The 65,892-nt window shown below is 38.2% G+C and overlaps 1 protein-coding gene across 1 annotated transcript; it reads left to right on the top strand.

Annotated features, from left to right (window-relative positions):
• Nucleotides 1-5,200: 5,200 nt before the first annotated feature.
• LOC139742937 (protein Wnt-2b-A-like) lies at nt 5,201-33,955 on the top strand. The gene is made up of 6 exons (XM_071653444.1): nt 5,201-5,842; nt 18,415-18,644; nt 26,781-27,061; nt 27,764-27,862; nt 29,804-29,975; nt 31,113-33,955. The coding sequence occupies exons 1-6, from the start codon at nt 5,754-5,756 to the stop codon at nt 31,610-31,612; spliced, it is 1,371 nt and encodes a 456-aa protein (XP_071509545.1). The 5' UTR covers nt 5,201-5,753; the 3' UTR covers nt 31,613-33,955.
• The last annotated feature ends 31,937 nt before the right edge of the window (nt 33,956-65,892 follow it).

Below are 65,892 nucleotides of genomic sequence, written 5' to 3'. Positions count from 1 at the left end.
CGACCAGAACTGTACACACCCTTTAATATACGTGCTTATCCAATGCCGCGCCGTCTACGTGGAAACATTATTGAGCATTCTGTCTTTGTAGCTACTCGATTGTCAAGACGGACAAGAAAAGAGAGTCTAGTATCGCTGCGGATTAGTGGGCTTAATCTGTAAGTCGTCCGGATCTAAGAATTACGCTTACATGAATCCGTTAATACAGTTAACGAGAACAAGAACCAGGAACTTTGCGAATGCTTCAAAAGGCGCTACCGCGACCCTGGTTGTTCATGGCGGTCAAAATTAAGCGCCGACCATTGAGCTCGTTATTCTATTACTGGTATTTGACGACGAAGCAAGCTTTTCGACCCTTTTCTCTTCTTTTCACCCTCTTTCATCCCTTTCACCTCTTTTTAGTGCCTGTAGCACTCCCATGCAAAGGACGAAGCTCTCGGATATTATGTCTCATCCCCCCCCCCCCCCCACGTTGGCGTTTCAATTCAGTCACTCGGGCTAACACTTCCAAACCTTCATTTTTTCGTTAACAAGATTCATTCACAAGATCTTTTTCCCATCCATATTTTCCAGTGATTCTTAAATTGAGTTTTATCATTTCCGTCATTTCCCTACCTCATACCTGTACATGCTACTGATGATCTATTATGCTTTTTGGGGCCTTGTCTCATTAACGTTAAAAATGAAGTTATTGAGCGGCAAAAGTTGTTTGAAGTATGAGAATTTTCATTCATAATGTGGTGATCAACAACACATAAACAGTGAATACATTTTACCATAAGAATGAATGAATGAATGAATGATATGAGTACATCTATCTTCGACAACACTCGGCAATTGCTTAAAAAATAAATCAAATATATTTGATTTTTTTTTTTTTGGTTTGAAAATGTGTTACACGAAAAACAAGGAGCTGTAGTGGTTCATCAGAAGAGACCGCAAACTCTCCTCTGTGAAGTCGCTGGTTCGAGTCGCTGACTGCAGCGCTCATGCTCTTAGAGGAAAGACTTAACCCTTTTGCGGCCTTTTTTTATCTATGCACTGAGTTGATTTATGTACTACATGCAATACACTTGTACCCATTTAGCATCCTTTGTGAATGTACTTGCATAAAATGAGAATAATCTCTCTCTCTCTCTCTCTCTCTCTCTCTCTCTCTCTCTATATATATATATATATATATATATATATATATATATCATATCTATTTATTTGTTTGTTTTGATCTGAAAGTCTATGTAAACTATATACAGGGCTTCCTTGAAAAGCAGATCTCCTGGATATCAGCAGAACTGAACGGAATGTCCCTGTTAAAGAATGTTGGTAATTTAATGAATGAATGAATGAATAAATAAATAAATAGATAAATGAATTAATAAATGAATGAATGAATGAATAAATATGTAAATAAGCGAGTAGATAGATAGATAAATAAATAAATAATATTAATAAACAAATAAATATTATACTCATAAGTTTCGTGGAAAGTGAACGGCCTACCCCAACCCTCTTTTTGCCAAACATCAGTGAACATCATAACCTGGTATAGGTCTGCATGGAATGATTTGTGTGTGTGTGTGGGGGGGGGGGGGGGAGGGAGTATAATACCCATCATGAATAAGTTCAAAATACTTTTAATGAAGATCGCACATCACATCCTTTACTTGATTGGCATAATACCCAATGCAAGCCATGGCAAACCCCATTCCTCATCGCAACTTTTTTTTTTTCTCTCTCTCTTTGATAAAGCCAACTGAAAAGAGTCTGAAATCATAACAGAACAAAACAACCAAAACAAGAATGGATCTCATGGTATGCTGTACATTCATGTTTGATACATTCTCACCAGCAAGACTGATTCCGGGTCTGCTAAATTAAATTATACTGACCCTCGTAATACTGATCTAATGTACAGGTGATAAACCATAAATGTGTTGGGAGGGGTTCCCTAAAACCGTATTCGGTTAAATACCATGCAATTCTGCATCACCACATTAGATTCAATTCAATGCAGTTCAATTCATATGAATTCAGGATCCCTTTTTTAGGGTACAGAATAAAGTTTGATTTCGATGAGGCCATTCATTCTCTGTCTCCATTGCCCCCTTGCCTCACCCCACTCCTTTAAAGTGAACATTTTTCCCACTTTGCGTATTGTTTATTTAATTTCCATCATTTCAGTTTTCTTGACAATGTATAATTAATAATAATAATAATAATGTCTTATTTACCCAGGGTAGCCTCTTCAGTGTTGCCACTGCTCTACCAGAGGGCCTTGCTATTATTATTACCCTAGCGTGGCCAGGTACCCATTTATACACCTGGGTCGAGAGGGACACAGTGGGTAAAAACATCTTGTCCAAGGACGTAAGCACTGGGCGGGATTCGAACTCGGGTCCTCCGATCGGGATTCGGGAGTCTTATCCACTATGCCACAGTGCCCCCAGCAATTACTGTAAGATTCCTCATTGTGCCCCCAGCAATTACTGTAAGATTCCTCATTGTGCCCCCAGCAATTACTGTAAGATTCCTCATTTATTGTGTGCTCTTTTCATTTTGCATTGTGTCGCTTATGAAAACGTACTCTCTGTTGCCGAAGTAGTGAAATGTATATGTCTTGTCGAAAATCAAATAAGAATTGAATTGAACTGAATTGAATTGAATTGAATTGAATTGAATTGAATTGAATTGAATTGAATTGAATTGAACTGAATTGAATTGAATTGAATTGAATTGAATTGAATTGAACTGAATTAAATTGAATTGAATTGAATTGAATTGAATTGAATTGAATTGAATTGAATTGAATTGAACTGAATTGAATTGAATTGAACAGCACGTCTAACTTCCAGGCAATCCATATGCTAGTAATCTAATCCCAGACCTGAACCGCCACCAAGTAAAGCAATAACTGAAGTGCACTACATCCCCTTTGTTACAACAGGATCCACAGCCCCATCATGCAAACGGCTTCTATACTATATACTCTGAGGCAGGTGGTTTCAGGGGTAACTTATATTCCAATCGAGGTTGTTCCATGTGTTATCAATAATTGTGATGAAGCTTTAAGACGTAGATGTCTGTAATGTAGACTATACTGTCTTGCACTGTACGTAAAATAATTTGTCGCTCTTGTACATGGCGGTGAAACTTCAAAGGCGACAGGTCTTCACCTTTGTCGAGTTCAGGGCGCAACCGCATGAAGTACTAAAAGAGTATTCAGTCCTTGATGGAGTAGAGTTCGGCCTCTTGGAGGTTGCATTTCTTATTAGTCAACAACAAGGCAATGGACTCTATTTGAATAGACCTGGTCTTCGGACCTTTTTTTTTCTCTCTTTTCTGTCTTTCTCGTTTTCCCTGTTCTCAACAAGGAGATAACCTGTTGGTAATTGATTTACTCTTGAAAGAGACACGTTAACAAAGTACATCACATGCTTGTTGGGATTGAGATAAGGAGAGTGTCTCGCAGCCCTAGTATTCGTCATGCAGGCTTTGCGTTGTTGATTGGTTTGTAGTGACACAATAGTTCGAGCGCTCGAGATGATTCTGCATAGCGTGGGGTGGCAGGATCTTGACAAATGATTTCCATCAAAGAAACAACAACTCCAAAGTCGGCTTTTTTTGCCAGAGATTATGATCACAATATGCGGAGAATAGAAAACGATATTACACGCTCGAGGACCTTTGCTTTATCTATAAAAAAGGGCAATCATATCAGTATGTGGGACAAAATGAAAATGATTTCATTTTGGTGACATTCTTGTCTCAGTTCTTTTTTCCTGTGCACATGCTGTGCAATTATATCTCCTTCCCATGATACTGGAAAAAAAAAACTGAGTGTAATTGAGATCAGAATGATTGGTCAAAAGTCAAATAAAGTTTTGGGAAAAATTGACAGTGTTGATTAATTCCGTGTCTTATACATTCTCGGCATATGAATATGATGCCAAGATATACTGAAGATCTCGGCCTCCGCATTTCTCATTTCATGGTGACGCCTAGCATTTTAGTTTTTTTTTTTTTTATACAATAACAACAATCTTGGTAATTCATACATTTTGTGTGCTTGGGATGCTGATTGGCACGGGAAACCCCATAGCGTCGCACATGCTGTCTAAATTTCCCTGGCACAGAAAGGGGTAAGAAAAAAAACCTTTTTTTTCTCTCTCTCTCTTTTAAATCTTCATTTCAAATGAAGAACATTGCTTCATCGACATTTCTGTTTCCGTGTGGTGAATTTTTTTCCTTTCGTTTTTATAGTTGTTCTTTCATTTTTATATTTGACATTACATATCAAGTTATTTATTTGTCCTGTTAAGTTGGCTGCAGTTTTGACAAGATCCTTTGAGCAGCATGAAAAATAAAGCACTGATTTCTAGATCTAGGATTGCTAGATGACGAACTGCGCTGAGAGAGAAAAAGAAGCTACAGTGTCATACGTGTCGACATATCATTATTTAGCAACAGATTTACCTAATACTTAAAAATGGGAACTGAATAGTTGAGTAATTAGATAATGGACTTAGGCGGACTGAAAAGTACATTTGCCGTAGTTCTTTAGAGTCACAATTGTACAAAGTGCAGACGACTGGGCCTGTCTGACGCTTTCGTTACCTTTCTTCTCTTCCGCACAACGCTTTCCCCGTTTCTTCACCTCGTTTTCGTGTTGGGAACAATGAATTTATCAATCCTATAATTTGTTTTGGGATCAACGCAAAGGGGAAAAACATTTACTACTTAAATAGCAAAGGCCACCGCCGGTTACTTAAAAGGCTGTATAAGAACCTCAGCTCCATTATGCGGAAAATTGAGATGAAGGGAGGCTATGGCATGGGTGTTACGGTGGTCTTTCTTTTCTGCGCTTCGTGTAGGAACTTGCCAACCGCAAAGTGAATCCTCTATAGAAGAACGGTGTCGCTGGAGTCTTAGAATTGAAAAGGACTGAACACGACTGTGAAAAGGCTGGCGTTAAGAATCCGCGGTTGGCCCGTAGACCCTGTTGTACGGAGTCATGAATATTGAGCAACGGGGCGGTTTCGGTTCACTTTGATCCCTGTGGGCGTCCAATCAGATTGCGGGCTGTCCGACTGAGCCGACTTACCAGGAGTTACAGTCAAAAGACAAAATGAGAAAAAGGGGTGACAAGAGAGATCAAAGAGACTCTTTAGGAGAAGGGGAATAATGCCATACCGGAGGAGGGGGACGATAGAATCATAAGCAGACGTACGTCTTTTGATAGAGCTTCGTGAGAGCAGGGCATGTCAGTTTCCAGTCATAGGAGATATCCCATTCTGGCACTGAGACGAATCATTCTGCGTTTCCTGTCCTTGCATCCCGAATGTGTTCCTCCGAATGAGTCCTGAAATCGGGTTCACATCATCCATCTTTGCATGACATGCGATGACACTCCATGAAGATGCGTTCCATTTTTTGAGCCTATAGGCATCCCAAATGTTGCGGCTCAGTGAAGCACATTTGAGGCGGGTGTGACGTGTTCACTAGGAAGACAGTCGGGCAGCGTCGCAACCTCCGATAACGGCGACTCGATGTCTTCACGGCATCTCCATCCCATCTTGTGGAGGAAACACGAGAGTCCTCGAGAGTGTTGCGTCTACGAGGCAGTGTTCGGTACCTCTGAAGGAATCTGAGTTGATCAACAGCAGCTATCATTCCTTTCTTGTTTTGAATAACTCCGAAGTGTTGTGCGGCAAATTTCTGTCGAAAAAGGTGGCAGACGGGCACAAAATAAAAACATGAAGAAACTTCACGGGACGTCGCTCATCTGTCTCCTGTTTCTCCTCATCCTTCTTATTACACCGACTGAAGTGGCAGCAACATGGTGGTAAGTGACGATCGTCCGGAACAAGCCTTGTTTTGCAAACTTGCTAACTTGCACCGAAAAGCAGTCAGTCTATTTTTGCTTTGTGAACTCACCTTGTTGTTTTGTTTGGTTTAAACAGCATACCACTAGTAATCATAAAGGTATCAGCCACACCCTCGGCGTTACTCAGGGAGCGATATGGGCAGAGTATAATGCTTAGACCTTGTATCACATGTTCCTAGTTCTGATCAAGCCCTTCGCGTACATGCGTCTTTGTAATGTTTAGCTTACGCTCTTTTTAAAGAGTATAAACACTAAATTTGAAATATTGGAGTCATGACATTAGCCTGGCTACCTAAGAAAATAGTGTCTAATGCGAAGATAAAGGCATATTACTATAATCCTTATCAGTCTTTTTTTTTTTTTTGGGGGGGGGGGGTGACCAACTAACCTTTCAGATTGAAGTGTGATGACAACACTAGTTTTTGAATTGTGTTCTTTATACAGGGACAGACGAAACCAGATTGCCTTATTCAAATTCATGTCTATATAGAAGATTTAAGCTTACTGTGCATCTTGAAAACTTGTAACCGTTACGTAAAGGTCTAGCACGCAATCAAGATGCAGGGATATTGGGGGAAACTCCACTGAATGTTGAATCAAGTAAACACAAATGTATAAATCCAATCGTATTCGGATACGGAATGAAAATGGTATGGAACTCGTTTAACTTCCCCAGTTTGTTCTTTGTTTGTTTGTTTGTTTGTTTGTTTGTTTGTCTGTCTATTTGTCTGTCTGTTTGTTTGTTTTAAGGGAACAATGTATTGGTCTTTCACATTATGTAACTACGATGAGCTGGTAATGCCGTTTTCAGTAGATTTAATCAGAGCATAGATGAATCGAAGAGTAATGCCTCCTTTACATCCTTGACGTCAAATTATTTAAGAGTTGCATGAACATATCAAGAGGCGTTTCTTCGAGAAAGAGCTAGTTGTTACAATAGAATTGATGGCAAAATAATATTGAAAATATTGAACAAAACCGATTTGGGTATCCTAAGCAGATGATTGCACCTAACTTTGTACTTTACCTTACCTACTGTGCTCATGTGGTTGATGCCATGATATCATTGTTCCGTCCACAAATGTTTTAGTTTTATGTGATTTTAACTTCTACCTTTCTGCTTGTTTGAGTTTACTCTTTCAAAGGCCAATATCAATTTCGAAAATGGATTAGCATTCACCTTCAGAAATATTTTCGGTAACAGAGACATCGTCTTCGTGACTTCGCGGGTCCGAGGAGGCAAAAAGAAGATAAAATCTCGTCTTTTCGGCCTTATGGCGATATCCGAGGTTTCTCTTTGTGGTTTCTCGGGTACGAGAAGGTATTCAAGAAGGAGATCGATCTCGTCTTTTCGACATTTTCAGCGAGAGACGATATCCGAGATTCTGTCTTTTTGAATTCTCTTTTTCGAGAAGGCAAGAAGGAGATATGTAAGACATTGTCTTCTTGAACCCTCTAGTCCAAGAAAGAGAGATGTGAGATCTCGTCTTCTCATTTGCTCGGGTCCTAAAAAGGCGGGAGGGCATGACATAAGATCTTGTGTTCTCGAACTCTGGGTTAAAAAGAAGAAAGGCAGGAAAGACAAGATATCATGGTCATATCTCGCCTTCTCCGAGTAGGCGAGAAAACGAGATCTCACAAAACTCGCTTTCTTGCCTTCTCGGAGGAGATCTCTGATATCGCGTACTCGGAACCGAAAAGGTCGCGGAGGAGAGAAATTACCTTGTCTCCTCACTGACAATTAAAAGTTCATGTGGCTTGATACAAACTGTAAGGGCATGTGGTCCACATACTTTTGTTTTCCTTTTTAGAAAGAATTTGAATATATTTTCTCCTGATTTCTTGTAATTTTTCATCTCAGATAGCTCACACTGGATTTTTATGAGTTATTTTTGATGTAATTATCTTTATTTAGTTAATCATCCATGTGATTATCTTTTTTTTTGTGTGTAGTTATTTTTTTCTCTCGGGATCCCATGGAAGAACAGCATTGTATTCTTGCTGATACAACTGAATGGGCAATCCCTCCGTCAGTTTGTCCGTATTCATGTACAGCCGTATGTTTGTTCTCTTTTTATGTATCGTGTACGTATGAACTCTATCTTAAGATTGTTTTGCTCTTTCTTATTCTGCTTTTTGCATTACTCTTCCTTTTAATGTTTGAATACGGAAATGAACTAATAAAAGAATAAAAAAATACAAACCAAACAATAGACTGAGTCAAGCACACTTGCAAAGTTCTAACTAAATTTTTGTCTTGTTTGTATCACAACCACCAAAACAATGTGGCATCCTCGTGTTATGTTTATCTATTCTTCGAGACATCATCAAATTAATGACAACCCTGATAACACTTTTAGAAAAAAAAAGATGGCATGAAAAGGTGCTGAATTTTGAGAAACGGTGCCACAGAAAAGTTGTAAAGATATCGATAAGATGCTTTATGTACGGCCTACATAGTGGTAAAAATCTAAATAATGATAACAATGATAATAAATAATAAAAAATCTATCGATGTATAGTTATGGATGAGAAATAACATCTCTCATCGATGCCTCGCTCTTTTGATTGAGTGGGTTAGTGCATCATAATCCATTCTCAATTTAACTTGAGAGTATAGGACAAGCCGGGGAGAACGTCAAACCTTAACGGCATGACAAATCCACACGCTTGGATGATGATCCTCAACTCCGATCCAAAGTTTATTTATCCCCCCATTCCAGCATCTCGGTCGCTTCCACATCTGGTTCTCATCAATGTCATCCAACAAGTTGTCATCTCTCCTCATGAAGTTGTGGTGCAACTTTCCAAAAAATTTTCCGGTGAAAATATCTTTCGAAGAACATGAGGATAAGAGAAATAGTATGTAGGGTGTTTATCATCCCCCCCCCCCCAAGTTATTGCAAGTACCGAAATCTACCTACCGAGAGTCTGCTTTCTCTTTTTTTTTGGGGGGGGGGGGGGGAGTGGGGGGGGGAGGGGCGCTGCAAAAATTGCATCTCTTTGTCTTGTGTTTGACAGTAGCATCTCTTGACCAGCGGCTTTGGCGAAGGCACAAGTCGGAGCTCGCATTGTTTTCTCTAGTTATGTTTTCGTAGTCTTTGCCGAAATTGTCGCAACGCAAATCCGTTGAGTTTTTCACTTTCAGCCTGTCGACCCACATGAAAGTAGAAAGGCAGGATCGCAGCTCACTATTTGAGATGTTTTTACTTCTTTGTGTGGATGATTGATCATTCTCCCGAAACCGACGACAAAATCGCTGACAGATTTATTTTTCAAGACAATATTCAATAAGACGTTTTTATTTTGTTGTCGTTTAAATTCAAGTTGTTGTGTTACAATCACATTGAATTGTTTGTCATACTGCAATCAGATGGGCGTGACTGTTTATTATGATATATCTGATTGCGAAAGCCTTCTGTCTGCTTAAATTCGGCAAATATTTGCAGACATTGTCAATTGAGCCACCACCCAGAGAGGAAAAACCGTAACATTTTGCAGGATATACATGTACTGCCTGTCAAGACACATCACGCCATTCTCTAAAACTGAAAATAAGAAACAAAAGAAATAGATTTTAGATTTAAAAACGTTGCCGTGGCTTCACAATCCTTCTCTGCTATTTCATGTCAAAACGTAAAATCAGATCGGCATCCGCTGTCAAAGATGCATGTTGTTACGAGATGAATCAGGTAAAATAATGTGAGAGACTTGCAGTGAAAGACAGTTGGTGATGATTATTATTCATCATTGTGATTGACATAAGGAAGGAAGAAACCGTCTTTTGGCATTCTCGTCATTCCACGAAATTCTATTTCGCACTGAATTTATCTACTTTTTTCTTAGAACTACCTGAATGAGTACCTCACTCCCTTCCATGTTTAACGGTGGCTTTATGATAGGGTGGTATTCGTTTGCTCTGTTCTGTTTTGTTTTGTTTGTCTTTATTTTAAGAAACTTTCGTCATCATTGGAATTATCTTTTCTTTTAAATCTATACAATATGAGTTGTCACCATTACCTAAACAGCGATCCTCATTTTTACTCAAACGGAACTTACTACATACGTGTGCGGCTGGTTTCTTACATTGGTTGATATACGTAAACATGCTGTGAAATTACGTGCCCCATATCGTTATGTTATCACTCAGTATGATACCTGTATCACCATAATGACTGAAACTTCATTATTGACAATTCCACATCAATTCGAATTAAGTTCTATCAAGATTAAAAAAACAGAATGCCCTTTAAGGAGACTCCGTGACTTATATCTGTTTTACCAGAGCAATGCAGACTGTATTCCCTTTAGGCCAATCATAACGGGCGCTCACTTTTATCGTTTGTTTTCTTAGCTGATCCAATAAGCACAAACAAACTGGGTATCTCTACATGTACATGGTAACTCGTTAATCAAAAATGAACGTAATCAAAGGATGATCTGCCCGGCGATTGATATGTTATGATGTCCGTGCCAAATGCGAGGCATATACACTCACTCGTCACCGCACTTGGAGGAAATTTGTCAAATCGCGTGTTGACGTCTTCAACTGGCAATGAGCGCGGGGAGTCAAGATATTATATTATAGTGCCTTCCTCCAACAGCGACGGGAAGAACATAGAGAACACACATGCACACACGAACACGCACATGCGTATAATCAAACGCAAATACATTATTCCGAGGAATATGATATACTTGCGAGTTAAAAATTAGTCATCTTATATCATACGTGGGAGCTCTTGAGACGATATTGTCAGTTTAAAAGAGATCATGAAGTCGAGGCAACTCATTTGGGGAATAGTTACCCATTGTCTTTGACAACACCGAATTTAATTTCAATCCTTTGTTTATTGTACATTTGGAAATTCATTTCGTTTTAAGTCTTACACACAAACACAACACAGTAAACAAAAATATAATCACAAATCACAACATATTCATCAAAATTTACAATTTGAAATATGATATACGACATACTTGTATATCCAGCATTCAAACAAGCACTCTGCCTATTCTCATTGCTCGAAGTATTCTAATATCTGAGACAAACTGAAAATAAATCCTACCAGTGTGTGTGTTATACTGCCATTTGAAGAACAATACATCGCTGCTGTTTGTTTTTTTAAGGACCAACAGAAAGTGGTATAGATAACATTTTCACCTAGAAGTTATGAAAAGAAAATACCTCATGCAGATTACAGAGCTAAAATTGTAGATCTTAATTGCTGATTTAAAAAAAAAAGAATATATATATATATATATATATATATATATATCGTTATTAAAGAGACGCATTCGAGAAGCATCCTATCACATACTGTTACACGCCCGACAAAGCAGCAAGAATAGGGAAGCTGTGGACCATAATTATATACAACCGCATATCAATAATCCTTCACGGGGTTTAAGCCACAGTCTCGTTTGCTAGTGTAATGACAACCTTTAACCTCTTCCCTCGTTTTCATTACGTCGACTTTTCCTAAAAAACAAATCATAAACTTTACCATCTCGAAACAACATCACGGAAGAGCTAATCCCCTCCAGATTTTCGGGGTTTTCTTATGTCTATTTGTTTTTTCCGTTTCACACTTCACGATGGATGTATTATCTGGATAGAGGTATAAACATTCTATTTTGCAAGACGGTACAGCCTATCAGGTGCAAGTCGTACACGTGTATATCTTCTTGGCGAGTGAGATACTGATTTGGGAATAACCGGTACGAACGGTGCATTGTATCGGGACAGAGTTGAGGGAGAAATGACTTTCTTGTTGGTCAATTTCAAATATTGAGTCTACTAAAATGTTGGAGGGTTATTGCAATAACTATGACCCAAACAGATAATGGGATTTTGAGCAAATGCTGACGGACTGTACTGTATTATCATAATACAGGCTTACCTGTACATGTAAATGCAGTGTTTGTTCCACATATTTGTTGCCGGACTTGTGTACAATTCTATACTGTGTTCAAACTGACCCTATCACATTGAGTGATATTAGACGAATACACCATTTCAACAAAGTCGGATATATATAGGAAAGACAATTCTGGAATTCCCTCGGTGAATAAGTCATCGCTTTGGGCAGTGTTGAGAATAGCCTGTAGAAACGATACAAAAATATCGATATTTTGTCACCTTTTCATAGCCACGCTGTTAACATATCAGGTTGGGATTTGAATTTCCTGCTCCTATGTTTACGTTTACTTTTCCTGAACTTCTTGCCTTTGCAAAATATATGTTTGTTTATTTGCATATCTAACACCAGTATAACCTGTATGACGTTAGGTTGAGTGTTATAATGGGTTAAATATTCTATGAACGAGTAGCTGAAGATGGTATATCACACAATGTCACAGTCTGACGTATAACTTTTCGGGAACGACTTATCATGGAAACATTACATTGTTTTTGTTTATTTGTTTGTTTGTTTTTTGACACTTCAGCCCCTCTCCACCACTCCCTTTCCTCTCCCTAGTCCAGCATGACGATCACAGTGTATCGATCCGTTATCGTTTGACTATGATGAACCTGAAAAGAAGAGGGTAGACGCCGGCGGCATAGAATTGATTTTGACGCATTACGTTCGCCCCAGCGGAAGATTTCCCCGTTGTTCCGCACCACCGTCCCGCTAAACGGCCAGGCCAGTAACACGTCACTTACGTTCGTTACTGATACTAAACGCCCCGAGATGGATATATATATCGCACTGGTCATGATCTTTTCCCTTCAGAACAGGGAAAAGCCTGAACGTTCTTGATGCATCCTAGTTATCTCTCTTTCTTTCCGCTCTCTCTCTCTATATCTCTCATTTTTCTTTCTGTGTCATTGTGATTCATTCTCTTTGTGTACATTGTATTCGCGATGTCGGTAGTAATCTTCTAGTACGTTTCTGTCATTCTGTTTCCCTAAAAATCTGAGTGACAGTCTGAGAGGCTGGACTTAAGAAACTATTTTGTAGACCCCTATTTTTCCTTAATATTTTCCATGCCTCCGTTCAAAAGCGTAAATGTCCATTGCCATATTCATGATGCCTCCTTATTAAGCTAATTAGTACTTTCAGAAAATGTATGTAAAATCAGTGTTTGGAAAATGTGAGTACCCTGACGAGAGTTGTCCCATTATTTCAGTACGGTGTGATGTTGCGATCACTAGTACTGTAGTACGAGCAGAATAAGATCTCCTGCGATTGACTTGCGCAAACTTTGCAAGTTTCCAGGTGGTTCGTACATAGTGAGAAACACTGATATAAATCTGTACTTGATTAAAACATGAGACATGAATACAGGGAGGGACTAAGCCTGTATATCTCTTGTCAAAAGTAAACAAGAGCCTCTTGAGAGATCCAAGACCAAGGGAAGTTTAGTGCCAAGTAATATTTCTGTAAGTCCCTTCAATCTCGATCACACTGCGTTACATGAAGGCGCGCTCGTTCAGGTTTAACGTCAACAACAGCAGCAACAACAACATGGAAACGATACCCATGCACTCACTGATACCCACTGAAATATCTGTTCTGGTCGTTCATGTCACGGCCTAGCAAACATATTGAGGAGAAGATCTGAAAAATAAACTACCTCGGTCTTGAAGCGATAACGTTTTGCTTACTTCAGTTAGATTTCCCTCCTAGATGTTAATGGATTTTTTCTGTGTGTGTGATCGGCTGTTACAGGTGACTAAAGGCCTAATGTCCACGGAAGTTTGGGGGTTTTGTGAATATTCCAAGGTTCATCTCCCTTCAATGATTAACCTAGCATATCATTACTCCCGCAAACCCGCAAACACACAGTCAGGCTCTCCCCAACATCGCGTCTTCCAGCTATAGGAGATGTAGGATGCGTGGAATAGATAGCGTCCGAGAATACTCCGTAGGCGAACCTACTATTGCGGTGAACCTCCGATGTGTCACCTATGTACACAAACGATCCGATGTCTCACATAAAAAAATAAAAAAATAAAAACAATAACGAGTTATCTCATTCCTCGGCAAGTTTAAAGGTAGCACGGCGTACTAGCAGATCAGTCTAGTTCAGTTCGAATGAGCTCCTGCTTTAACAAATACACACACACACACACACACACACACACACACACACACGCAAAAGAAAACTGAATGATGTATAACAGCTATACCAGCATGTACTGTAGCATTGTGAGTATTATCCAAGAACAAAATGACTACTGTAAAGATTCATTTTATGTGATTATATGAAATATTATCATTGACTATGGGAACAAAATGATAAACACTATTATAATTTGAATTGAAAAAAAAAATCAAGCGGATTGCTTGAGCCTAAGTCCCCTCGAAATGACTGGACATTGATGATGAGGAGCATTACCTATATCAGGGCCGGCGGAACGGGAGGAGGGAGGGGAAGGCTTCGGCCCCCACTTTCTTTTTTTGGATAGTACATACATGATACAGTATGTAGGAATACATAGGCTCGAATTCACGAAGGTGATACAATTGAAACCATGGTGTAAACCATGGACAAATACCGTATAGTTTTGTATAGGGCACCAAGTGTCGCATGGCCTATTTCGTTACGAAATTAGTCATTTTGTCGACGAAATGTTAACACAATAATACACCGAGGAGGGGGTATTATTGGCAATGACGAGCGTTTTTCTACCTCAACAAAACGACAAATGGAGGCTAATGATAAGAATCTTTATATTGTTCATATCACAAAATCAAAAAGCCAAACATTTCATGGAGGTTTGTGCATTGGTAGATAGGAGACTTCTTCGATGTTAAAGGGATTGTATAGTTTTGGTTGAGACCTAACTTGAGGTATCTAACATTTTTTGGTGAGATAATGAGAAACCTCTTATGAAATATGAAAGAGCATGTAAATCCATGAGGAATTCAAAGTTTGATGAAAATTGGTTTTGAAATGGCTGAGATATCCAATACAGAGCGATTCTAAAAAAGTGTGGGACCCACATTTTATTACGATCACTTTGTTTTCCTTTGTTTTTGGATGTTTCAGCCATTCCAAACCCAATTTTCATCAAATAAACTTTGAATTCCTCATAAAATGGTATGCTCTGTACTATTTCATAAGTGTTTTCTTGGTATCTTGCAAAAACTTAAAAGCCCAATTTTCATCTCCACCAATACTGTACTATCCCTTTAAATTACTTACTGTCTTAGTTATGCCCGATGTCGATAAAACCTGTGTACCATTTTAACTAAATCTATGTTTTTGAACGTTCCCTTTGCAAGTAGTCCTTTGACTGTATTCTTGTGTGTTCGTATCAAATGTATGAAAATATATGAATTGGTAATTTATCTCTTCAATAAATCCATTTGTTCATAAGTTCCATAGGTGGATGCATTACGGAAATTTAGACCGCATTAATAACTAACGATTAGGATCTACAGTTTTCTTTATAGCCTAAAATTGTTCGAGTTTTGGGATGATTCAGGCTATTTTGGACCTTCATTAAGACATATATATATAAATTATGGATATACATTGTACATGCTCATGGGTAGGTAAGTGTGAGTATGTGTGTGTGTGTGTGTGTGTGTGACAGTGATAGTGTGTAAATGTTACGTGCACGTGTGAGCGACGATAGCGGGCCTCCTTGGGAAAGGAAAACAAATAGCTTGTCCACATGCAGTCTGGTCCAGGAAATCTATCACAATCTGTGGTCATTATCCCGTCCCCCGAGCGATGTAATTTAAAGGGAGCTCTTGGAGCTATAATCAAGGATGTTGCCCTTTTTTATTCTGTCTCTGTTGTCCTTTGTCAATTAGTATTGGAGTGAGTTATGACTCAAACAAAGGACAGAATGAACAAAACAGACACACACAACAGGTTCGCTGACTTTATATTTGTCCTACTATAGCATTGAATGAGAATTGCAGTAAAGTAAACGTAGAGCATCAGATATTATATTATAGTGCAGTTTACTTGTGGATATCACCAGTGAGGAATATGGAAATTGGTAGAAAATTATTGTGCATGATGGAAATGTGTCTTCCTTGAACTATTTGCCGGAGTAAGCAAAAATGATACACAAAATGATCCATAATGCTTTGTGTCGTGAATGATATTGTTCCCCTATCCTCCCCCCGTCATGAAATAGACGCAATGCACCACTTAGTACGACGGAGATGACTGTGTGCCTTTGATGATGATTCTTTGATAAAGTGCAGGCAAGAGATAAGCATTGTGCGAGGGATGTACATGTATATCCGTGCGGAAATAAACAATCGGGGATCTTGGAATAATATTTGTTACATCGAGTAGACTGTACGAGAAGCCGCTATGATCTGGCTAGGGGAGTGTAGCATTGATGGGTTCTTCTTCAGACGATTGAGTACAGTCCATGGTCTTCTCTGTGCAAGTATAGGCTATGTGCGATTATTTTCCTTCGAGATTTGACACGTACGAACAACTTCGGGGAGAGGATAGTGCTTACTGTGCGTAATACTTAGGAGTTATGGAGTGATTATGGGAAGATATGGAAGAGTAGGAAAGGAAAAATGTGTAAACGGAGAAAAAGGGGAGAAAAGGGGGAAAAAAGAATTAAGCGTTTGCGTGCCAGGGACTTTGGACAGTGTGTGCAGTGCTATGGGATTTTCTGTGCAAATCGGCACTTAAAGCACACAGTAGAGACGAGAACCGACTGTAATAAAGCTCAGAGTGGCAGAGCATGTCATTCTGTAGCAGTGACTCCATCAAGGGGCTTTCACATCGGGCTTGCGTGGAGTTGCCTAGCGTCGCGCAGCGACTCCGCCGAGCTTTCGCCAACACACGCTGTGGCTACGCTGTCCTTCGTAACGATACGACGCGAAGCGGTACGTGCGGTACGCGTATTTTTTTTTTGTTTTGTTTAATTTGCGTACTTTCCTCGTAGAGTAAAGGACGTAAAAATACGCAGTTTATCCGCTTATCCGTTTATCTTCGCGACACAACAATATTGTACATGTATATACGCCATGCCTACGCAGAAGTACGCAACACGACGCTTCCGCACGCCAATGTCTACGCAAATGTACGCTACCCTGCACCAGTCCGATGAGAACTCATTTGAGGCTGGATCTAAGGACTTACCTAAACACTTTTTTTTTGCTTCCGTCATCCCCCCCCCCCCCCCATGATTACGCGACCTTTTATTTGCGCGAAGTTGGTACGCAGCAGTATGCATATGTACGCAGGTTCGTTGTGAAGGCCCCTTTCACACCTTAGACATCCCTCTGTCTCTCCTCCTCCACTTTCTCGTGGGGGGAAGGGGGGAGAGAATTGGCCCTCCGGCGACGCTTTCTTCACGGCTCATTTCGGCTCGCCAAAATATGTAACCTTTGGGTATGGACGGGCATGTTGACATGGAACGACGCACCGTGAGACCCAAAATGAAAAACCTTCACTCCTTTATTTATATACAGGCGTAAATATGCATGGTATTGTGCGTTGCTACTGTACCGACAATCTTTTCATCTTACAAGATAGAATAAACGTGCAGTAATAATACACACAGACACAGACACACACAAAGACACGCACACACGCACACACACACACACACACACACACACACTATTCGTATCTGATATCTGCTTTCCCAATACAACTGTATCTCTAACACGCTACGACACCATACATGTTTATATTAAAAAGTTTATAACAAAATTATTTCGTACTTGATATATTTATATTTGTGCCCCTGCATCACAATTCGACAAATGTCGTTTTGGGCAGATTCTGAAAGAGCAGACTCTAACCTTTAAAATGATATATAACTCAAATTAGATGGACTCTCTCAACCTGTCTAGATATTGGAAAGAAAGCACATACTCTGGAAAAGGGTGTACTGGGAAAAGAGGCTCCAAAATATAGAGTGTATTCAAGCACTTAATCTTACCCAGCCGTGCTACAGTTGTAGTTTTGCAATGAATGGGACGAAAAACAACAACAACAACAAAAAACAGCATGTAAAGCACATAGCAAGAAACACTGAAGGGATTATCAGATTAAGCTGAGCATGCTCTATCGACACATTCTGCCGCTAACTAAATAATACCAACTTTTAGAGCAGTCTAAGCACCATCTCTTCAAAAGAATGAGAGTTGAAAGTGAAGGGTGTGTAAAGGATTTAAAAGAGGCATTCAAGACATACATATAGTTACTCTATTCTAACAAAAAGACCAGTGGTCTAGGAAAACTGCTAAAAACACTATTTTCATTCCTTTTATGATCCCACACTTTAAAATAATGTAGAATAAGTCACATGCTTCTTCAGAAAATATAAAAACTCGAGATTGACTCTGGTGGCCCTTTTCACGTATTTTGAGTCCTCCTATAAAATGAGGGCGTGCGACTCTTTGATAGGTTTGTGATGCATGGTCACATACATTTATGAGTAGACAAAAAAAAAACAACCCATGAGATAAATGATAAGAATGCACATAACTTTCCGTTTCTGCAATGGAAAATTGCTGCAAAATGTTGTTCTTACACTACCTAACAAATTTGACGGAGTCAAACTGTATTTCGTTCATTTCATTCAGGTTCATCAGTCATATCAGCTCCGTTGGGACCAAGATTCTGTGCAGCAACATTCCGGGACTGGTGAGCAAGCAGCGGGAATTGTGTCGGGACTACCCGGACATCATGCTAAGCATTGCCGTGGGCGCCACGCAGGGCGTGAATGAGTGCCAGTTCCAGTTTAAGAACAACAGGTGGAACTGCAGCACCCCCGATCGTGACACATCCGTTTATGGCAAATCCGTTTTGAAAAGTTAGTGATCTGACCGCTTGTTTTGGTTACTATTTACTACAGAAGTTGATTACAAATGCCAGGAATAAATATTGCCAATTCTATAAATGCTTCTTCTATATTATTGCAATAGTTATAATGAAATTGGCTGTAATAGTAGACACAATGATTACAACAAGGTGGAAATACATTGAAAATAAGCAGAAGAAAAATGTAAGTAACGTGTCTCTTCACTGACCACTTAATCCAATGTAAAAAGCACAATTCTGGCTCAACTATCTTCCATGGCACCCATATTCACAATAATATTAAATATCACTTTCGTCATTTGAAAAGCTGAACGACTGTGAATACTGTTCGAATTCTGGCGATGTTACGCCCTTCTGCCATTCAATTGTCGAGTTTTATTTCAATTTCCTGCAGTAATTGGCGCAAATGTTCCCCTAGAATTAAAGAAAAAAAAACTGGTAATGGTTGAATATCGACTCCCACGCGCGAATTCTGATAGAAAAATGCATCAGAAAACGACTGAGGACATCAAGATTACTTCATTATTGTTTGCCAGACGAGACACAACAGAGTGGGTTCTAGACTACAAGCTGACACATTTCAATTATCTATCCTCATCTCATCACACTTCATTTTGTTCACAGTTTGTTAGAGTATATTGAAGCTGGGAGAGAAAGAAGGCCATAGCAAAATTTCGGAGGAGAGGAGACGAGATTGGGGAGAGGGGGTGGGGCTTGAGACCATGTAAGTGTCATTGTAATAAATGGTGTTAAAGCACACTTGACTCTTTGCCGCACAAAGATTTGGCGGCTGACCCAGGGTGACGAAAATAACCGCTCGGTTTTTCTTCTCGTGTCGGAGAATGTTCCATTGACGGGGATTGACAATAAGAACACTCGAGAAGGCACTCGAAAAAACAAAAACGCTGGCTTTACTCTCTTGTTGGTCAGTCTTCCTTAAAGGGACAACACTGAAATGCCAAGTAGCCATGACGTACCGGAGTAATGATAGTTGTATGCATTACTAAAGAGTTGAAGCTACCATGGTCCTTGGATATGCTGTAATTTTTTGCAATTAGCAATAAAGATGAAATGGTACATGAAATGACAAGTTTCGAAACATCTGCGGCACAGATTTTATTAAAGTTGGATTATCATAGCACTACAGGAAACAACTACATGTAATCTTAAATCTTTCTAACATCACGAAGCAAACAATTACGACAGTTATCATCATACTTCTTCATCTTTAGGAAGAATGATGAAGAAGTATTTTGTTTCTCGTTGTTTTTCAATTCATGCCAATTATACTTCCATCCAACAGAGGGTATATATATGTTATCAAAATATGCATTTCACACGTTGTATTGTTTTAACAGTTCGTAAGAAAAATGTCACAATGTATAAGATAAAAAAAAAATATATATATGCACACAATGTACATATGAATGTTAAAATGAGAGAAATAATACATACTTTGTTTCACATGTTAATATTAGGAAATTGGTATTTTATTGGGTGATTAACCATGGACTTAAAGACACGCCTCCCTTTAAGAGTAAGAGAGAAGTGTACCAAGGCGAGACATGACACATAAAGGACATCTCAGCATGTGATCTAAAATGACAATCGATTGGCTAAAAGTTCTCCTTTATCATTGCATCAATGACACGTCAAACGGGATTTCTAAGTCGACTTAGATAACGCCATACTACTCACGTGACAATAATTATTCTCTCTCTCTTTATTTTGCTTTCTCTCCCTCTGAAAAGGAAATAGATGTCCTGGAGTACATTCACACTATCGATTTGCAATCCGTTGGAATTAAAGGTTAGAAAGAAAAGGGGGTGGGGTAACGCGCTCCAAACAAATGTGCCGATCTTCTGCTCGCAATGAAAAAAAAAAAATAACACCAACATTATTGTACAAATTGATAATTCATCTTCCCAAGGAAAAGAAAGGTAGCTCATAATAATTGTAGGTAAAGAAAATCAAAAGGAAATACACAATTACCAAACATCTTGCTCTATCCAATACAGATTGATTCATAATTTGATGACGATTAATCCATAAATGTTAAACGAAATATTATTGACTCAAAAGTGTTCTAGAGAGATCTTTTACATTCATGTGGATTTTTTTTGACAAACCTGATAGTATGACAAAGGAATGATAACATCAAACATGACAACTGAAAAAATATTAACATTATATGGTATGACAGATTTTCATCAGTTGTCCATACGTATATATCGTTGAAACTTAAGAAACTTAAGAAAACAGTGGGACTCGAACTCTGCCAGTTACTACGAATCCCACGGGTACTTGTTTTTCGTCATGCTGTCTGCAGATGCAGTCTTACAAATTAACTTGCATTTGTACGGAGGGAGACAACTGATTAAAGTCTGTCAAGAGCACATCTTCACCCCTCTGCTTTAATAATGTCTTACTTTCAATATCAACATTTATAAGAAACGTATGTCACGCCGTAAACTAACAAGTTAGTTAGTAGCCTACATGACTTGTTTTCATCGTTCCCAAATTGCCCCAATATTATTGGCGAAATATCTGACTACGTTTCGTCTCTTTGCTTGGTCCCGGACGCATTTCCTCGTGACTCCTTGATTCCGATCGATCCATTGACGAAGAGCAAAGGGTGCAGGAGCGAAACGCTTTCACGCTATTTACATAATAGCCCTTAATTTCATCCGACTGTATATAGGAAGCAGGACACGACGATTCGTAATGACATCCCATGCGATATTTGAGGCCCCCTCCTTAGCTCACATGTTCCTTTCTTCCAGAACCTCTGGAACAAACGTGTCTTCTCCCGCCGGGGTGGTGTATTGATCCACTAATGCCCTGCCAGAAAGCGAATGCTGAATACAGTGGGAGGGGTTGGAGACAGGAGAAGAATCGGTCTCTTTCACAACCTACCGGAGGCTTTCCTCTAAATCATTCACGCCTCGGTCACTGTTTGGCTCCTTTTCCCCCCTCCTTTCGTCTTCATCACAGTTACTCGTCGTTGTCCATATAACGTGTCGCTTTTCATGAGAGCACGCCTACTCAAACTCAAATTTCACGGGCCGATTGACGAACTCAAAAGGCGATAAATAAGTAGCCAACTTTAACAGGGGTAATTACAGCAGCTTCTGCAAAGCGGCTTGCTAGATTCATGACTAACCGAATTTATCACGACGGTGGCAATTCCACAACGGGCGCTTTTCGATTCATACTCCTCGCTATATTACGATTTGTTTAGTGTAATGTTTAGACGGAGTGGGAAGAGCGAGATTGGGGAGGAGCAATCCAAACAACACAAGTCTACAGTTATCTAAATGCTTGATCTGGTTTAAAAGTCGATATGTTTGTTGCAGAAACTCTTGTAGGTTTTACTTCTCTCAAAGCTATTGCCCAGTAGTTTCCTCCATCAATAAACATTTCAGATATTTTGACAATCAGCCAGAAGGGATATTTTCGCTGTTCAAAATAGTGATAGAATCAATGATAATGACTGTTGTTTGAATATTTATTTGTTTCTACAGAGAAAGCTGTCCATCATTAAAGGGGTGGTACAGTATTGGTGGAGATGAGAATTGGGCTTTTAACTTTTTGCGAGATATCAAGAAAACACTTATGATATAGTACAGAGCATACCATTTTAAGAGGAATTCAAAGTTTATTTGATGAAAATCGGGTTTGGAATGACTGAAACATCCAAAAACAAAGTAAAACAAAGTGATCGTAATAAAGTGTGGGTCCCACACTTTATTAGAATCGCTCTGTTTTAGATATCTCATCAATTTCAAAAACCAATTTTCATCAAATAAACGTTCAATTCCTCATAGAATTGCATGCTCTTTCATATTTCATAAGAGGTTTCTCATTATCTCACCAAATATGTTAGAAACCTGAAATTAGGTCTCAACCAAAACTATACATCCCTTTAAGCCATCTCATATTCATTAACCTCGACTCATTTCAATTGATCAGCATAGTAATTACTACACCTTTCAGCATTATTCGCCTGATTCATGTATCTTATTATTAACCATCTATCATCATTATCAGTGTCAGTATCATCACTGCTTTTACACAAATCAATAAGCATACGTTTGTTTAGGATTCAACGTTTGATATGATTTGGGTAGCTTCAAAAAAGTATTGGTTATGAACGCTCTGCAGTGATATCGAGAAATACAACACACTTATGCTGCATATGCTCAAAACGTAGGCATACTTTGAAGAGTCATTTTTTCAGTACACTTTCCTCATTCATATTGTCAAGATAGTAAATAAGATGTATACATAATCTAAGGTTTTGAATCTGTTATAACATCATATTTATGAGCATTGATTTTCCAAATATCCAATATCTTGTGAACTCTTTAAAAAAAAAGGCAGATTATTTACGTCCACTATACTCCTGTCATCAGCGTACTTACATACTGATTTCTGCATATGACTGTATGGGCAGTTCCGACTGCAGGGAACGAATGGAATCGACAAAGACAGACAGACAGACACATTATATGTACAAAATCACAATAGGAGAAAGAGAGAGGAGAGAGAAAAAATGAGGAGACAAGACAGATAGACGCACACAGATCATTACACACACCCTAACACACGCGTTCTTGTAAACATGCAGCCTTGGGCCTGTCAGTGCGTGTAAGGAAACGCGAAAGCAGTAAGTGATCAAAGAGCGCTATCCATCAGTTCTGCTATGAGAGAATCGAACATGGCTAACATCTCGAGTCCATGATATTATCGGGGAGTCAAACATTTTTACCGCATTTCCTGTCTTCATTTCATTTTGACATCAATAACCTTGTGCTGTCGGCGCATTCAACTCATGGACACACATCTCTTGACTCTCAATGATCCCCCCTCCCACCCCCGCCTCCTTTAAACCGTCTACTCTTACTCCCCGTTCCCTCTTTCTCTCTCCTTTTCTTCATGCTCCCACCGAAAATTTCACACCCTGTTGATACTGGCTTATGCCAGTCGCGGGACACTCTTTTTCATGCATGAGTCAGACTTCAAAAGGTGGGCAATTACTGTCTTAACTGATTTGTAGGAAAGGAAGACGAAGGTGGAAAAGACGAGAGTAAAGCGGGGCAACATTTCGCCTGAGGGGGACAAAAGTTGATCCTTTCTCTGAGTCTACCGACTCCGAGGGCTGAGAGGATGAAAGTGCCCACCCATGGAAGCCATCGGTTGCCATGACTACCGCAAACTCTCCGGAGTAATGAAAACACGGCGAGGGTGAAGGTATTATGGTAGAAGTGGAAAAGAGGAGAAGAAACAAAAGTATGGGATTGTCAAGCGATTAGAGAGAACGAGAAAATTTTCAAAAAGTAGAAAGTAGATCTGACATCGGAGCAACGTGTGGTCTTTCTCACCTACGCGATTTGTCCGGAGACACATCAAAAGGTCAAAGCGATACAGGAAGATGCATTCCTGTTTGAAAAAAAAAAGAAGATGTAAAGACATGAAGAGAGAAACGATTTTGCTGCAAGGGGGGATAGATTTTAAGGAAACAGTTCACAAATGGAAGAGATCGCGATGAGATTATAAGGGAAATGGTGTACATACACAACAAAGCGATCTTTTTTTCTTGAAGCAAAGATTGTTTTTGCTCTTCTTTTTTTTTTCTTTTTACTTGAGGGCGGTTTTCAGTCGAGAGAGGGTAGGACGTCCTCATGTTGCTGTATCAAACAGCGTTTAGGGTGCGCTTTAGGAGAAAAAAAAAAACCGAGATCTTTGAACCCCTTTCGGCCTTGGGGGTGATCGATTGGAAAGAATTTGAACGCACTTCCTGCATAGTTTCCAGATTTATGAAAGCTGTGTAATTATCAGTTTTATTTCCCTTTTGCTATTAGTCACCAACAAACAGAAAAGTTCACCTTCACAAAAACTTTAAAGGACAAGTTCACCTTCATAAACATAAGGATTGAGAGAATGCCGCAATATTAGTGGAACACATCAGTGAAAGTTTGAGGAAAAATGGGACAATCGATGTAAAAGTTATGAATTTTTAAAATTTTTGTGTTAGAACCTCTGGATCAGGAGACTACTAAGGTTCGTGATGTCATATGAGTACAACAGTATAAAGACAATGTAAAGAAAATTCAACATATTTTCACTTTTTTCGCATAATAAAAGAGCACTTGACTTGCCTCCTTCTAAAGGCAATGGGAATAATATTACCCATAACATATGTCAGTTACGAGTCAAGTGAATGTGTACTTTTTTCAAAAGATGAAATTTTGTGAAATTCTCTTTATATTTTCCTTAAAGGGACTGTACAGTACTGGTTGAGGTGGGGATTCATGTTTTGAACATTCCTAAGTGAGATAATGAGAAACCTCACATGAAATAAAAAAAACATGTAATTTTAAGAAGGATTCAACGTTTATTTGATGAAAATTGGTTTTCAAATGGCCAAGATATCCAAAAAAGTGATAATAATAAAAGGCGACATGCCACACATTTATTAGGATCTCTTTGTTCACCTTGTTTTTGGATATCTCAGCCATTTCAAAACCGATTTTCATCAAATAAACTTTTGATACCCCTTAGAATTGCATGCTCTTTGACATCTAATAGAGTGATTTCTGAATATCTTGCAAAATGTTGAAGGCTAAATTTTCACCTCGACCAGAACTGTACACACCCTTTAAGCTGTTGTACGCATGTGACATCATACACTGCAGTAGTCTTCTCATCCAGCGGTGACTGCACAAAAACTTCAAAAATTCATAACTTTTGAACAGATTGTCCGATTTTCCTCAAACTTTCAATGATGTGTTATACTAATATTGCTACATTCTCTCAATCCTTATGTTAATGAAGGTGAACTTGTCCTTTAATGGAGTGTCTTTGAGTTATATACGTAACGCACTTACACGGGCGCGTGCGCACTCACACGCACACCCACACAACAAAAACAACTACAAGAACAAGAACAGTAACAACGACAACAACAGCAACAACACACACACACACACACACACACACACACACACACACACACGCACACACACACACACAGAGCTCCTCCACTCTCTCTCCTCTCTCTCTGAATGTGTGTGTCATGTGCATGTTCCCAATTTATGTGAATATCGGCAACACTATTTAAATCGATTTTGTGTCTCTCTTACTGCCACACCTGAATGAAATGATTATCACAGTGTGCGACAGATTAACCCTAAAACCTGCATTCACAGTCCTTCATTAATGTCTCCAAGACACTAAATGCTTAGTTTCGTATCAAACATTGTCCTTACAGTATGTCATTCACCCTGTCTGGAATTATTCCATCGTCCCCCCCCCCCCCCCCCCTTATACAAGCATAACAAGCTAGTAATAATTTTTATGATATTCCATAATTATACTCTTTCACTATTGTCTTTGCGCAATCTCGAAAGGACAGGCCCAGCTTCTTTTGCAAGTACGTTTCCATTTCGATATCTTTATTCCCTCAGTCCATCCCTGCTGCTATACTCTCGTTTTGCCTCCTCGTTCCAATGCGTTTTCATTCATGAATGAACATTAATCGACCGCAAATGACCTTCGTCAAACGCCCTCTCTAGTTCTGAAGTGGCAATCATCCATTTAAGTCGATCGATGCGACAATGAAAGTCGCCAAAGAGTTTCAATCCGATTACCAGCTCATTAAACAGTTACTTACGTCCTTGCATATTCAAGGGGGGGGGGGGGGGAGGGGGAGGGGAAGGGGTAAGGGTCTTTCTCCATAAAACACACCCGTCCTCTCTGTCCTTCTCTCTTCCCGTCCCCTCTATCATAAATATACCCATATAAATGCAGTGGCGGTTTCAGGTGTACCAGGCGCGAGCCTTCTCTCTTTTTTTTTTTTTGTTAAAACAAAAGAAAATAGAAATAAAATGGGGGGGGGGCACCCCCTTTTTAAAATTTTGTAAAGGCGCCTACCCTTTCGGAATTCGTGGATGCGCCTCTGTTTATCTATTTAGGTCTATATCTGTAAAAGATCTGTATAATAATACACATGCAAATATGTCTATATATTATAGATGCACGATGTGTGTTTGTATGTATTTATCTTACTAAATGCCTTGTGATTTATTGTTTCTATTCATTTTCTTCTCCGTACCTCTATCGATAGAGGGCAGCAGAGAAGCCGCCTTTGCATACGCCGTTTCCTCTGCCGGCGTTGTCCACGCCATCACGAGGTCGTGCAGCCGCGGAGAACTGCTCGACTGCGCATGCGATCCCACGAAGAGGGGCAAAGACACCGACGAGCAAGGGGTCTTTGACTGGGGCGGTTGCAGCGACAACGTCAAGTTCGCCATGGACTTCGCCCGCAAGTTCATCGACGCCCGTGAGAAGAAAGAGCTCGACGCACGAGCGATGATGAACCTTCATAATAACAAGGCGGGGAGACGGGTGAGTGTATATTATAGGCATATTTCATCTTTAAACAGCCATTCAATGTACAAAATACAAAAACAAAGGACAAACTATTGCATTTCTACGTGTCACTTTTTGTCAAACAGTAATGTCGGCCAAAAGGACGTCAGCTGGTTGGATGAGAGGGTGATGTCATCCCCCAAAGTATGTCTACCTTTGACTTTCAATTAATTATTCGTGTTGTCATTATCATTATTTACGTATACGGATCACCACTGCCTTTTTTAAACAAAAGAAAATAATGTGAAAGTTCCACAGAATTCTTCTCTTATGAAATATTCTCATGAATCTTTCACTGCTGTCTGTATGTCGTCTGCTCGTCGAAGTCGATTTGAACGCGGAGCTCCCCCTTCCCCGGTCGTCTACAACCTTATCATCTCTCAATCGCCAGCTCCTACAGTTTTTATACGTACAATATTGTATCTATTACGGAATGAGGGAAATCCTGGTGGGGCAACAACATGTCACATATTCTGACACCGAAACAAGTCACCACCACTAATCAAACTTAAAGTAATGAAAACGTTATTCTTCCCTCGCCTCCTCAGACGGCATGTCCCAGCCTCGAGCCATCTTGACTTCTAACGTGGGCCGAACAGGCCACACCCACTTGTGTACCAATGCATATTCATGACATATCATTATCATCATAATCTTATCGCTATTTACCGTACGCAGTCAGTCCGGCGCATCATGAAGCTGGAGTGCAAGTGTCACGGGGTCAGTGGCTCGTGTTCGCTGAGGACGTGTTGGCTGGCTATGATGGAATTCAGAAAGGTTAGTACAAAGGTCACAAACCTTGTGTGTCACAGCGAAAGGTGATTACGGTCAAGGAATTCACCCGTGACGTCAAACCATAATTATGAAAACATCAAACTTTGGTTAGTTAATTGATGATCAAAGGATCTCGTTTCATAGTGACGTTAAACATTTAATATACAACTTCAATATGCATATCTTATACAGATGTCAACATGCACGTCTACATAATGTATATACAAAAACAAACATTGATACATATGTATTGTATAATTATATTTTGATATGTATGCTTGACTCATTATGTTAAGGCGTGTGGTTTGTGCATTGATGTGATGTTAGCTATCATGACAGCTGGTAGGTTGCTCATACTGAAGGTTTACAAAGAAAAGGGAATAGTATTGGTGAATAAAGACCTATCCGCGATTCTACGTTTATTCCTCTATTTCCATGTCGGTGCCACAAAATACCTTTTCCTTCATCACTGGTCGAGCTGCAGATTCTCAACACAGCACAGAGTGCCACATTTTATCCAAATCCTCCTCTCCCATCGCTGGATTCTCTACTCGATGGCCTCTTTTCAAAATGTGTCAGAAAGAGGTTGCCGTCTCTTTGTTTCCAAGGCAACACTGGATTTTTGTTTGAAAAATTCCACTCCCGTTTTACATATAACATGCCAACAGATAAGAGTTACTGAAGTAACTGGCTAGTGAAGGGGGGGGGGGGGGGGGGGTAGAGATGTTTTTATGGATGAGGAAGACCAAGGTTGAATTTGACGACATCGGGGAAAGTCAAAGAGATGTAAGATTATGTCATCCTGTGTTTTTCATTTCCCCTTCTTTATTCTCATTGGAAATGAAGAGAGTTCTTTATTTCCTGGCGTAATCGTTCATTCAATATTTGCAAAAAGCAGTCCACAAGTGAATAAAGTATACTGATGTTGAATTTATGGACAGATTTATCTCAATGAAGGAATACACGCGTAAACCAAATATGACATTTGCCTCAAAACACAAAGACAGACTCAATATCATTAGCAAGAAAAGGAAATTCCACCCCTTGTGCACTTCATAGTCACTCCATGCCATTAACAACGACGGTAAGGTAAAAAAAGAGAGAAAAGAACAAGAAAGCCTTCAATTTTGGAAAAGAATCTAGAAGATGTGCACTTTTGAAAATGCTATTTAACATGCTCACAATTGAAAGACAGCAATAGCGTTATCGATAGTAACGTATCACCCACAAGTTCATACATAGAAATAACAGACTATCAAAGTCAGTAAGTAACTATTCCTCAGTTTTACGAGTCCTTATTGCTTTGTAGGACAGCTTGTTGTTTTCTTGTTTCGTTTATTTCATTTCCAACAGCTAGACATATGTGACCCTGCTTCACAAAACCAACGAATAGTCACCAGACATGGATTTTTAGTTCAGAGCAGATCCTGAAAGAGCAGACTTTAAGCTTTATAGTGATAACTTCAAATGGACTCTCCTAACCTACCTAAATATTGGAAAGAAAGCACACACTCAGGAAATGTGTGAACCGAGAAAAGAGGCTATGAAGTACAGGGTCTATTCAAGCGCCTAATCTTTACCAAGTCGTACTAGCAAACAATGAACCCTCATACACGATACAATATTATAATGATTTCAAGACAAGTACAGAAAAACAAAATGGTTGGAAATGGAATGTGAAGCATTCCTGTCAGTGGAATTAAATTCTTTTCGAATTCATGTCAGTGAAATTGAATTCTTTTGGAATTCATGTCAGTGAAATATTAGATTTCTAAGTAAGATGAAACTCGTATTTTTATTCGATTGACACTTTTTTTTTAAAGTTTACTTGCGCTTCCTGCTTGAGAGGGCTAGAAACAATGTATATGTATATACACTCGGCGGGACTATCATCACGCCGACTTTCATATAACATTTTAATTTCATGTTGCCTTTACCGTCCAGGTCGGTGACTACCTGAAGAATCAGTACCATGACGCCAGCAAAGTCAACATCAATCAGGAAGGAACCGACTTCTTCCTTGCCTCGCCGTCGACGAAGACGAAAAAGCCTTCGAAAGTTGACCTCGTGTACTTGGAGCGGTCTCCCGATTATTGCCGGCAGGACGCCCGCACCGGTGAGTTTTAGTACAGAAATTATGTTACAGCCTCGTGGAACGTCGTCTAAAGATGTGAACTCTCCGCCAACACGAAAATGTCTGATTCATTTACATGACACAAAACTGTAGATAACGGCAACTACATTTACTTATTAACAAAACGACCATCAAGCGCTTGGCATCACCAACATCTGTCATCTTATCTTTCATCTTTTTTGTTTTCATTTTGATTATTTTTACTTTTATGCGCAGTTCTCATAAAAGGCTGTTCAATACAACAATGTACAATCGTTACTAACATAAATAATGTTTACATTTATTACTTGTTTCTTTTTGTTACCTTGACAAATGATAAGTGCTTGGATTCATGTAAACACAATTCTTTTCATAATAATAATAATGATAATAAAAATGATAATAATGATATTATAATAATAATGATAATAATAATAATAATAATAATAGTAATAATAATAACAATGATTATTATCATTATCATTATTATCTATTATTGCTCTTCTGATTGTACATCCCGAGCTGTATTGTATTGTGTTGTGTTGTATTAATTTTCCACATAGAATGAACATGAAAATACACAAACCATAATCAAACAGTATTAACTTGAATACGGCTGAACTGCTCAGCTGTGTGTGCTCTGCTGTTCTTCCTGGGGTGTCTGGTAATACTCAATTCACATGTATATGAAGGCGGACTTGTCCTTTAAAGTTGAACTATATTCCCGTACCTTTGTTTAGTATCAGACCTGTTGGAACATGATAAATACAAACACATACAGTACACAATACAGTAAACTTATGCTTTATTATTTGTACTACCGCGTTGATGTAAAAGTTATCCGTATCTCGAAACGATTTCCGAGGTATCTCCGAAGAGAATGTTCTATTTCTTATTTTTAAAAGTTCAGTCCAAAAATTTCTCATTGGAATCCTACACAACTTAGCCTGTCATTGAGAGTTGAAAGTATTTAGAATATGATATGATTGTAGATTACATGGAGGCTACTATGACAGCGTGATCTAACTGTGGTTTACTTGCTTTGTAAATCGCGCAACGCAACCTGAACTTAAGTTTTTTTTGAGTTATCGGCATTCCTATATACACCTTGTTTTCTTTTTCTTTTTTGTTTTCTGGCAGGTTCACTTGGCACAGCGGGTCGAATATGTAATAAAACATCAGACGGACCGGATGGCTGTGACGTCATGTGTTGTGGGCGTGGCTACAACACAAAGCGCGTCGAGCAGACGCGGCAGTGCGAGTGCAAGTTTCATTGGTGCTGCTTTGTGAAATGTCGCGAGTGTACGGAAACTGTGGACGTGAACACATGTAAGGGGTGGCGGAACGACCGTACTTCCCCAGACGGCGAGGTGGACGCGCTCGATGACGACATTCCCGCGCGAAGCAGTCACAGAGCAGCTCAAAGAGAAACCGAGGTCGCAAACGGGATCGACAATAACCATCCAAGCGTCGACGAAGTTGACGTCAGGCCTACGGGGTCAACGATGGGTGATCCTGAGAATACGCCAGAAGTAGTCGAGCAGGAGGACACGTTCCGGTCACCGGCGAAGGGGAGAAAATCAAAAAAGAAGCGGGAACGCAAACAGAGGCAATACAACAGAGGGACGGCTATTTTCTGAGTGAGCTTGACACATTCCAAGTGCCCAAATGAGCGCTGAGAACACAATGAATAGTCACAAGAAAAATGCAGTCCCCGAACATCTGAAGAAGTGCCAAATGGAAAGCGATTTAAAAGCCTAAATGTTGTTTGAGTTATATCCGCAAGACAAAGGATATGAAACTCATGTTAGACACATTGTGCGCAGCCGAATTGAGGGTTGATTCATCACACGTTAACTATCACGACTAACTGAAGCTGGTATTTGAGGAGAGAATCCTCGCCTGTGTTCATGTATTCGGGGAGGGGATTGTAAGGGTGGGCGAATGGAACTTCTGTGTGTCCGTAGTCTCCATCATTCGGTGTAAAAGTGAACTCTAATGACACTGCAGCCCAAATATTTGCTGCTGCGTGGTTGGACGCCCCTGACCTAACCGTTGATCAGCTGAGTGCCATAAACACACTGGTTTGTCGAACACCAGACTATTTGCACGTGTTTGCCTGAAATTAATCGTTCTTAGATGCATATAGGACTCGATTAGGACCTATCCGGCTACGTCGAGACCGGCGGGCGTCCGGATAACCTATATATGCCCGAATGCAGCATTTTATACCATATCATGCTACTTAGGGGTATATATACACATGTTATTACCAAATCACTAGTATTATGACTATCTGCACGGCATTGACATGTTTCATACTTCATAAATTGATACCGGAATAAAACAAAATATAAATCAACAATGAGATCGATAATTATTGTGACTCGTCGAATACTGCCGCTGCACTGTACTGTATACACTGCTGCGGCACCAGTCATTGACATTGTCTCACGAACTGACTCAAAAGTTACAGTCTGCTGGAATAATTGGAATATGTCCCGTCGTGTATTTGCACGATAATGGTTGAACGTGTACTAATTATCTTTAGTGATATTTGGCACTGAAAATACATGAAAACATTCAAAAAAAGAAATGTCGGCCAGTCGACGTCCGGATAACAACGGAAGATAACTGAAGTTTTGATATTTTGAAGTTTAGCTATTTTGGGGGGAAACAGTTCTTGAACAGTCAATATCAATATGCAAATGGCAAAGTGAGCATGTCATCCCCTCACAACTAACCATATAGTTTGTACATAGAATTGTGGCATTTCCATTTTTTCATTCAAACGCAATTATGTCCGAGTCACAAATCCTCGTGTAGCTAACTGTTAACTATTCTGAAGTTCTGAACATGATGTTATTCTGAACATGATGCTATTCAACCAGGAATAACATCATGTTTCAGACTTCAATGACAGAAACATTGAATTTTCGTCATTCTTTTTTTTTTGTGTGTACACGATCAATGAAATATTGTAAGGGCATGACATGGTTAGCTCACTCATTTGCATATTCATATCCACTGTACAAGAACTGTTTTGCAGAAATTAGCAAAACTTAGTAAGATTTTACTATTTTTTATCAGACTAACTTATATTTGGACTGGATATCCCCTTTAATGGCCCGAGTTTATTCAAACGATGTTTTAAGTGATTTCACTCTGCTAATCTCCACACTTGATCACCAAACTTTTCATTCAAATTCATGAAATTCTTCCGTCGAGATGTTTTCATTGCAACTGATTGACAAATTGCCCTGTCCGGAGATCAGGAGGTCGCAGGTTCGAATCCTGCTCGAGTATGTACGTCCATGATTTTTTATCAAGGCTACTACTAAAACACTGATCAATTCAGTGTTTATTTACGTCGATGTAGGGCAATTTGTCAATCAGTTACAAACGTTTTCATGTTGTCCCTTCTAATGATCACTGTCGTCGAGGGATGACAACTTGTGCGGGTATCATAACATATTGCCAAACATTACCATATAGGCAGATACAGGCATGATGTATGACTTTTGCCATGAACTTAACAGCGCAGGAAAGTAAACAGACATGTTACTGTCCCCGTATAGACATCAACGACTTGTGCAGGATTGCAGTTTGCATTGTTCTTCTAAGAACGTGAGAGTTGGCTCCATATATAAATGCCATATTTCTCTTATTAAAAAAAAAACCAAAATCAAACAATTCAAATGTTTTGTCATTCTTCGAACTGTTCAAAATCACATCTTTACCTCTTCCTAATCAGTGCCTTGTGCGCTGAGCACATGATATGTGATCGAAAGTAGATAATCTCAGCTGTCACAATTATTCGTTGTAAAGTATGTGACGCTCCTTCCTGGAGTTAATCATTCCTGAGAGAGTGGTTAAGAAGTTAAACATGTAACAAATCAAATAAATCATTCGTAATTACTTATTTTCCACAGATATCTATTTTGACCAATACTGTTTACTGCCTTGAATGTGAATAAAAAACTACGGGGTTCAATTGAATATTACTTTCTTTTCACACAATTTAATGTATATTCATGAAACTATAAAGCTTCAAATAAAGATATAATCTTCCCATCTATCTATTTGAACGGTTATGACTTATAAATATATAAGTAATATATAAGTACATAAATAAACACAATGTATATATATATATATATATATATATATATATATATATATATATGTATATATGTATATATGTATGTATATGCCCCCCCCCCAAAAAAAAAATACAACGGTTCCCTCCGCAACGATAACTTTAACAATAGTGAATCAATCCAAACACAATTTCAGGGTATGAAACTATAACTCATTGCCCACATCTTACAGAAGACCCCATTCAATTTGCTTCAGGTATGAAACTATAACTCATTGCCCACATCTTACAGAAGATCCCATTCAATTTGCTTCAGTGGTCAAAGAGAAATGAGGATTTTTGTAGAGCATGTCAGGAATCCCTCCCCTCCAAATTCTCTCTAATGTGTTTACACATTAATATGCAGTTCCAAGAGCATCCAAGTGCTAAACCTGGAAGAATCAAACTCATGACATGCTTCACAACAGTCCACATTTTTCTGTGACCGCTTAACCAAACTGAATGGGGTTTTCTGCAAAATGGAGCAACGATGTTATATTTTAAGACCCTGAAGTAGCATTTGGATGGTGTAATCAAATTGGTTGTTATAAATGCAAAAATCCGATTGTATTTTTCTTTTTTTTCTTTTTTCTTTTTTTTTTGGGGGGGGGAGAGAACATACTGTATATATATATATATATATATATATATATATATATATATATAAACATACACTCAGCAAAAAAAAAACACACACTTTTTCAAGTTAATATTTTTCATAGCAGATTTTGATGAAAATCAATGTATTATGTACCATTTTAAAGAAAATTTGATTGGCTATCAACCTGGTAGGTCAATATAAATGGAAACTTAACCCATAAGTGAACACAGTCGTCCTTTTCCTCCAAGGCACACAAGTAAAAATTGCAATAATGAACAACTTGTCTTTCATTTGCAAATGCCCTCTAAGATAACAATGATAACAAAAGACCAGTTTAACACAATGAGAGACATGACTGAAATAGAAAAAAAAGGTTTTGTTGTCTTTATCTTTGTATACTCTCAAACAAAATCAAAATGGGAAATTAGAGAGGGAAAATAAGAATTTTCAGTCATTTCGAGCTTCAAACGACTTAGGGAGTAAGGGCACGAAGATCATTAAATGAACAAAATATCTTTATTTCATTATTTTATTTAGTAATTTAAGAATTCATTAGACCAATTCAAGTTTCAAATATTATTTACAATTTTCCCAATTTGAAAAATCAATTCAAATTCCCACAATTTTGGTTGATATATTGCTTCTTCCTTCATTTCATTTGAATTTGGATTTAACAGAAGATTCTTCATTTTTCTTCATGATTTTTAGCCTTTTTTATCTTTTGGACTTCAAAGACGTTGTAGAGATCATTCATTTATGCTGCAACTAAATTCATGTTTAGATTGTGCTAAATATGTCTTTTGTTCTTATTGTTATATGGAAGAGCAATTGCGCATGAATGACAACTTGTTCATTTTTGCAAATTTTACTTTTGTGCCTTGGAAGAGAAAAACAAATGTGTTTACTCATGAAAAGTGTGACCTGCCAAGTCGATAGCCAATTGAATTACCTTTCATATGGTATATAATACATCAAAAGCGTTTACTTTCTTTTTATTTTTGCTGCCGTATATATATATATATATATATATATATATATATGATATATATATATATATATACATAATTATTTATATAGATATACGTGTGTGTGTGTGTGTGTGTGTGTGTGTGTGTGTGTGTTATGTATGTTCATTATGCGAAGGTAAATGTAATGATCTTTGTGTGGATGGAAACATAGAAGAAAATCCAAGAAAATGGAAACAGTAACAACCCTTTTCCTCAGTCTAATCATGCTACGCTCATCGTCACTGGGGATGCCATATCCCTTCATTATCAGAAATATTCCTCATCAAGACGGAATAAAAGTATGCAATGAAGCACTAAACATTGAAATAAGCACACACACAGCGACAGATCAGGTTCTCCGTCTCTTCTACCTTTAATTATTCTCACATTAAGCTACTACTTTTTATTGAGGGGGGGGGGGCTTACAGTGACACAAGGTTGTTTTTGTGTAGGCCGTCATATTTCTCTAATATTTGTTGAACTCTTGTGTATATCCAATATGTCTGTTTACTTGACATAGAACAATAATTTGTGCTCATATTATTTCCAATGGACAGCCTGTGATAAGAATATGAAAATTAATTGAATTAAATTGAAAAAAAAAAAATGGGTGCTGTTCGTTATTCCGAAGGTTCGTTATTCCGAAGGTTTGTTAATCCGAAACACACAAATTCCCAATACCTAGCAGTTCGTTAATCCGAAAATGAAAAAAAAGGTTCGTTAATCCGAACATTTGCTGCGTTGTTATGAAGGTTCGTTATTCCGAAGGTTCGTTAATCCGAAAATGAAACAGGGTTCGTTATTTCGAAGGTTCGTTGATCCGAAAATGAAATAGGGTCAGTAACGAACCGTCAGAAAATGGAATTCACTCCCTCCCCCCCCCCCCCCCACTTTCACCCATCTTTAGTGGCCCGGTTCCCCAAGGGGATTCTCCTAGGTATTGCCGTGAACAACTGTAATGTTCTTGGGTCTAGAGAAAAAGATTTCTCATTTTTAAGGGGGGGGGGGGGTGGCTACCCCCAGCCCCCTGGGGACCACATGAAACACACAAACAACTTTGGGACCCCATCTCCTAAGGATGGTTCCCAGTAAGTTCGGTTGAAATCTGCCCACTGGTTCTGAAGAAGAAAAAAAAAATGTGTTTTTCCCAATGCGCCCCCCCCCCCAGCTCCAAGGGGGTTGTCCAAGGTATTGCCATGACTTATATTCTTCACCTATAAATACATCCACATACAATATATCTTGACTGTAATGCTTTTGGGTCTGCAGAACAAATTTCTCCCTATTTTCCGGGGGGGCACATGCACAACATGAACAACCTTTGGACCCTATCTCCTAAGGATGATCCCCATGAAAGTTTGATTGGAATCCGACCACTGGTTCTGAAGAAGATAAAGACAATGTGCTTATCCCCCTTGGCCCCCATCCCATAACTTTCACCCCCTATAGGGGCCCAAGGGGGCCACATTGGCTCTTTTGCCATGAACAAACTATAATCTTCATATGAGGAGTTTATTTACAAAAGGGGCAAGATCCACTTTTAGTACTTTAGAGAAAAACTGGTTTATATATGAGAATTTGTACACAAGTGTATGGAAAATCAAAATCTAATTTTGCTATAATTTCTATTCAAATGTTTGTCTGGATTTGAAATTTTCACTGTAACTAACTGAAATGGAATTCTGTGCAGTGATACTAATAACTCAATTTTCATCAAAAATGGATCTAACCCCTTTTGCAAATGAGCTCTTCATATATTAAGGTATCTACACAAAACATATTTTCACTGCAGGCCTACCTCTTTTGGGCCCGGAGAAGATTTCTAAAAGTTTACCCCCTTTTCCCCCTTAGGGGCCCTCCACCTGGGCCCCCTGGAGCTACATGCTCTACATGAACGACTTCGGGTCCCTATACCCTCTCAGGATGATCCCCACAAAGTTTTGTTGAAATCCACCCACCGATTCTGCAGAAGAAGATGAAAAAGATTACGCGCGACGGACGACGCACGACGCACGCATGCTCAGATTTCAAAAACTTTGCTATAAAGACGGACGTGTCTTAAAGGTAACGCCAATTTTAAGCAGGCTTTTATATTGATAGAATAATGTTTGTACACAGATGAATTGAATTTTAATTTCAAGGACAAAAAATCTCTGTTCAGTATAGGATTTTCCCCCGGGAGACGTCCCCGGGGCAGTTGTCAGGTGGGAGTAGTCCTCTGTGGGGAGTGGTCCTCCGGGGGAGATGTCCTCCGGGGGAGACGTCCTCCGGGGGAGTGGTCCTCCGGGGGAGACGTCCTCCAGGGGAGACGTCCTCCGGGGGAGTGGTCCTGCGGGGGAGACGTCCTCCGGGGGAGCGGTCCTCCGGAGGAGTTGTCATAGTCCCCGGGGGAGTAGTCCTCCGGGGGAGTTGTCCTGATACGCTTTGGGATTATGAGAAACAAAGAAAAATAACGATGATGTAATGATTAAAAAAAGCCAAAGCCGGAAATATATTTGATAATGATAAAAATGAATGTTTCATTCATAATTCATCAGACGATAAACAAAATTACAAAAGAAAGAATTAGATGATCTCTAAAAGAAAAGCAAAAAATAAGTTGCCTTTAATTAAAGATAGTTATGCATTATTTTCATCTGCTCGGAGCCGCATGCTTTAACCTCTCTGAGAACCAAGTGAAGATGAGGGGGAAAAGATGGATGAAAGCTTTTATCGACATTGTACTTTGTATCTGTATGGTTTTTAACTTACGCGGAATCACCGAAGAACAGCCATTTGCTGAAGTGACTGACCCTTGGTGAAATAAAATAAACTCAAACTCAACTCAAACCTAAACCCTTTCCCCTCCCCGTCTAATACTTCACAGGATTAACTCAAATGGAAACAATTAAAACACCTATCGACCAAAAATACACAGGGACTGACATTTCGTTCTGCGAATCCCTATCTTTTTTTTTAATTGAGTTTCGTTTTCATGGAAACGACATGTACGCGTGAACAGATATTGCAATCGGGAATGATCTACCCACTTCAAACGTACACTATCATGGCATTGACTACCTTGTCTTCACGCAGCAGGTACGACCGGTGAGTAAGACTTTGTAAGGCTGAATAAATTTCTAAATATTAGAAAAATTCGTAGACATGAACGGTTTTTTTTTTCAAGGAACTCGCAATGAATTGAGAAACTTTTTTTTTTAAAATTCCAATGGGCAGCGGCTAGTGTGGATAGAGTCTGTCGGTAGGATAGATATCGTCTAGATTTGAAGTAAAACCTGCAACTTTGAAGTTAAGAATACATCATCAAATGTTTTTGCTTTTCTGATAAAAAATAATAAAATCACATAATACCCTTTCCGCTATTGCTTCTTCCTCCTCCAACGTTAAAAATGCCTCTCCAGTCTGATACACTGCACATATAAACCATGGAAAACATTTGCACTTTGACTGGTTGCATGTGAGTACAAGTTTATTCGACATGATAATATCTAACCATTCTAAATCAGACATCTCATGACAGATTTCGTTTGGGAGGCGGGAAGAGGGGTTTGTCGAGCTGAAAGGATTGTTATCAATGTTCATGTATAATATAGCAATACAGTATAATGACTTACTGACTATGTATTCAGAGCTATACACAAAATCAATTAAGATCATTTATCATAATAACTTAAAAGTGTGTTTACAATCAGATCATAATGTAACTTGATAATATATGGATTTTTTTTTTTTTTAAACTGGAGGGGACTGCAGAAAAGCTTGACTTGTAATTCACAGTCCCCTCATGAAAAAACAGCTAACTACAGCCACACCCACCACCTCTTCAAAAGTTGTGGGGATAGCTGTTACTGCTACCTAATTGAAATGCAGAATTACACCAGCCTGGCTGCAAATGTTGCCAGCCACATGAAACCCACTTGAGCTGAATTGTTAAGGATAAATTAAGGACGGAAATTAAGGAAAGACTGCACTGAGGAAGGGGAGAGGATCATAGCGTATATTTTAAACGTAGAATAAATAAACTTGTAACAAATGTGATGTAGCTGAGATTTAAGTATTATTAGTCTCCCGAGAAATGAAACTTTTAATGTCACGTCTTTCCCATTAAATTGTTGTCTAGGTGTATACTGCATGAATATTCAACTTTTCTTCAAAGTTTTTAGCTTATCTTGTAACACAAATGGATAATTGATAAACAGTGGCTATTCGGTTCTTTGATTTGTGTGTGATATAATTTTATTGATAGATTAGTAGATTCTTCGTGTATATTCACAACAGATAGTTTGTAGTCTCAATTGGTATGCCAGTATGGGGAAAAGGGAAGATCTCATAAAACAAGTTTAAAGCAGAGAGATATCATGAAATATATCAACACATCAACATTGTTACAGACAATAGCAGCTCATCGGTTGCTCTAAATCTGGATAAACTCTCCACCTTTTAGAAAAATGATATATTTTTATCTAAACAGTTCTCCAACAATAAAGCATCGAATTTCCCTTCAAATTTACTAGAGTAAATGATCGAAGTGCGTTTGATAGATGATTATTTAGCACGAGAAGATTGTATAAAACAATGACGTTGTTACCCATTTTGTTGGTAGTGCTACTGCTATTTCAACTTGTTTCCAGACTTTGTAAATGAAAAGATCCATAGACAAAGGAATAAACACGTGAAACGCTCTGACAAAAAGTCCTCTTTCCATGACAACGGCATGAATACTGACTTAGATCTTGTCTACTGCCTTTTATTTTAATTTTTTCTAGTTTCATTCGTTAATAAATCACGTGTCATCCCACGAGACTCACATCCACGAGTTATACAACCCACAAGTTCGACATTTACAGAAAGTCAATGAGTCCGCAAGTCATAATCTCATGCATGAGTTCGACAATAAAGGTAAATTAGGCCATTAAGCTCGCTTTAAGTCGGTCTCATGAGCCTTGTTTGCATGGGCAAAATGACTCGTGGGCTGTATGACTCACGGGCTGTATAATTCATGGGCTGTGACTCATGGGTTGTATGATTAGGGCCGTTAAACTTGTAATATCAACCTCTTTTATCTTCATTACATAGCAGTAATTCTCAGATGTCCATTTCATGCTCTTTTATGCTTCTTTCTGCCATCTTTCACGTGCTCCAATTTGTCAATAAGTGTTTATTCATATAATATCAATATCATGACCTATTTGCAGAGGTAGTAATTACTGGTACTTTGTGAAACCATTGTTCAACTCAGGCATTTCCCTTACATATATTTTATCGAACATCCATTTCTTAACCTTTCGTACTCTTGCTTTATGTATTTCTTTTAGCTGTGACTATAGGCATGATAGAGTCTTCCGTCTTGTTTTTCGTTCCGTGAATCAATCATCAATTTTCTTCATAATCAAACTAATCGTACCTGTATCATAAAATAACTTATCTTACAGATGTTCGCAAATATTCGTGTTAACTCTTTGAACGAGTGGCTTTTTGTTCTTAACCTTTCTTGTCTAATTTTTTCTTGTCTAATTTTGGTCGTCTTCCCCGAAAGATCACACCGTCTTTGGTAGAATGATGGCGTCGATGATAGCCAAACTTGTGATCATCGCATTCCTAACAGGTAATCTTAAATCATTTTAACGAGATCCATGCTATACCTACATTTGAACACACAGCTATTATACACACACAAAAAAAAAGATCACACACACAAATATGTATATGAATATATATATATATATATATATATATATATATATATACATACATACATAAGTGTTAAGTATTCCAACATATTCTGATATCATATCGAGATTCATGCTGCAGCTACATACAGACAGATACACACAAAAAACTCAAACACACAATAAATGTGTATATGTATAAGTGTGAGGTATTTCAATTTTTTTTTATTCGATGGTTGCATAAAGTGAAAGAATGAGATATATTTATCAGAACTACATGTAAGACATTTGACCAATAGCTATCTCTACGCTTAAAGTACGTAAAGAAAACCAGGCGAGAGAGGGAAAAAAGATGGCAGATAGAATTGTGGATTCAAAACATAAGGATGCTATCTAGTTTCGTTTCTCAATGACATTTTAATGACTTTTTTCAGCTAATATAGATATAGGCCCTACATCACAAATGATAATGCGATTATCGCGAACATGCTAGGGGCTCACCTTTAGAAGTACAAATAGAGGAAAGAGGAAAATACTTGTGACGAGAGTGCCCTTAAAGGCATAATTTACCATTTAAAAGAAACAAAAACTTTTCATTAGTGCTTTCAAAAGGTTCTAAAATGTGAGTAAGGGATAGAAACAACCACTGTAAAAATTTGAATCCGTATTATCGATGGTAAGTATTGTTAAATGCACAAAATGTGAACAATACTTATGATAAAAATGTTTCCAGACCGAACCATCTACAGTTATGGTTTCATGAGAAAACAGGTTATATCTCTTTATGTTTTAGGCTTTATTGCAAAATTTTATTTATTAGTTGTAGCATGTTTTGTGATACAACATATAGCTACACATACGCATCAAATGTGATATCTTGAACACTGTTTAAATCACTACTCCCAAAAGATATACTGTGCACATGATGCGCCATGATATGAGGGATTATCATATACAAATTTTAAATGGAAATACCAAACCCAGGCAAGGGCAAAAACAGAGAGAGATGCATTCCAATAAATTGTGTTACATCAATACGTTCAACATTAACACCGTTGAAAACAATAAAATTCATTTCCGTTAGATAAGCAGATCGTTGGCGATTACTAAGTAACATATAATTACATTTTTCAATATCAATAGGGAGTCTATCAACGTAAAACCACTTACTCATCTTAACTGTCATGTGCATTCAATCCAAAACCTCCTCAGACGCCATATTCAGCAACTCTGTATTCATTTTTACTCAAAGTTGTCCTCTGGCAACTGGTTTATTCATATGATGTGGATAAGTAGTTTGCGAGTATTTAAAAAAAAAACCCGCTCTTAAGTCTACTTTTTATCAAATCTTTTGCAAAACAGTGGTTACACTTTTTTTTGAGGGCCTATTTTTCATACCTGTGTAGTCGTTCCGATAAAGTTGCAGATGATATAATATGATCATTATCATCGGTGTTTAGGCATTGAGAGCTTAGAAGAAGAAAGTCATCACGATCTGTACCACTATAGTTAATATCTTTCCTAAATGCGTAGAGTACTCAACGGCAGGTGACGCCAAATATATCAGCGCGGATTCTACATCATGTCGGATAGTGCTCTGTAACAAGAATAGAGGCTTTGATGTCGAAGAGAAGCAAATGACGAGCTTTAATGGTCAGACATTGGTGTATTGTCAGCAAAGGAAGTCCCAGGGTTCAGCAGGTATTGAAACTGTTGTTATTTGATATGGGTGCTCACAGTCGCATTTTCGCATTCGATTGTATGTTAACATAAAAATTTAATAAAAATCAAATCCACTTGACACGTGAACGTGCTCATCTTGACTAGCCACTCGCCCAGGAGCTACCCAAATCTTTACTAAGTTTTAATGCTTTTATCTCTTAGTCCCGTCAGTAAATTGTCAATGTAAAATTTTAGTTGCATTTTACGATGGTGCTGCTGAGAGGGTTGAACTGCATGCAGATTTATTAGTTTTTAGCTGAAAGCTATCAGTATTATCGATGAGTGCACATCCTCTAAATAGAATGAAAATATTCAAAATATATTTCAGTCACGGGATTTCAGACTGTTGTGTACGCTATAAATTAGTGGCAAGCATTTGCACGCCTGAAATGTTGGACTAAAAGTGCCATGTATTGTAATTGTACACCCCTGTACCTATACCTAAAAATTCATAGGAAGATGTGCATTAACCACCTATTCCACATTGTTCATTTCCACATGTACAAGCGTTATGACAATAACTAGTGAGAAGCAGGTTTACTAATTACTAAACAGGTAGGCAACTGAATGACTCACGCACGATGTCACAGTTGCAAACAAGTGGGAAGAATGTAAGATGTAAATGTAAGACACTACCAATTATGCAAAAAAAAAAAATAGGCCTACAGACTGAAAGGTACATGAACGAAAATATATAAAACTTCGCCAACTGTTATCATGGGGATTTTTATTTTCTTTATGGGTACTAATGTTTATTCCATAACCTGTTACAATTCAAATCCTGACTTAATATTCTTTAAAAATGCAGAAATGATCGACAATGTCGTAGGCATAGTAAATAACTATACGGGATTTTGTTGCAGCTTGTTTAAACCCGTTTGTGACCCTCCACATATTTGGCTGATCACGATACCATCCTGATGAGGTGGTTTCATGATTGAAGCAAAATCCTATGGTTATAAACTACTTCCTCTTTTATCAGTGTCCCAGAAAGAAAGAAAAAATAATGGAATGTTGTAATTGTCGGGACTTTTTTTGTTTTTGTTTTTGTGACACAGGTGTGACAAACTCTGAAATGACTGGCCAAGTGATACTGGGCGGTAAATCTAATCTTCTCATTCTTAAACAAGACGGATTCAGAAAACTCTCCCACCCCACCTCCTTTATATGGGACCTCGCAGTTGACCAGACAGAGCTCAAGCTCTACTGGATTGACGAGGAGTTCAAAATTGTTCGAGCTGGGGTTTTCGATGATATCGTCGAAACTGTTAACAGTAAGGCAGAAGTTGATGTATATTAACACATTGCACGCACGAAGAAAACACACTTTAGAGCCTATTTGCTTACGTAAGGTCTCTTGGTTTACTAAGCTGAAAATTAATGATCCATTTCTACATTGATTAAGGGGAGATACGGATGATTCTCTACTTGATTTACCATAATCTGGATAAATCAAGCATTAGATCGTTTGTTTGTTTTTAATTTCTGAAAATATTCTGGAATCCAACTCTTTTCAGTATTTTTTTGCTTTAATATCAATTTTTTCTTCGGACAAAAGAGAAAAATTGGAACAAGAACATTTAGGTACAGAAGAAAATAATTGTATGCAATCCATGATTTATAGGTAAATGAATGATATTTTTTGTTTAAAAAATAATCATCTTTGTTACCTGCTATTTATAATTTCATGATTATGAAATATTTTGCATACACTTTATGTTTTCTATAAACTGCAACTAAATGTTAACATATTTCTAGTAATATAAATTTTGTACCGTGACTTAAAAAAATGTATATGAGAGGAACATCGTTTAATTGTGCAAACTCTTGATTACAGTGCATGCGTGTGTGTGTGCGTGTGTGTGTGTGTGAGTGTGTGTGTGTGTCGTGTTATATGACCAACGTCATTATATAACGTGGAAGGTACATACGAAAGTAAATCTCCCCCTTTCTGTTCTCTGCCAGCAAAGCGAAGTCACCACCTCGCTTTGTCTGAGAAGAATGGTATCATCTTTCGCTTCTCTTCTGATGAGACGATGGATATCACCTCAATATCTCTGGTCAACATGACGACGCTTGGAGTGTTTGTCACTGTGAGATTCACATTGGACAGCATGGTAGCAGACGATAAAGACGGGTATATTTCTTGCTGTTGCCCCCCCCCCCCAAAAAAAAAGAAGAAAAAAAAATAACATCGTGATGTTCATAATGGCTAGATATGACGTATAAGGTATATATATAATCCGAATGTTCTAACCTCATACCTCGTCTTAACAGAACTTGCCTGACAAATTAAGGTTAGGGCAAATCGCCGGAAAAAAAATCTTCACCTCAGGCAATGATACTGTGAAGGTATAAGGGTCAGATTGCAGATATATATACTATGGAGCAGACACACAACAGATAAAATAACCATCTTCGCTTAGGTTTCCATAACAACTTACCCGTTCAGGCGTGATCAAACGCAAGTACGGGAAATTGGATCGCGACTGGACCAATGATTTGTGACACATTTATTTCAAATTTATTATCAATACTCATCAAACAGCCTTTCGCCGCACATGCATTTTTTGGGGCACATTCATCAGCATTTCATCCAGTTCCAGTCAATGTTTAGTGAAACAAAATTCAGTAGAATATGCAACGCAATCATCATATTATTTGTAGCAGAAAACTCAATAACAGCTCATGCTGTCTAAATTAGGCATATTTAGGTAACATGTTTCTAAACGGTTTTACAATCTTTCCCTTGTTCGCGTGTCATACATCAGCCTGGAGTATGGATGAGTGTATCGGCCGAATCTTACCTTGACAATGAGAGCGTCTTAAAGAAAGGTTGTTAGGACGTCATAGCGGTGATGTCGGGGTAACTACCTTTGATAGGCGGCCTAGGATAGAATATGACATAAGTTACCATGGCATCGTCGCGACATTGTTCGGAGCGAAGTGTATGAACAGGCTGGGTAAAAGATTAAAAAAAAGACAGAAAAAGACAACATATAACATTCTCCGGAAGTTTTCGCGGCAACTGTGGTTCGGAAAGCTGTGTTAAGAAGGTGGGATATAGAGTTTATAACAGCTGTTTCGGGGAATTTATGAGACGAGGAAGCGGGATATAAACGACTAATTCCGTTCAAAACCCTTCAAATGAGTAACTTCCTTACTCCTTGTTTGTTTTGCTTTGTCTTATATAGTTTTAGTCATTATTACATGTATGTATCTTTATATACGTAGATTTAGTAGATTTCAAAGCATCTTTCTGCTGAATTATTTATTGCTTGTCAATCTGTTGTGAATCACCTTTGGCCCTTACACTCACTACACATCCACGGCCCTTTATGACATGATTGTGGTTGTCCGTTAGACCAGGCGTCCACTAGGGCGCGGACAAGACGCGGACAAGACCCGGAATGCAAATTTGGTATTCCGCACTCCTTCGGCAACCTGTCCGCACGTTCCTGAACGTGTCCGCTCACTGTCCTAAACATGTCCGGGCGTTTCCGCACCTTCGGGAGAGAGAAAAATTTCCGCGTCCAAATTTTGATCGAGACCAAAATTTGGACGCGGAAATGAACTTCCTGACACCTTCGGCGACTTGTCCTGACGATGTCCTGAGGATGTCCCGCTTGTCCGGAACCCTTCCGCTCCTTCCGCACACGCTCCGGAAAGAATCCCGCGGTGTGGGGAAGCTTCGCGAATGAAAGCGGAAGACACCAGGAATGTTTTAGGACAGCGCGGAGCCGATGCGGATCTATATATGCAAGTGTCCGGAACCGATGCGGACATTTTGTAATCCAGACACGAAAATGTCGACACTTTCCACGAGCGTCATGCCAGTGAAGCGCAAAATGAGTAAGAAGGGAGGCGAGGCCCCCATGCAAATATCCTCATCACAGGCACACCTTTCGTCTAGTGATGAAGAACAGGTAAATCTACAGAATTTCCGGTCCCAGAAGGCAAAGAAGAAGGTAGTAGAGACTGTGCCAAAAGCAACCAGAAAGAAGTGAAATCAGCCCCCTAACTTCCTAGTAAGTTTATGTTGATTTGCTCTTTTCAGAAATTATTTTTCATCTGAGTGACTTTCCTGGTTCCTATTACTTACTATGGTACATTTTCCTTTATGTTGTTTTCGTATTTTATTTGCAAACAAACTAGGTTGTGCCATGTGACAGCCCAGCTGAAAAATCACAAAAGTAGGTGGAAGTACGCTCAGAAAAAAAATAGAATTTTTGGCTAAATGTTAATGAATTATATAAACATGAACAAGTTGTTATTCATACGTAAATGCTTTCTAATGATACAACATATCAGAACAAAAGACAAATTCATCGCACTAAAATGCATGAATTCAATTGCAAAGATATACCTGTGGTCTCATTACAATGTAATATCTTTGAAGCCCAAAATAACAATGAAAGCTAAAGAAAATACCAATTCAAAATTCAAGTGATATGAGAGAAAAAGCAATAAATCATGAACTCGAAAAAGTGTTAAATTTCTTCGTTTTTTTTTTTTGCTGAGTGTATATATTTAAGTACACATTAAGCATCACAAATCATTTCAGAAATATTCTTTACCTGAATGATTTTCGTATTTGTTATTATCTAATAATTTTATCTTCTCTTTTTGTTTTAGTTTTTTAGCAAATAAACTCGATTGTCCAATTTGACAGCCCCGCTGAACCCCCCCCCCAAAAAAAAAGTAAATTAAAGTAGGTTAAAATATTTCCCCATTTTTACACTTCATTGACAATAGGCTACTAAGCTCTAAGCATGAAAAAAAAAACATCTCGGACTTGAATCATTGCAAATTGTTTAAAAGTGATCAAAATAAGAGAGAGTTAGAGATGAACAAGGGTAAAAATGAGAGAAAGAAAAACAAATTTAATGATTAGGATCATTTTGGCATGCTCTGCGGAAGTATCAGACAAAACATGTATGTACTTCACGATGGATAAAGCACAGGTCTAAAAAAAGGGAATAAAGAATATATAAGTAACAAAACTGCAACAAATTTCATGCTGTATTCACCAACGGTTTATTTCTTGTGAAGAAATAAACCGTTGGCGAATACAGCATGAGTATATGGTTCAAAAAGTTTGCGAATATCATCCATGTAACTGTAGGCAGAGAAAAGATTGTTCTCCCAGATGAGACAAAAAAAAAAAAAAATGAGTCTTCAGCCGACATGCAGACAATCCTATTCTTCGACTTTTGATGGTCACATTTATAAAATGATATTGACCAATCATATCAATATAATATCAGCAGCTACTGCGGAAACACAACAAGGAGCATCAATGACGGCTAGCAGTCAAATGAGGAAAAGTCAAAGTCAGCGCCAAATTTATACCTTTCCATTTTCCTGGTATTGTCCGCAGTTTGTCCGCATGCCTAACTTGTGTTGTCCGGAAGGCATCCTGATTGTCCGCGTTCATTCCTGGTGTAATCCTAGATGTTTCCGCTCTGCCCGGCTACGATTAGCATATTCCGCGCTCTTCCGGAGTGATTCCTAGGAATGTCCGCGGACAGTCCGCGGACAGTCCTAGGAATGTCCCAGGACAAGCCGATTCACAAAGTTATTCCGCGTCTGTCGCGGACAGGATGCCGAAATAACAAAATTTGCTTCCGCAACCCTTCCGGGGCTTGTCCGCGCCCAAGTGGACGTCCGCCCTACAGGAACACACCCTTCGATTCTACGCACAGGCCTTAAGCGCCGTACGTATCAAGGACACCTCCCCCATTGGTCATCAATGATTCCCCTTGTTTGCTGTATTCTTGTACACCCCTCTGGGGTTTCCTGAAGGATCGTCACTGAAGTAAACATCTAAAACAATAAACTTGTTAACTTTTCCACCTCCATGTCAGCACATTGGGTTGTGTATGTTGGTGTGTGTTTGGATTTAGCGAGGGCCCCGAATTATTGATGATAAACGTGTGCTCCCAATTCTTCTACGAATGCAGGTACCTTTATTGGTCTGAGAGAGTACAACTCTATCGCAAGCATATGAGAGGCCAAAGTAGCCCAGAAAAAGTCTACACATATCCCAATTCGTATGATTACATCAAGGGACTTCAAATCGGAAGTGCAGGTAAGGATTTGAAGAAATGTATTCACTTCTTCTTTCATTTGAGGACTAAGTTATTCTATTCATTGCTTATAAACTTTTTCTTTAAATGCCCAAATTAGATCAGAGTCAAGCGGTCATATCTCAAGAATTTCTCGTTTCTCCTACCTGTATAGATAGAACGTTTCTATTGCATTTTGCTTTCTATAGCGAGGAATGTGGACGTTTCCATTGGCGGTGAATAAAAGCACAGATTGGCGAAATAACAACAAACGTCAGGTCTCCAGTGTTTTTCCCTATTAAGAGGACAAATAGTTATAATATTCGTAGGGCTTGAATGGTATAATGTTGCATGTCTTGAGATGGATTAAAGTATACTTTCTTTGGTGATAGCTAAAAAGACTTGCTACTCTAAGCAAATTTTTGAAAGAATTTATTCACATTACGACGCACGGATACTTTAAATGTGATTTGATTTGATAAAATATTCTCGTTGTGGTCTATTTGGCCATTCAAGGGATCCAATCACAGAATATAGCAGGTGTTGTGTGATCTCTCAAACTTGCAGGACATCACCTTCTCATCCGCACTCTCTGGGATCAAATATTTTATTTGGCTCTTTCAAACTTGACGCCTTCCGACTCTAACCATATAAAGGCCCAAAGGGTGACCGACATGTTCCCGTCAAAGGTGGTGGACTTTGCCGTATCTCGTGAAACACTCTACGCAATTGGCTACCAGTATGGCAACGTGATTCTCCGAATTATGCCAAATTACGCCAAATCTAACGACTTTTACACTGTGACCCTTCCGAGTACAGAAGAGTTGCACGCCATCGCTGTTTTGAAAGAGGTGTTATAGGCACACGGATATCAGCTCATGAATCCTCAAATAGTGATCTCGGGGCAGCTGAACAGTGACAGGAGATGGCAGAATGAGCTGACCTTATGAAGCTTCTATTCAGTGTACCATATATACAGCCAACGTTCTCTTAATACGGATGATGAATACTGGGGGAAATACGCACGCAAGAACGGCTGTATGCATATTGAAAATTGGACTTTTCAACTCCCCTTCATATTCTTCTTTTTTTTTCATTAGACAAGGATATTAGATTTACTCACAGCTTTGATAAAATGAAGCAGTGATTACTTTTTTCTTTTATAACAGCTTTTTTTTTTTTGGTTATCTTTTTTGTTGGGGGGGGGGGGGGAATACACATGGCGTTATCATGATATCTTTCACAATTACATGTACATCCTACTGACGTTTATTTTGAAAGGGAGCTTTTCATTATAATATTGTTTTATATGTTAGCAACCCTTCTGGTCGACATTCCACGCTTTATATATTTTGGTAACGCGCAATCATAAATTCGATATCCCTGCACAGACATTAGCTACCAACTGGAAACTTGTCTACTCAATCTTCATTTTATTTCATTCTTTCCTCTGATTCTATCTGCTTGTAATCTCTAGTTGGCAACCAATAAGCCTGCTTACAGGCATACTGTTTTATGCATTAAAAACGAAGATACCCTTCACAGTCACCCATGAGGGCGGGCTTTGTGGAGTGCGCCTGTAATCCAGCTGCTTTGGAGGCAGGGGCTAGTGATGGGGCTCGTCTGTCGCGCGTCTGCCTTCAGATCCAAGGATACCAGGTTCGATTCCGAGTTTCTGTGACCAATGTTTCATCATTCTGTCCTCTCAAGTGAGAGGCAAAACACTCTGTCCCTCGTATAGTACTAGTAGCCTACATTAAATGGATGTCCCGTGTGTGAGTTACCCCCCCCCCACTCCCGCACGTATATGGCGCGCCATTTGCCCAATAAACTGAGTTTATCGCCCACAAACTTAGTTTTTCGACAGATAAACTTTGTTTATTAGTCGATAAACTCAGTTTTTCGAGAGGAAATCTGTTTATCAAATGAAAAACAAAGTTTATCGATTAACAGAGTTTCTTGACGAACTTAGTTTTTCGGTCGATAAACAGAGTTTATCGAAAAACTCTGTTTAACGGTAAACTCTATTTATCAAGCGAAAAACTAAGTTTATCGATAATCATGGTTATTTCAGCTTTGACGAAAGAGTATGCTTGTACGTAATTGACTGCAGGATTAGAACTTGGAGCTCAACATGCACTAGCTGCAGACTTGCAACTACAGCAGTACGCATTACCAGCTATTAGTCGCGAATATCCCACGTGAAAATCTCGAAGTTCTGGATCTGGCAACTCTTCTGGCTGCCAACTTGTACCTTCATCGGCCATGGCAAAACAACGAGCAAAATGATCGTTGGATCACATCCGTTGCGTTATTCGACGCGCATGGTAAGTTGACAACTTGCCGCAATGCAAGTGTCGTATAACGCGTGGAGATGGCAATACGGTTCGTAAAGCTCAAAGCGCCCACTACTTGACAAGGCTTGAATAACTGTGATTATTGATTAACTAAGTTTTTCAAGAGAAACTGTGTTTATCAATCGAAAAATCTAGTTTATCACGATAAACAGAGTACATCGCCGAAAAACTCGGTTTATCAGTCGATATAAACTGAGTTTTTTTTGAGAGAGAAACACTGTTTATCGAGCGAAAAACTAAGTTTATCACAATAAACTTAGTTTTTCGCTTGACAAACTACGTTTTTCAGATGATAAACTTAGTTTATCGCTCGATAAACACGATTTATCGGTGATAAACTTCATCACCGAATGATTATCAGAATTATTGGGCAATAGGCGAGCGATATACGTAAAAGATCCCACTTTATTCATTCATCGCAAAGAGCGGGGTGCCAACCCGGTACAGTGGTCCCCTATACCCATCCACACAAGAAAACGGGCGAATGATGCCGACCCCACAGGAAAGAAAAGGAAAGAAGGAAAAGACAGTTACGCATGATGTCTGGCAAGTTGATTTTCACCACCGCTCGCTCGCATTCATTTTGTATCTGTCTTTTTTCTGGAGTACTCGGATAGGTTTTCGTGGCGCTGAAATCTTTGTTGTTCTTACCGTTAGTCATTTTTTTTTTGTGTGGCTATGAGCATCATTGAGACTGAAAATATCTAGTCAGAAATGTTCAGTCCCTAATGACCCTTTGTTTGCCTGTCTCTTAGCAAAATAACTCAAAAAGTTGTGAACGGATTTAAATGAAACTTTGTAGGAAAAGTTGATAATGACACAATGAACAGAAAAAAATAACAATTTTGGTAACAATCCGAGAATCATTCTGGATTTTTAAAGGATTTTTCGTTTTTAATCTTTTGGCAGATAGGGTCAATGAACTTGGGAGTTAATTCAAGCCGCGTGTATTCGAAGTTGACATAAGCGCACTAAAGCACGGTCTCTGCGCTGCTCGGGCGAGGCGCCGCGTATAGCTGGAAGCTGATGACGTAAAAATGGCTTCTATATTGGGAAATTGGACGATTTTCAGCATGCATGTATAATGAGTGGAAATCACTGGTCTCTTCTTCGTCTTCTTTTGGTCAAGTCTGCCTCCTTCAATAATCTGAAGATTCTTGCAGACTGTGTTATTTAAATTATAATACAGTTTAATTACATATATTTACAAGCACATAACAAATATGAAGAGCAAGAACTAACCACTGATATCAACCGTCAGTCAGTTTCGGAATACTCCCACAGATGGCGCTGTAACAATTTCCGAGGAGAATGAATTTCAGCTTCTCAAAAAGAACGTATGGGATGCAATACGGTTCTCTAGTGTGGTATATGTTGTTGAGTGGCTCTCATCAACTGAGTAACCTGTTTGATATTATAGTCCTGTGTCAAAGATGACCAAGATTATCATGTATTTTGAACGTCATGGGTAGCCTGTCATTTTCTATGCGCTGTTCCAGAGTGGTCCAATTAAGTTCTTGCAGCATGTTAGTGACACTTGAGGTATTATGGTACCAATTCAGAGTGAATTTCGCAGCTCTTCTCTGGACCATTTCCACTTTGTGGAAGAGGTTCTTAGAAGATGGGTCCCAAACAGAGGAAACATCTTCTGCATTGGTCGAACCAACGGATTTTAAACTGTGGTTTTTGACATCAGAGGATTTAATGCAAATATTGCGTCTTAGAAATGCATGGACGTTAGTGGCCTTATTGACAGTATTATTGATGTGTTGTGGACCAATCTGAATTAGAAGTGATAGTTACACGCCAGTACTTCACGGATTCAACAGATCCATTCAAGAGGGGCATTATTTGGATGATCCGTTACAAATAATACAAAGAAGTTATTTTCGGTAATTCCAACATTCTTTTTGCAATTGTGAGAAATATGACATTATGTTTTCCGAGACTAGTATGCCATTTAAGGAAGGTTAATAAACTACAGTATCACCATGAATATACATTTTTTTAAAGACAAAATTTGACTTTATTTGTATATACACGTGCATCTTTTATGTAATATTGCGACATATATGGAGTCAATTTAAGTCAGCCCTGTTGGAAGGAACGCAGGTCGAACAGTGTGTTCTCTTTGTGTTGACATAGTCGATTATGTGAACACGCTAGAATTTAACAGTGTGAAGATTATTTCACATTGTGGTGCGTTTTTTCAGAGGGTATTAACAAAGCAATATTTTTTTTTTTCACTCTGTGAATTGTTCATTCACAATGTATTCACACTGTTAAAACGCTCGAATTTGACAGTGTGAAAATATTTCGGTTACAGTTCGTTATTCCGAAGGTTCGTTATTCCGAAGATTCGTTATTCAGAAGGTTCGTTAATCCGAAAATGTGATAAGGTTTGTTATTCCGAAGGTTCGTTAATCCGAAAATGAAATAAGGTTCGTTATTCCGAAGGTTCGTTAATGCGAAAATGAAACAAAGCTCGTTATTCTGAAGGTTCGTTGCGGACCCTATTTCATTTCGGATCAACGAACCTTCGGAATAATGAACCCTATTTCATTTTCGGATTAACGAACCTTCGGAATAACGAACCCTATTTCATTTTCGGATAAACGAGCCTTCGGAATAGCGAACCCTATTTCATCTTCGGATTGACGATCCTTCGGAATACCGAACCTTCGGAATAATGCCATAAATGTTCGGATTAACGAAACCTTTTTCATTTTCGGATTAACGAACCTCTACGTATAGGGAATTTGTGTGTTTCGGATTAACGAACCTTCGGAATAACGAACATTCGGAATAACGAACAGCACCCGATATTTCACACTGTGTTTCACATTATGCTTCACATTATGGGACACTATGTCCTTTCCACAAGGAGTTATGTATTATCAGGAATTAACCTGTAATTAATCCGTGTAATTGAAGGGACGTCTTCTAAAACTGTGTTAACCCGCAAAGGGGATTTTCCTATAGATGTGACGTCATCAATTACGGATTTATTACTTCTCAAATCAGTAATTTGATGTTTATTTTCAATTATAGTGATACTGGACAAATATTTTTTCAAGTATTCTGAATATCATCTTTACAGAGAAAAATCTGGTTAGTGAAGTATAATATGCCTTCACAGCGTAATACTTTCGTAGAGACATTTTTGTATGAAGCATACTTATGATATCTAAGTGCGTTTCATTTCGTAAACATAACACCAATCACACTTTAGGTGTATGGGACTTTAGAGCATCTTTTTATAATTTCTAGTCTTGTTTTCTTCTATCTACAGAAAACATGCTTATCCGAAAACAAAATCAGAGTTCTCATTCGCAAATCAAAACCTTCATTTCGATTCTCAAAGTTTATATGCACATTGAATACGCGTGGGTGTCTAAAGGATCTTTTGTAATTCCAATAAAAAAAAATCTAACTACAGGAGCATGATTACCAAAAAATGAAATCAAAGTCCTCAGTAGCAAATCATAAGCTTTCTCTGGATCCTCAGTATTAAACTCATCAGACCGGTCCATTCCCTATAGGTCATTATTGTCATGGGTTACCTTCCGGAAGGTTCAATAGGGCATCAACTAATTAACCCTATAAAGCCCAAAGGGGGCGTGGAACATTGTTTTGTTTTTGTCATCATTCAAATACACGCCCATCAATTTCTAGCATTTATTGGTATTTCCTGATAAAAAGATAAATGAAATCGAATTGAATGATGTTCCATACATTCCATAACAAGTGAGCGCCAGTGTGCAAATGAAAAATCTGCCCTGCTCGATCGTTTCGCTCCATCTTTTTCGTGTATATAAAGGCACAATTACACTGGCACGATGTTCGAAAGGATGTTTTGTATACTTATTTCTCAATTTAGCAAAGATACCATAAACATTATGGGCTCATGCTCTCATTTGATTGTTATAATCGTGGATTGACACTCGTGCATTTATTGAACATAACAAACCACAAGAGATTTCAGGCTCCGTCTTGTCGGGAAATGCACAACGTGGATAGGTGTTTTACGTAACAAACTAACCATAGGTCACTTTTATAGAAGACAGCCTATAAGCTATCGTAATCAGATATCATCAAGTTGTGACGTCCTTATGTTCTAATCCTTCAATCATGATATCAAAATACGACTGAGCCGTATTTGGGGTCTTAAACTTAAGTAGATATCAAAATCATCCATTATCCAGGTGCCATTATCTCACGGTATTTAGTTTACAACTTAGGCCACATGCTCTGAGGAGTGGGTAGTAATTTTCCATTTACAGATGGTCCCTTTCCCACTTTTGTAGTTGTTTTACGTGGTACTCTACTGTTACGTCAGATCATGTTTGTGGATTACGATTATTGATTTTGGCCTTCATGTATTTTTATTTAGGGCATGAATGTTCTCCACTGTCTGTTTGTTCCTCGTCTTTTTAGCGAATTTCTTTCCCATCTTTTTTTTTTTTGCTCCCCCTTTGTTACCCTTGTTCCCTCTCGCGCTGTTTGTAATAATGTAAGCTTTTCACTTTGTTTTCTTTCCTTTTCAGGGATCCACATATTACTAGCAAAATCTTCTGAGAAGGCCCCCCCCCCCATGTTTTCGCCAAATATTATACGCCTGTGTTTTTCCGTTCACCATAAACATGAAGTTACTGTTTGTTTGTATGTTTGTTTGTTTGTTTTTTGCTTCTTGTGTATATCATTCAAATGCATGTCCAGCAATTTCTAGTATATTACTTTGTATTTCCTGATGAAAAAAATGGAAACAAAGTCCGAATTGAGTAGGACAATATTGCAAATATTCCACAAAAATGTGCACCAGATCGTTGAATTCCATATGCCCACCTTGAAATGTCGCCATGACGACTGGTATGCCTCCCGTCATATCGCATGGTTCTCCAATAGGTCTAGAATTCGTTTTGACAATGTGAGACGACAGTTTCACCGGATAGATAAAATTCAAATTCTACATAACATGTTTGGAAGTTTGACACGACGACAAAATGTGTCGATTCCTTGAACCAAGTTTCATTTGGATGGCTAAATCATTGTAGAGAGGAAGTATTTGGGAATATGAGAATTTTCACTTGACCTTTGAGCCTTGCCCTTTGAACCCATGGGCTACAACTTTCTTCAAATATTTCTAATATTTTCAGTTGACCTTTGACCTTATGGTCTAAATCTTCAACCACAGAATCATTGTGCAGTCCTGCATGTACGCTCGTAGTATGATGTAGTGTAGCCATTGTGTAATCTCCTAGGTTTAGGAATAGAGTTTCAACATTATATAGTACACCTTTAGAATATTTCAGCTGACCTTTGACCCTTGACAAAATTAGAGAATCCTTGTCAGGCAGTACATACATATGTTCTAAGTTTCATGAAGATCCCGTGAACCGTTTTGGAGATTTGGAGAAAAAAAATGAAAACTTAACATTTCACTTGACCTTTTACATTTGAACTTTGATGCCATGCCCCAAAACTTTCCTTGGAAATTTTAATTTCGTAATGCATGTATACACTAAGACCTTTCAAGAAAATACAGGCATTGCATAGACATGGGGGAAATAGTGAAGTTTTAAGAATTTGACATTAATGGGCACAACTTCGTCCACTCATTCATACACATGCCCAGTCTTCATTTGCATTCCTCACAAAACGGTCACTGTCCACAAAATGGATTATGAACGGAAGGACAGACAACCAGAAAGCATAATGTCATTCACTCATTGAACATATCTATTATTCAATATCACATGCAGTTCACACGAGGATAAGCAGCTCCGTCGTATCCGTATATCTTAAAGGGATGGTACAGTTTTGGTGGAGATGAAAATTGGGCTTTTAACTTTTTGCGAGAAACCAAGAAAACACTTATGTTAAAGTACAGAGCATACCCTTTTAAGAGGAATTCAAAGTTTATTTGATGAAAATTGGGTTTGGAATGACTGAAACATCCAAAAACAAAGTAAAACAAAGTGATCGTAATAAAGTGTGGGTCCCACACTTTATTAGATTTGCTCTGTTTTGGATATCTCAGCCATTTCAAAACCAATTTTCATCAAATAAACATTGAATTCCTCATAGAATTACATGCTCTTTCATATTTTGTAAGAGGTTTCTCATTATCTCACCAAAAAGTGTTAGAAACCTGAAATTAGGTCTCAACCAAAACTGTACGATCCCTTTAAAATACACTCTGTGTTAGGGGTTTTATCCGAATGCTAGGAACAATCGATCATTAAATACAGGACAGACTATAAGCTATCATACCCAGATATCACCAGAATGTGTAATCTTTCATGACGCCCTAGTGTTTCAACCTTTTTATCTTGTATAAAAAAACAATGTATGAGGTCTGAAACTTAGGTATATCAGCATGAAAATCGCCTATTATGTAACAGTATTTATCTTAGTGCTTAGGATAAATGGTTCAAGGAGTGAGTAGTCATTTTCCGTTGCCAGATGTTTCTTGTCCCACTTTGTAGTTGTGCTATTTTGTAAGCCTAACTGTCCTGTCATGGCTAGTCGTTTCTGTGCACTTTGTGATATCGCCTTTCTTGTTTTACAATCGACAAGAATGTCCCCCTTTCTTTTATTCTGTTCCCGTTTTTTTTCCACTTCTGTTTTCTTTCCATTTCCATTCTTTCCATTGTCCTTTTCCAAATGTCTGAACTTGTAGCTTTACACTTTGTTCTTTCTTTCCTACTGGGGACCCATGTATTACTTGCACATGTTATATATGTATATATATTTTTTCTTTTTTTAGCCGAATATTTAATCGTATGTATATATGTGGTTTCTTTTTTTTTTCATTCATCATAGATATTAACTTATTTTTATTATTGCTTCATGTGTATTATTTCAAACACGTGTCCAGCAATTTCTAGCATTTTAGTATTACTTTGAATTTCCTGATGGGGGGAAATGAAAGTTAAGTTCGAATTGAATTGAACAATGTTTCAAATATTCCACAAAAAGTGTGCACCAGGGCCCCATTTCATTTAAAAAAAACCATCTTGATATTATGAAAGTAACTCTCGTTGGAATGGTAGCTGTCATGGCTACGACAAAAATTTTCAAGGGTGTTATTTCCTCGGTTGCTAATCCACTTGCTCATATATTAAGTTTGCCAGTTTTTATCGGTGTGTTTCCCGATAAAATGAAATTGGCTAAAGTAACCCCAATATTTAAGAAGGGCGACAAACTTGTAATCAGTAATGATTGCCCAATTTCATAATCATCTTCGCAGTCTAAGTTTTAGAAAAAAAAACCTATTTACAAGAGAAGGATTAATTTTGAAGGTACATGACGTTGTAACGAATTCTCAGTTTGGTTTTCGTGAGAAGCATAGTGCTACGGATGCTCTTTTACATTTCGTTGAGAAAGTGGCTTGCGCAATTGATAATATTTCTCATTTGATTAGTATTTTCTTGGACTTCTCCAAGGCCTTCGATACGATTAATCAGGACTTTTTCTTTATAAGCTGTCGCACTATAGAATACATGGGAAGGCCTTGGAGTGGTTGAAGAATTATTTAGTTAATGGAAGACAATTAGTTACAATTAAAGATAATAACTAAGTTATTAGAAAAGTTAAATGTGGCTTTCCACAGGGAAGTCTTTGAGGGCCGTTATTGTTCATTATTCATACTAATGATTTTGGGGGGTTTTTTTTGTCACGTATCTGATGACCTCTCTTTTATTCACTTTGCAGATTACACCAATGTATTTTTGCCCATATTGACATTGATTTTCTTGTTCACAAAATTGAAATTGAACTGAAAAACAAACAAACAAACTGGGTCAGAGCGAATAAGCTATCGTTGAATTCTCAAAGAACGAAATATAGGCCTATGATTTATAGTAATACTGTTGACAGTTTAAGCACAGATGCAGTTTAAGCGATTCTCATCTACAAAAATTATCACATATTCAATTCTTGGTTGTCATTGTAGATGATAAACTTTCTTGGAAATCACATATTGATAATGTTTGTAGAACATTCACGCGTAAGATAGGCGTTATTACACAAAAATCATTACTTATGTTATATTTGTTATTAATACTGCCTTATCTTGATTATGGAATTTTAGTTTGGGACAACGCACATCAGATTTCACTATGATATTATTTTTGCAAAAGAAAACTCTCCGCGTTATCAGTTATTCCATTGTACGGGCTCACACAAATATATTGTTTGCTTCTAATCAGCTGTTAAAAAATCAAAAATTTGTTTTTATTTAATTTGTTGCAATTTATATACAAGAATAGCTACAATTCATTTCGTTCAACTTCGATTCTATGTCTTTTTTTTTAAATCAATCATTTCATGGATATCCCACTAAAGTCCTTTTTATTGCAATCGTATAATGTAGTACTGAACAAGCCTGTTGGCTTCCTTGCTTACATACAATACTTCCTCAGTTTGTCTCCCCTTTGGAGAATTAATTGTAAATTGTTGTCACCTATGCTATTGCACCTAGCGTCTTACAAGTTTAATAGGGCTAGGGGTCGAATTTCAGTATCTATGCTATTCCTGTTCATTTGTCCCTCTATTTCCTTGTCTTTTTTCAGGCGTCACTTTATTATTTTTTTTCTCCACAATTATTATCTGTTTCTCTCGACACGCTTCTGCAGAAGATCGCTGCTTCCGTTGTGCGTTATTGTAAGCTATCCTTGTCTTTCTCTTTGTTAGTCTTGTCCATTCTGTTTTGTCTCTTACAGCTGCCTTACCTTTAGAAATTTTATTGTTGTCTAGTCTAGTTTCATGTTTATTCGCGTCTATGTAAGTGTATTTATCTGTTACCCTATTTCAGTGGGCTTCCAGACTTCTTCTCCTTCTTCTTCTTCTTCTTCTTCTTCTTCTTCTTCTTCTTCTTTTCTCCACTGACGTTCTCTACCAGAGGGGCCCGCATTCTACAAGCTCTGCCTTTATAGTCGGTCCTTCCATTTTTCGCATTTTTCGCAAGGTTATACTTTATTTCGACCATTTCTGTTCTTTTAATTACAATAAAGTTCCTCAGTTGCTGAAAATAATCTTTTCATTCTACAATGTTCATTCTACCTTATTCTCTATTATCAAATTAAGTGATATGTATTTTTTTTTGGTTAAAAAAAAATGCAATAATCATTGAAATGAAACGAAAAAGTCCAGCTTCCTGATTGGCTGTTACTATGGTAAGTTGCCATTCCAGCAAGATGAGTTCTTACCTATGCTAACATCTTCTATGAAATGTGGCCCAGATCGTTGAATTCCAAGTCTTAAGATGCAAAATGTATCCTGTTCGGTCTCTGTGTTCCGTCTCTCCCCGGTACACTCATGCCTTGGCCTTGCAAGTAAATTAAGGGGCATTACATCTGTATATATGCTGACTGCAAAAATTATCAAATATTGATATCAAACGTCTTGGAATTATGCTCTTATTTGAATATTACAAGGGACTTGCACTTTTGTGATTATAGTCTACGTCATAATCCGCAAGAGGATAGTAGCTCCGTTATGTCCGTAAATACTGTATAATCTGCGAGGTGTTTTAAGTCTTATGTTCCACACTACTGAAAACTTAATTTAAATCGTTCTACGATGAATATGCCTGTTACTGATGCTATTTTGTATATATGCATTTGAAGAAAATAACGTCCGAATGATGTTTGACAAATATAATGAAATACATTTGTCACAAATTATATCAGGTTTATTTTATGCTAGTAGAGATGCAATAGCAAATGACATACATATGCTAGATGTAGGCCCATACCCATGGACTGCAAAATCCCATATTTATCTCCCTTAAGGTTGGAACGTGTACATGAATGTTTTACGTCATTAACTGAAAGGGTTTAGTGATTGAGCATTCGAACCCCGACTAATGTGGTTGAGGACATATAAAAATAATAAGTACATTTAAAGCTGTCATTGTTTTTTTTATATTTCTAAATGAAATTATCAAATCTAAAGCATTTTGAAGCATAATAAGATATATAACGAACACACTGCTGTTTTGAGTAGCTTGGTAATATTTCATCTTTTTAGCATTTGACCTTTTAAATAAAAAGGCATTGATCCTTGCATTATTTTTCTGACGATTTCCTTCGTAGTAATCAATGATAATAAATAATAATATATATCAACAGAAATGTCCATTGTCCAAAGACCTGTTTCATCTGCTGAGTCTCTTGACTCCACTTTAAACAGTTCCTTCCTGATACATTGACACGTGAATATGACGTAATTATGTCGTAAGATTCAGACATGACAATTTCTTTTTTTTCAAAATGTATTAAGCAATCAAATAAAATTTCAATCATAATCAAATCGTTTGTGTTGTATTCTGTGTGGAGATTCCAGAGTAGTCTTATGGCACATATAAGATATGTATTTTTCATGGCAGTATTCATTTCACAGTTGGATCGCCTTGCTGTGTAGCATTTTGCCACAAAAGAAAAAAGAAAAACAACAACAACACTGTTTACATCGTTATTTCTAATGCTATGTCATTGTATGTGGCTTGCATGTCTCCGTAAGTCCGATGATATTTTGCCCCTCTTATACTATAGAGATAAGTAAATCAATGCACTATTTTTTTCGGTAATAATATGATTTAGATTTCAATATTCCTTAAGTGCTATCGTTGCGCCATCATTATTATCGCCAGTAGAGTGATTACATACATCGAATTATTCCCACCTTGACTCTCAACCACACGCAACATGCTTTCAAATGCAATTTCTTCTTGCTTATACACTTAATAGTTATAACTGTGCCGATTGTCATTTACATGATATAAGCGAACGACGAACAATCTAAAGATCCAACGAAGCGTGAGCGCATGCAACGTGTATGATCTCACAAATAATATACAACACACACTGATTCCCATATATAAACACACAAAATATAGATTTAATTGCCTCGCTAAACTTATTCTCATGTTTAATGCTTATTGATGTGCAAATATCTATATTGATCCACATGTGTTGTGTTCGATTTAATCATGGCCACATTGACCCTATTTATCTGAATGATCTTTTGATTCCTCCACTGTATGTGGTGCAAATTGTATACAAAGCAGGTGAGAAAATACACAGAAGATAGAATTCTGTATTGCTTTATATGCGCTACAACCAGACGACGATTTGAAAGCTACAACAGTGGATAGTTGTCATCAGAATATCTAGGAGGAGTGTTTTCATGCCTGGTTCACATCAGCACAACAACAACATAACAATGAAAAAATCAAATTATAAAACGTGTAAATATCTTTAAAAAGGAACAGCTGGGTAATTTGACAAATGAATGTTCACAATGTCCACTTTGATTATATCTTCGAAAAATGTTTCGTTATCATGATATCGCATATGTACTGTACTTTTATCATTCATCTCATCTGCATTTTCTCATATCTCACTTATGGCTCGGTCACAAATAGAACTGCTACGAACGCCGTACGAACGATTTTTAGACAATATCGTAAGATCTTCTTATGCCCCTGTCACACTTTGCCGGATATGGCAAGCGCATTAAAAAGGAATGTCGAATTTTGGCATCCGTTGATATCCGTTAAAATGCGTTTCATGTCCTTCTTGTCCTTTGGTTGGACATTTATCTTCCGGTAATTTCCGTCAGAGCAGCCAGAAAACTTTGTGCATGCACAAAGATTTTTCTCGCCAAAAACGGATAGCGCGACCTGATCCTTGTCCGATGGTTATACGTTTTCTCCTGTATCCATACTGTATTTTGCCGTTTTCCATGCGTTTCCATCCGTTCGGCCTCCTGTATTAGAGTCCGTTGCTGCAAGAAATGGAACGGATGGAACGGCTATGTACAGCACATAAAACGCACGGTTCTCTGACGTTCAATGCACGTCTCATGTGTCACCCATTTGTTCTTCGTGCGTTCTGTCCTGTGGGCATTCGGTTCTTATTCGTTTCTCATGCGTTTGAGCGCTTTCCACTGTCCTGTACTGTGCGGTTTTTTTTTCGGCCGCGAGACCGTGTATGTACGCTTCTCTAAAACGGAAAATTTACACTTTGTCCACCGGATTGACGATTTGAACAACGGATGAGCAAAATCTCGCCCGTTTCTTTTACGGTGGGCTTATCCGGCAAAGTGCGACAGGGGCTTCAAGAAGGTCGTACGAAGCCAGCGTTCGTAGACCGTTCGTAGACCGTTCGTAAGTTCGTAGCCTTGTCGATGGTCTTGTCCAAGAATTTTTTGAACTTCGTACGAAACCCTCTCTTCGTATGGCGGCCGTATACATCTATCTATCTATCTATATATATATATATCTATAGAAGAGATGAAGAAGTAGAGTGGTAATGCATTTTGACAGACATCTATTTCAGACATCTATTTCTATCCATTTTGGACATCTATTTCCTATCCAAATCCAAGAAGCTCGACTTGGTGCCCAAAGGCTTACGCATTAAAAACCCCTTGCAAGTGCACATGCTGATAAGACGCGCACCGGACTATCTGAATAACCGGACTGGTCTGAATAAATGGCACTGTTGGACTGTCAAAATGCCTTACCACTCTACTTCTTCATCTTTTCTATACTGGTACCAACACGCGGACTACAAGTTTCATTATATATATATATATATATATATATATATATATAGATTAAACCTCGGACTCACTAAAACATTATGTCCCATGGATTATAAATGAACAATCGTTTTATCGATTGTTCATAAATGAACAATCATTTTATCGATTGCGGCTATAAAATCAGGGCATGAACCAAAAAAAAAAACACACACACCTCAGTTTTCTTTTCAGTCTTCACTCTTATCGTCGTCGTTGTATTCAAATAATGATGACAACTTTGCTTTACATCTAGATGTAGTAAAACCTTACGAATTTTTAAGGCCAGGAGTCAGAGATTTAAAAAACTTTGGGTCATCATAGATAAAAACGTTTGGGAGTATACATAATTTCGTTTTGGGAAGGTGGAACAGATTCGCTGGTCCAGCGGAACAGATTCGCTGGTCCAGCGGAACACTCATGTAATTTATTGTTTTTCCTGGATTAACCTTTTTTTTTTTAGCTGAAGATGAATCACTTCTATTTAATCTACATACTGCCATCCCAATTCTAAAGGAATGAATATCTTCAAGTTTAGATGTTTTGCTTTCGGAAAACAGTCTGTGCCGTTATAAAGCCAGAGGGATAGAATGTTTACCGATTTCAATTTCATCCTGCATGTTTTCTTTTTGTTTTGTTTCAGATACACAAGTTTTATGTTGATTCTTAAAGATATGGTTAAGAGGTTTCCCTATTTCCTTAGTATTTTTATTGATGCGAACTGAATAGCTTTGAAATATAAATATGTATATAGGCCCTATATACATATATATAGATTATATTTTTCATTTTAAATGATACACTCATGATCCCGAAATTCGGTGAAAATTTCATATAAAAAGAAGACATGTATACTTATCAAAAGTGAGAGTGAGAGAGAGAGGGAGAGAGAGAGAGGGAGAGAAATAGTATTTCTTCTATGCGTGTCTATATCTGCACTTTGTATACACATCAAATTATTTGAACTTACAAGAGTATATCTACACTCGCCTTTTCTTTCAACCCCCGAGCTCTTTCACGAGTGATATACCATTCGATGTTCCTTCGTAGGAAAAGTGAAATGGTCAATATTGCCATCCTGTTTCTGAGAGAGTTTGGGAAATAGACCACGTCACCAGGTTTTATGCGGCTCTTCGCAAGATTTACCAATTTCATTTTTTCCACGTTTGCGGCTTGACCCTCTGGATACTCACCGTATGTCCATCCAAGCGACAGACCCTGTTGTTTAAACGTAGGTGTAATGGAAATTTGTAGCTGAATAGCCTATCAACCGCAGCTTTCACTAATCAAACGTACGTGTTACGGGTAGACGAAACTTAATGTTTTCGACTCCATATGTCTGTTTGTTTGTCTGTTTGTGAAAAAGATAAGTTAAAACGGATTCATAATGATTACATTTGGGAATCATGTGGCCAAACGTCATGTAGGTCATAAAGGCCATAAAATAAATCTCCAAATAACGCAAGAGCAAATGTTCAAATTTTCACCAAACTTGCAGGGTGTGTTCATTATTAATTAGAAAAAGAAGTGATTAAGTTTGGGGTCATGCAATGTCATGGGATCAAATTGCGAAGGTCATTTGGGGTCATAAAGGATATGAAATGAACTCAATATCCGAATAACTCAACAACGCATGGTCAGGTTTTCAACAAATATATTGTGTAGATGTCTCTAAACCTCTATGTTTGTGTTGAAGATACTGCCTACAAAATGGCGATATCTTAATCATGCTGCTTAGCGGAGGTCTGTTCTCTCAGAGTACTTCTG

The sequence above is a fragment of the Diadema antillarum genome, unplaced genomic scaffold, assembly GCF_040938485.1.
Source record: "Diadema antillarum isolate AM-2024a unplaced genomic scaffold, OU_Dant_1.0 seq00001039_RagTag, whole genome shotgun sequence".
Classification (NCBI taxonomy): domain Eukaryota; kingdom Metazoa; phylum Echinodermata; class Echinoidea; order Diadematoida; family Diadematidae; genus Diadema; species Diadema antillarum.
Note: the sequence above shows the minus strand (reverse complement) of the source record. Positions and strands in the feature narration are given on the sequence as shown.

What these genes read in the sequence shown, in the direction of transcription:
- LOC139742937 (XM_071653444.1), top strand. Translation starts at nt 5,754, where the DNA reads ATGAAGAAACTTCACGGGACGTCGCTCATCTGTCTCCTGTTTCTCCTC. An exon ending in ATAACAAGGCGGGGAGACGG is followed by an intron (nt 27,062 to 27,763) that starts GTGAGTGTATAT and finishes TACCGTACGCAG; the next exon opens with TCAGTCCGGCGCATCATGAA. An exon ending in CCGGCAGGACGCCCGCACCG is followed by an intron (nt 29,976 to 31,112) that starts GTGAGTTTTAGT and finishes GTTTTCTGGCAG; the next exon opens with GTTCACTTGGCACAGCGGGT.